Raw genomic sequence first — 70535 nt, forward strand, 5'->3', positions numbered from 1 at the left:
TAAACAAAAGAAATAAAAATATAATGACACATCAGTGGCATGGCAAATGAGATGGAAAAATATACTACCTGTGTGGGGTGTGGCAGAAAATCAACTAGGCAAACTAGACAACAAACATATGCCATACGGTTGCTGCCCCTGCTGGCAGATAGAGGCTGCTGGATTCAGACAGTGGAGGCAGCACAGGGAAACATGGCCACACCAGTGCATTTTCCTAAACAATACACAGCCACACCATACTGCAGGAAGGATGCAGTTGACACCACTCCAACCAGAGCCTGGGGCACAGTAAACACTGTGCCACCCAGAGTTTGGGGTACAGTAAACAATGCACCATGCCAAGTTCGGGGCATGGTAAACACAGCGCTACTCGGAGCTTAAAGAATGCCAAGCACTGCATCACCCATGGCCACATCAACCACCATGCATCCCTCAGGCACTTGAACAGTGCCCTCATTCGTCCACCAGGCCCCTTTACATCGACTGGGTGCAGAGACCGTGGTCATCTGGTGGGGTATGAGTGTGACACCAACTTCCCTGGAAAGCTTGGGGGACAATCTATACCTCCTGGGTGAGAGCCAAAGCATGCGTCAGCAAAAACACACACAAAAAAAACCCTTGTTTCTTCCCTTCTGTCACAGGCAACGAACATCCCAAAAAAAAAAAAAAAAAAACCCAAAAAACAGAGGCATAAAACGTGAATTTTTCACTGAACATTAAATGGAACAAAACAAAACACAGCTTTCCTCATACTGCACATTACCAGTAGCTGACATACATGATGCACAATCACTGGTTCCTCCCATACATGATAGAGGCTGTTCTGACCAACACAAAGCACCTTAGTAGGGGGTAACATATGCACAAGCTGGCTTTTGGCCATCCTCAAGGCCCAAAACATTTCTGCATCCTCCTCCTGGGGTAGTGGGTTTCCTCACAGCTTACAGCACTGAGTTCAGTGTCTAGCAGAAGCAGGAGCACTCCTCTAAGCTGCTCTCTACTGCTCCCTCAATGCATGCAAAGTACTGGTAGCACATGGAGGGCAAAAGAGGGCTTTGGCAATACTGCGCAGGCATCCATCATGACATTAGATGAAGCAGTATACCTGTAGTGCCGTGATCCACCTGCTGACCTGGCAGTTAGGGTCAGCACAAGCCAAATAATTGAAATGCATGAGTCAAATCAGCAAAGAACACCTGTCCACCGCAAGGAAATCCAAACTGAATATGAAAACATCCTCATAGGTGCAAGCCATAACTTGTGCACTTAGCTCAGACCCCCCAGTATGACCAGGAGCAACTTCTTCCTTCAGTTACGACCCCATCTAGGCTGTGAGGCCATAACAAGGAAAAAGAAAAAATGTGAATGGCTAACGGAATGTAAGTTGAAAAAATAAAACAGCAACAAAACAAACTGAATCACAAGTGGAAGGTTTTGCCAGTGTATTGTACAGAGGTTATCATTTACAAATAATCATTTACAAACACATAAACAGAGACAAAACCCAAACGCAACAAAAATATATATGTATATATACACAGCTACCCAAGCAGGAGGTGCAAAGTCGAAGTCCAAAAATGGGGATAAACAAGGTCATACACAAAATGTCATACAAATTTTCAATCACAGCCAAACAAACACAAAACTAACAAACAATCTCTCTCTCTCTCTCTCTCTCTCTCTCTCTCTCTCTCTCTCTCTCTCTCTCTCTCTCTCTCTCTCTCTCTCTCTTCTGGGAGGGGCCATTAAATATCTGACACAGTTGGCTTAAAAACCCAGTGAGGGTTACCCTGGAGTCTCAAACAGGTTGGAAATCCTGGCAGTGGACCTAGAACACATGCACCAAATTAACACAGCACAACACTTTTCATATTGACTTCACTGATAGTAATGGACTTGTAGTAGGGTGGTGTCACAGATCCTGCCCAGCCCTCTAGGATTGTCACACCCAGATTCTCCTACTCCAGGAAAAATCACCAAATAACCAAATCACCTTGACCTGATTACTGAAGTTCTACACCTGTTCCCTTCTAATTAATTATTCTCAGTCCTCATATATAGACAGTATAGACATGATGCATATCAAGTATTTCTCTCTCATGTTTGGTCTTCCTGGTTATCGGTCTGTTTCTCTCTCACACTACACCTCGCTCCTACCTGCTGAACTTGTCTTGGTCTCAGCTAGTCCTTCCTGCATAGCTTATCTAAGTCGAGAAAAAAATAAAAACATCCACATTTGGATCTGAACATCTAGCATTCATTAAAGAATATTTTGCCAACAGTTGGATCCAGCAGAGTTACAGCCCAAACTCACAGAACAAGAAGGTATCATTGCAGACTTACAAAGTGCCATCCAGAGACTCTCCAGTGGTCAAACATGTCCTCCTTCTGAAGCTGCGTATTCAGGAGGTGCTGTGTCTCATCAGGCTGGTATATCTGTTGCGTTTCCCGAGCAATATGATGCAATACTCTATGTACTTCACATATGATGCTTCTCAGTTCAGAACTGCAACTTAGCATATCCACTTTGTTTACTGATGAAGAATGTTCTTGGGGAACAGCCCAATGGGAGAGTCAGGACCCCTCTCTACTGTATAATTTGAAGGAGTGTTCTATAGTCTGTTTAAAGCTGCATTTGACCACCCAACCTCTGGAAGGGATCCTGGGACCCTGTTAGTCAAGCTTTGACAAGGAAGACACACTGTAGCTGAATATGTGAGACAGTTCCGCTTATGGCCTCTGGCAGCGGGTGGAGCGAAACAGCTTTGAGAGCTATGTTTGGCAGAGGACTCAAGTAGGAACTGCAAGTCAAACTTGAGTCAACAAATCTGTCTGAATTCATACAACTAGCTATAACAACCTGCAACACACCCAAGCCTGATAAGCAGAGTAGCTTTTGAGAGTGGTTCACTTCCTTGCTTGACTCCTAACATCAGGAACTTAGAGGAAGCAGATGCGCTGTCTTGTTTATATGACAAGGAGGACAAACCTGAAAGATCTGAAAGCATCTTGCCTAACAGTTGTTTCTTAGCTCCCATTAGGTGGGGTTTTCATCAAGAGTTAGATGAGGCCCTGTGTGATGATCCTGGCCCGGAAAAATTAAACAATATATATAATATAACTGATCTACCTCCCTCTGAAAGTAACACTATAATCATAGTGGTGGTTGACAGGTATTCACCTTTGTTTTCAGGATGTATGGTCTACCCCAATAAGATTATAGCCTCCCCACAGGTCATCATCCCCATATCATTGGGGAGGTTGGGAGGATGAATCAAGAACTGGGGAGATTCCTCTGGCAGTATTGGGCTTCGCATTCAGATTTTTCTCAATACTCACACTGGGCTGAACATGCACAAAATTCTCTCAAACACTCTTCTACCCAACTATCTCCTTTCCAATGTGTTTACGGATTTCAGTCCACTTTCCACTTCCGACATCCCTGCTCTGGATCACTGGTTCCACCACAGCGCTAAGACATGGGAAGTGGCACAACTCCAACTGAATCAGGCCATCTGCTCATAACAACCACCAGAGCCCAGGGCTCTGGTTATCACCACCAGAGCCCTGAACCTGTATTCCACACTGGTCAGAGTGTGCGCGTCCTCACGCAATATGAAATTGGGGTCATCTTGCAGGAAATTAAGCCCTCATGCTCTGAAGAATTAACCCAGTTTCTTATCAATTATTGATCTAGCTTCCATGTCTCTTTGCTGAAACAAGTGCACTATCGCCCTTTGTTCACAGGTTCTGCTCCTGTCAGTCTGTCTATGTGGTGTGAGAGATCCTGGATTCCTGTAGACGAGATGGCTGCCTGCATTATTTCATTGATTGGGAGGGGTATGAGTGAGAGGAACAACCCTGGGTACCTTCAGAGAACATACTGGACCACTTGCTCATCTCTGACTTCCATGCTGCCCATCTGGATCATCCCGGCCCCAGGAGCTGAGGCAGGCCAAGGGCTGATTTCTGAGGAAGTTCAGCATTTGCTTTGTGTAAAGCAGATTTCCACGTTTGCCTATTTTTTTCAGTACTCCAGATATTGAAATACAATAGGAGAGAGGGCTATTTTTTTTCCACCTAAGCTGTAGAATGCTTAACATATAGCAAGTGCAGAACCAGCTAAATTAGCAGTACAAAAATATTCACATAATAATTAATACAAATAAAAATAATGTAATTACTATAAATAAAAAATAGGTCACTGTGATTTGCCTTGATTTTTCTTTTTAAAACAACAGTTATATATAGTTCTGTTTCAAATGTATGGGATTGGAAATTGGAAATGATTGGAATTGGTTAAGTAGGAAAAGTTACTCATTAAACTTTCAGTCAATTAAAGATTTTTAGTGATCCACCCAAAGAGCAAGGTTCATTATACTTCTCTTGGACTCCCAACCAGGAATGGTTCTGGCATCACTGGGGATCGGACCTGCGATCACCCAATGATAGGATCAGCACTTGGAGCCCTGTAAGCCTTTTTCAAGGTTCACCAAGCAAGTATTAAAAGGTCTTAAAATTACTTTCTGTCTGTTCATGTTGAGCAGTTTAATTTGAGTGCAAGTAAGTGTGTAGGATTTCTAAGCAAGTTATGAACAGAAGGGTAAGGTTTATTGTTTCAGTGAGTATTAGATAAAGAAAGTTAGGTTAGCTCACTGCATCACAACATATATTACATGAAAATATCTCTAGCTAACTAGTTTACAACAGCTAATTGGAAGCTGCAAGTTAAGTGAACTCAAGCTTGACAAAAAATTTAATTTACAAAACCTAATTAAAAAACAACAACAAAAACAATAATAGGAGAGATTGCTAGTCTTATGATATCAGCTCAAGTATGATGAACTGTACATGATCAGAACAATACATTAACTCATTTAAAAGGAGATGTTGATGTGTTATTGATTAATACTTAACTGCTTTTTCAATCTGGTCCACTTTACATCACCCTTTGGACCTCCCATGTAAGCAGTTCCTTGGTGTCTTTCATGTGCCACTCTTAGTGTTACAAGAAATGTTTCATAGAATGCATTTTATCCAGTATTTTTAATTGTTCAATGATGTTTATATAGAAGGTATGTGATTTTGACTGTGGGGGAAAAAAAGTCCAAATGCAGTTTTAAACGCTCATTAAGGAGAAGAGTCTAGTGCCAAAAGTTTGCATCCAGACCTTAGACCATCCAGACCAACCTGTCCTTGGCTTCTGACCAGGGCTATATCTCTCTGCTTATATTTCTTGATCTTTGTGCAGCATTAGACACTATAGATCACAACATTTTACTAGATAGATTCAAAAATGTTGTTGGGATTAGGGGAATAGCCCTTTCCTGGTTTAAATCTTATCTAGCCAGTTGCTAGTAGATTAACATAAATGGAGACTTCTGAGCATACAACAAGGTTAGCTATGCTATCCCACAAGGATCTGTTCTAGGGCCTTTTCTTTAAAATTGTGCTGGTTTCCACTGCTACGCTGATGATACTCAAGCTGTCTCAACCAAACCAGAGGACATATCATCTTAGTATTATAAAGGACTTCAGGCACTGGATGTTGAGGAACTTGCTCTCACATAATCCTGACAAAACAGATATGCTTCTGTTAGGACCAGAGACAGCTAGGTCCTCACTCACTCACTAATTATTCAATGAACCTCAATGGTCTCCCAATCACATCTTCTCCAAAGATCTTGGAGTTATTATGGATCCCAGTCTCTCATTTATGTAAATATTTCTAGGATTGCCTTTCTCCACCTTAGGAACAGTTCAAGGATTAGGAACATGATGGATGCATTTATTGCTTCAAGATTGGATTACTATAATGGTTTACTATTATAGTGGCTGTACCACTAAGTGCCTAAACAAGCTCCAGCTAGTACAAAATGCAGCAGCCAGAGTTCTTACTAGAACTAGAAAACTTAATCACATCACTCCTATCATAGATACTTTTCATTGGCTCCCAGCAAAATGTCCTATTAATTCTAAAATACTTCTAATAACCTGAATGGTCTTGCCCCACAGTACCTTAGAGAACTCTTTAGATCCACCACATCTGCTTAGATCAAAAGGTACAGGCTCTTTACTAGTACCAAGACATGCCTAATAATCTTGTCTCTCTTTCTGATGAGGGACACCTACCCCTTTTGTCTTGATGTTACTGAGCCTTAACCCATCTCAGCTACCACAGCTACTCCTACCACCCCCTGATGTCCCCCTGCTCTAGCCCACCACACCTCCATCCCAGCCAACTACTCTCCGTTGCTCTTATTGGATGTTTTGCAGGATGGGTTTCAGACACATGCACACCATCAGGACAAGACTAGTACCCCTAGAAAGTTGGACTAGACATTAATTGCTTATTTTTTCATTTTTTATTCATTTTTCTGTTAATATTGTTATTATTGTGGTGACTGTTGTCAGGAGGAGGATGGGCCCCTATTTGAGTCTTGGTAATTGTGGGATTAGACTTGGACATTTGTAAAGCTGCTTTGTGACAACATCTGCTGTAAAAAGTGTTATATAAATAAATTCTAGCATCATTCTAGCATCTGAATTTGACATGTTTTGAAGTAGACTGTTGGTTGGATGGTTTTGTTAGAGCTACCAGTGAAAACAATCACAATAATCTAATTGGGATAATAAGAAAGCATGAACCAGAATCTCTACATCTTGAATGAAGAACATGGGCTAAAGACGGGCAATATTATGGAGGTGGAAAAAGATTTTCAACAATGATCTAATGTGAGGTTAAAAAAAAAGTGAAGAGTGCACCAAGCTACTGATGAAGGTTTAATAATGGCAACATCTAGATCAAGTATAAAATCAGAAAGGTTTAAAATTATGGATTTGGAACCTATTAGTAAAACTTCAGATTTGTGAGGGTTTAACTTCAAGAAATGTATATTCATCACTCTTTGAGATCTTGAATGCATGGTAAAAGAGCTGTGTATCTGTGTATCATCAGCATAACAATGAAAGGGGAAGTCATGACTGTGAATGACCTGATCAAGAGGTATCATGTAGATAGTGAACAGGAAAGGGCCAAGGACTGATCCCTGGGGTACTTGCACAACTGTATCAATGACAGATTTATATTTACCAAGGGCAATGAACTGAGATCTGTTTGATATATAGAAAATTAACCATGCTAGGACAGTATTAGTGATGAGTGATGAGTTTGTTATGGTTAACTGTGTCAAATGCTGTATCAAAGTCAAGAGAAGAAGAAGAAGAAGAAGAAGAAGAAGAAGAAGAAGAAGAAGAAGAAGAATACTCAGAGTGCCAGAGTCAATAAAGAGAATATCAAAAAATAATCAAGTCATCTCAGTGCTGTGCATGATCCTAAACCAGATTGGAAGGCTATGAAGTGGCTTAAAATAGAAGCTGCTCAGTGAGGTGTGAGCAACAAATAGCAGGAAGCATCAATTCCACAGTTAGGAAAATTGGCTGTCACTGTGGACTGTGGGTTAAGAGCAACATAGGCAGAAAACAGCACAATGCCCTCTTTGACACAGGCTCCTCGGTTTCACTACTACATCTAGGCACACTCCCTTACACCACGAATGGCACAACAGATGGCTGTGGAGTGATGACAGTGAAACTCATGTCTGTCACTGGCAACAGCATCAACATGACATGGAAGAAGCATAAACCACACATGGCAGAGGGTCTGAGTCAAATGAACAAGTTCTGGCTCATGCCTATACAGGATGTATGTATACATGGCTTGGATTTTCTCACTATGGCCAGTGCTGTGCTTGACCTTGGGAGGAATCAGGGGAGATGAGAAACTGTCAGTAGCAACAAGTGGTAGAGCAGAGGCAGAGAGTCTGGGTTCCCTGGCAGCAAAAGCCCCACTTTTGTGAGTGAAGCTGTTGGTTGAGGAGCTGAAAATGCAGTGCCAGGGTTGGTTGGTGGTTCTCCTGAGGCAGGGGGCAGCACACACAAGCAGCACCATTACCAGCATTGATGATGCCACATAGCATGGAGAATGAGGGATGTGCAGGGGGTAGAAAAAGTGGTTGAGAGGAGTGGTGCTACTGCCATCGCCCTGTACTGGCATCACAAGAAGGGACTGTGGTTGCCTGCTGCTGAGGAGCTGGCACCCCACAAGACTGGAGCCAACCAGAGATGTGGATGGGCGGTGGCAGCTGTGGGGGGGCTGCCAGAAAGAGCAAGGTTAGGGTATTGGGACTTTCATGATGCCATCCTCCTCCCCACAATTGTAAATTGTGTTACATTTACATCCACAATGTGTTAAATGCTTTAGTTTTAGTATAGTTTACAGTTTCATTTATTCTCTTTTAGTTAATTTCTCTGTGCGACGGTGGTGACACAGAGGGAGCAAGAGGCGAGGGTGAAATGAAGGAGTCTTTATTCTCCATAATAAAGTACGACAAGGTGCAACGCAGTGACAAAGGAAAACAAAAGGCTTCAGTTAGTGTAGAGCAATGTATTGCTCTAAGCTCTGCTAACGTGCAGTGCTGACTTCAGGAACCTGTGGTCTTAAAAAATAAGAGAGGAAACAAGGAATAGATGTGTGGGGTTAATAGACGGGTGATTGGAACCATGGCAAGTGCTTGGTGTGGTTCTGGGCAGCAGTGGGCGAGTCCCTCCTGCTAGATAACCAGCTTACCGTGTTTAACGTTTACCCTGTTTAACTTTTAGTTACCTCACTCCATTTCCCACATTTTATTTAGTTCCTGTAACGCGTGGAGGCAAAGCAGGATGCGGGGACGAGTCGCATAAAATAGAAACATACGTTTATTAATGCATATAATGGAAGCTTTAGCTTGCAGGCTATCAAAGTCACACAAACAACAGACTTTTATACATGCATACTAACGACACACAATGAGGAGCAGGTGTGAAACACAAGGAGGGCATGGCCATACAGACGAACACACACACACACGCACACACACACGCACACACACACAAGGAGACGGTTGGGAGGGGGCGCTGTATCATTCCTGTTTTGGCTATCTCTTTGTGTAGTTCAGTAAAGAGGTCACTAAGAGAAATGTCATCCATTTCTCTGCTGACACTACAATAAATTATCTCATTACTCCAAGGTTGTTTCTCCTTCTGTGATTTTTGTTTGCTGGCCCCGCTCAAATTTCCCATTTGTCATTTGATTTATTTTGCTATCTTATCTTTATGAAAAAACAAAATGTAATAGTAAACAAACTATTCTCCTTGCACTTACAAAGCTCTAGGCTGTAGCCAGTGCGGTTAATCTCCTATCAGAATTATGGCTATAAGTATACTTTTGTTTACCAACTTAGTTTTACATTGGTAGTATTTAATAAATCTAACTTTTCAGTAAGGTCAGATTATTTAAAGAAAGAAAACATATGTGTCATACATATTGGCATTTATACATTTAGTATTTTTTGTACGCTTCCTTTATTTTGTGTACCCTGCCTTCAACAAAAATGCTTATATTACTAATGGTCATGCATCATTTTTTATTTGGATACTGGGTTAATTTTGCTTTTGTTTACGTAGACATCCAGTAGTCTGAATTATGAATATATTATTTTTTAAAATTATATTTAAAAAATTAAGCTTCCAGTGGCTATTTACTGACAAATGATGGCAGTTTACTGATTAGGGGAAAAGTTAAATAACACATTGAGAAAATATGGTAGAAATAGGTTTCATAACAACAACAACAACAACAACAACAATAATAATCCCACAATGCCCTTTTGCAGACAATATTCCAAAATGTTTTCTTTACGGGTGATGAAATAACATGTTTAGTAGCCCCCACAGGAAGCTATGTAGATTCTCTCCTATAAATTAGTCTTCAAAGAGAAAGACTTTATTTGGGAAGTCTCTACCAGAGCACAAAAAGCTAGAACAGAGCTTTCATTCTCTCTCAGATGCTGACAGACACTTTAAACTACAATATAGTAGGCTACCATATGTCTTCCATTAGTTAAACAGTTGATATGTTTTAGAATATATAAAATAATGTTTGTATTTCTAAAATGAAAGAAATGCTTATTTAACTGCTTCTTTTCTCTTCTTTCCTTCTCATTTTTAAGGTAAAATGGACAACATCTCTACAGTGACTCTTTTATTTACAGCACTTAATGAGTCTGATAGGATGAGCAGGTTAACTATATTTGCTTTTACCCTTACTGGTTTTTTAACAACAGTTATTCTCAATTTTATGTTGATTCTAATTATTGTAATAGAGAAACCCCTACATAAACCCATGTACATTTTTTTGTGTAATTTGTGTGTTAATGGTTTGTGTGGAACTGTAGCATTTTATCCAAAGGTTTTATATGATTTAACCATGCAAATCAGTCTAGTCTCAATTCAAGAATGCATTGTTCAAAGTTACGCCATTTTCATCTATGGAATAGGAGAATTTACAAATTTGAGCATAATGTCACTTGATAGGTATCTAGCAATATGCAGACCCCTATATTATCACACTGTTATGACCCATGTGACAGTATTAAAATTAATAATGTTCATTTGGATGTTTCCATGCTGCACCACTTTAGTGATCATTTTAATGGAAGCTAGGAATCCCATATGTGGACAGTATGTAAATAAACTGTACTGTGGAAGCTTTCACCTAGAAACACTTGCTTGCAATGCACACATTTCTGAAATAATAATCAAATGGATTTTTTTTTGTTTACTGAACATTCTGGTGTCATTTGTGTTTTTGTCCTATGCAAAGATAATAATAGCCTGTAAGCGATCTAAACTGAAACAAAATAAGTTCATGAGCACATGTGTACCACATTTGATATCATTCTCAAATTTCATGGCATTATCACTGTTGGATGCTACACACACACAATTTAAATTAGATATTCCCCAAATGTTACAAAACTTTAACTCAGCTGTGTTTTTAATTTTTCCCCCTGTTGTTAATCCCATAATATATGGAATAAAATTAAGTCCAATCAGGACACAAATAATACTTTTTGTCCAAAGATTACTTTTTAATGTTACTTATAACTCTTTTAGTTTCCCTAAACAGAAAAGCCTAAAATGATCATATCATTAATGAAGTTGCACTTTCATGAAATTAAACTCCAATTTGTCAGTGTGGTCCTTTTCTATTCATATTAAAAGATTACATTGTTTTATTTTTAATTTAGCTCTAAACACTGAAGACTAGTAATGTGGAATCTTATATGGAATCTTATATTGAATGTTTACACTTGTTTATAGTTGTATTTTGCATTGTGTGTAATTCTAATAAATATTTAATAATGATTATTATTGCACAAATGCCTATCTGCATGTATAGTTAATTGTAATGTCATATTTGTAAATACAATGTACTGAATGTTGTAATAGTGCACAAATACATAGAAGACAAGTGGAAACACATCACAAAGGCAAACTTCATAAATACACTTTAATATTTACTTAGTTACCTGACACCTATCAGGACCTATCAGGATATATATGTCAGAAAACCTAGTGTATGAAGTGGCAAATAAACTTCCATAGCTGTACTTTTGTTCACTGTATTATAATACATGTCATGTGCAAGAGCCCATGTTTATAATTTAAGAAAGAGGAGTATATTCAATTTTAATGAAAATTTAAATACTGAAATTGGAATGATTTAGTCCACTTTCTTTTTTCTCAAATAGCTAATGCAATAATTAATAATTAATCAGTAATAAATAAGAATATTGTCTGTATGAGAAACAGTCTGACAAAAAAAAAGGTTTTTGTGCTATTCATTTTTTGTCGTTATTTAATTAGTTTATTAGTTTACAAAGTTGTATTTTGGACACTTTTCTTTGTGAGCTATATTAATTTTGCAGTCTGTTCTACTTTAAAGGTGATCACTACAATACAGTGTTTCCCATCATCATGCTACAATCATGCTACAATCAGATATAATATAGAATGTAATATGTTGTATAAGGTTTGGGATGCACACTGAGCAAAGACATCCACTAAATGACTACATAAAATGTAAAATTTCATGTCATCTGACTATCTGAAAGAACAGACTTGTTTTTTGTCATATGCACAAAAACAACAATAAAATAAAATCTATACCATATAGATGTAAATAATACATAGTTCTACTGTTACCACTATTGAGATGCAGATAACAAAACTTTGATAATCATGAAAATGCTTGTAGGGTAATTGAAACCATCAGGATTACCATGTGCTTTTCACCACGATAATTTGCTGCAGCACACATCACATGATAGCGTCTGCAATGAATTCCTCTTTCAGTAAGCAATTTCTAATTTCACCCAGTGTGATAAGAAACAGTACTGCCATTTATGCACCTACATAATACAATTTTGAAGTTATTGTCCAAATTGTAGTAACTTCATTCGATTTACACCTCCCTCAGTAATAAGTAGAAAATAAAAATGACCAGAACACTGGCATCTTGCAATACGAAGCCCAAACATGAAACCTCACTGTGTACTGGTCCTGGTCCTACTGGTTGTCTTAGCCCTGCACAGTAAGTGTGTTTTTCAATTTGTTATCTTTTATTATCTGTTATTTGTAAAACGTTTGTATTGGTCACTGTGAATAGAGAGTAAGCTAATGTAATATAATGAGGAATAATGAGCCTGCATTTTGTGTATATGGCATTTTCTTCATGGTAAAGGGAATGAGGCTGCATCATTCCCTTGGAGCTGTGCTGCCCTCAAGGGAGTTTGTAGACAAGGAGCATGCCTGCCTTCAGAGCTATACTTTGGACCGTTAGGTTGTGGGAAGGAATTTTTGTGAGTTAAAATCTATTTACACCGTCAGTATTTCATGTTTGATTTTGAGTGCATTCTGTAACTGCACACACTCAAAATCAAACCTTTGAAAATCAAACAATGCACAACATTGCAAATAAAAATAATGTACATGTGCTTTTTTCCAGATGCTGTGTGTCATATTTCCTTTGACTGCTGAAAATTCAAATATTATTTAAAAATTCAGTAGTTAACTACCAAAGTGAAGAATATGGTATGAATTCAATAACCTCCACGTGTTTGAGCTGTTTAATGGACCGCAACTCTGTCAATCTTGCAATTTTAAGCCCAGAATAGTGTTTCCTTAGATATGAGCTGTACTACATTACTGTGCTCTTACATACGAATCATAAACTTCATTATAGTTATTAATTATCTTAACTTGTTGCAACCTATTCATAAAAGTTGTGCCCCATCTGAAATCTAAAATCTGTTTTTGTGTTGGGATGTGTTTGTGCGCTTACAGAGAAATAAACTTTAAACAACCTCAATAACATTTTGTCTTAAATGTACAATTATTTACACAGTCCTTCCATATCCCTTGTAACCATTTTCATTTCATTTTACATTTTCCATGAGACCATGAAAACAATTGTTTTAATGTGGAAAGTGACTGAAACCTTGCATTTCAGATATGAAGTATATGAATGTACCAAAGGAACACCACATTCACATAGACAAAAAGACTGGCATTTTATAGAAAGAGGTCTACCTTATTGTGCAACACTGTTCCCTGTTGTTCAGGATTTTAGACATGGGGTGGCAAAGGGGTGGTACCCCCAAATTATATAGTGATATTGCTTAATTGGCATATGGGATAAAGCTGAATTTACAAATGATCAGATTTTGCAAAACGAATGTCCAGTTATGACATTTGTACTAGCCTCATAGTATTGTACTATTGTACGTCATACTACCTCTGTAATTCTTAATACATGTCAGATTTGGTTAAATTACTTAGAATGGAAATTGTTCTAAAAGTATTATTTAAATCAAGATGAAATTTTAGATATGATTCAGATAATTTTGGTACACACACGCGCGCACACACACACACACACACACACACACACACACACACACACACACACACATTTTGTAAATTATTCTTTTGGGAAAGGCATGTTACATCATCAAATGTAGCTTGCTAATGAACATCTAGTCAGAATACTATAACCTGACCCTAAATCCATTAACCTACTCTATTTAGCCCATGTTGAACAACACAGACTACTTCATTACTTTCAATTAAACTACGGTCCACAAAATTATTTTAACTTTAAAAAATTCTAGATTCATTTGGCGCAACGGTACCTAGTTCCTACTGGAAATTAATATAATGATAGATATTTGCGTTATTTTTGCGAAACCTCTGCTTTCATTGCACGTAGTCACCTTGCAACATTGCAGAACATATCTTAACGTTTGGCGTACCGAACTCTTCACTACATGTATACACTCGTGACAGGAAGTAAATAAAGTTCCCGCGTTTCATATGGATAGCTCGGTTGCCTGTTAAAACAGTAACCAGTGTCGCGATACAATGGATGATCTCTATTTAGACAACATTGACGAATATGTTAACGATCAAAATAAAATTGTAAGTGTTCGACCTACAGAATTAAGCGAATACATGCTTTTTATTTGATAACACGTTTGATTTATTAGCAGCAAACTCGAAAAACTAGCTAGCAAAGACACACACTTCCTACTTTAGCTAGCTAACACTAGGTATCTCATTTCTCTAATCAGCTAGTGTAGCGAGCTAGTTAGCTAGAGCTAATTTAGCAGCTAGCTGGACGGCAGGCCGGCCAACATTGATTATGTTGGTCCATGTCATTCAGATTGATAGAGAATAGATCGCCCTAGCAAGTGTGTTAACTTGTATTCTCATCACATGCTCATCACACTGTTTTCCTATAACTTTGCAATAATTCCGCCATTTAGCCACCTAACGTAGCTACCTATGATTTTTACTTGTGAAAATCGGTGTGAAGACGCTTAAACTAACTGCAGTTGTAGTTGACGATATGGCCTCTGCATTCCTCCGACTCGTTAGCTTCCAATATTCACATTAAAAGTAGCCTACCTGCGTTTATTAGTTAGCTAGATCGATGTTGTCAACTTTTGTTACAAGAGCAGCCTGAATGAACAAAGTTTTGTGGAAGACATTGCGTTAAAAATTGTCATCAACAAGAAACATTCTCATAGAATAATGGACTATTTTTGACTATTTGAGAGATATTCAAATGTAGAAATCAGTATCCACCGGCATACCTTAAAATGCAAATAAAAACGGCTGAAGGATATAGATTGTACTGTACTTAAAACTATTTAGTGCTGTGCACCCCTCCCTATTTTACGTAATTTATATATAGTTATGTTCAGTAAGGTTTCTCTGGCATGGACATTGCTTACGTGAATTGCGTAAATAGACAATTATGTAAACTGAAAGTGAGTAAACATGGTAAATAATAGAATACTGAACTTTTATAGTCAAATATAGTTTTGTCATCACTGAAGTAACAGACATATACTTTTGTCACATTGTCAACTGCATTAATTTTGTCTAAACAGGTCACCTATAAATGGCTCAGCCTTACTCTTGGGGTCCATGTCAACACAGCTAAACAGTAAGTTTCCTTTGTTGACAGCAGTGTTCTAATGTAAGGTAATTGTTCTTGATGTGTCAAAAAAGTTGCTGTTGATTTGTTGCAGAATGCTTTATCATTACTTGGAGCAAAGGCGCAAGGAGAAGTCTGGAGCTACTCTGCATGCCACCTACCTTGTATCTGGGAAGTGCTTGGAAAATGGTAGCATGGTAAGGTTAAAGACGGTGATAAATAATGTTTATTATGGCTAAGTTATGTTTGTCATTATTACCTATATTTTGACAAAATGCATGAAAATATTTGTTGCATTCATAACCTGAAGAGATCTTGTCATTCCTTTTAGTGTCATAAGGTGTCAGTAGTGCGTGAAGAAAAGCTTGAGGGTATGTTTTCTTACATTTCAAAGTTTGCTACAATATTTCTCAAACACTAGTAGGTATTAGCATGATACAAATAAATTTACTCATGGCAGTTAATCATCTTCATTGGTGAAGATTGATGTTCCATTTAGACTGTTGCTTGAGTATGTTTGAATCTTATTTTATGGGTTTCCTGCCAAGTTACATTCTTTTGCATTCTTTTCATTTTTCCAACTTTTACAGATATAAAATCCAAGCTGGATATGACTGTTAGCATACATGTGTACAGTATCCAGAAATCTGAGCTGAAGGATAGCGGTCCACTCTACAGTACAGACTATGATGCTGTTAAGGAGAATTTGAAAAACTGCAACAAGTATGTGAACTGAAAACCATACGTGTTGTTATAGGCAGAATATGAAAAACATTTGAATGAAACACAATGGAATGTCAACACCTAATCGCAGTCATGTGTCCTGAGTAAAACTAACTATTGGAATATGCATGATTCAGTTAAAACAGGTAAATATTCAGGAATGGTTTGTTTTTATTATGCTTTTATTAGGTTCATCAAGACCACAAGACTGCAGTCATCTTAAACAACCCGTGTAGACTGTTCTTCAGAAGTAGTTAAATACTTGGGCCCACAGTTTGGGGCAGCCTACATAAAATCATTTTAGTTGCCTTAAACCACTTGACTTATGATCTGCCAGTGATCCTCTTCTTCCCTTTTTTACATATAGAACAATAATGGTACATGTGCAAGAGTATTGGTCTCTTAGATTATCTCAGCTGTTTTTGCAGAAATATACCTCGTCTTGTTTCCAAAACATGTGAATTACATAATCGGAATGTTTTGCATAAATAAGCATAAAAGATCCAGGTAAAGCCATAAGTTAATCAGTACTTGCAAAGCATGGCAATCAGAAGTGTAGTTGTACACTTATAGTAACTGTATAAAACAGAATCCTTTATACCTGTAGGTATAGTGCCATCCGCTGTGCTGCTGCTGTACCAGTGTCCTCTGGACAGCTACAGAGAGCTCAGGAAAAGGTTTTGGCCGCTGCACCTGACACAGAGGGCAGTAAACCAGGCCTGAATGACCACATGGCAGCTGCTTCCAAAATTAGCGTCAAACAGCCTAAGGGCATCATGGGAATGTTTTCAAGCAAAGCCACTCCTAAAAGTGAAGAGTACAGCAAAGAGGTGAAAACAGAGCAGAAAGATGATGCATCCCCAGTAAGTGTGTATTATTGATTATTTTTAATGCAAATACGTTGCCATGGGTAACTGAAATACTGATACTGTGGACCTTATTGCTTATGGATGAATGCTTTTTAAACACAAAGTATGAGGTAGTATCTCATTTTAGAATTAACTATAATCCTTCCTGTAATCAGTCCGTTGGCCTAGTAAATTATCTACCATGAACAGCTGGATAGAAATCCATATATTCAAAAAAATTGTGCTTTGAGCCATGCTTTTTGCACATTCTTTGTTGATGTTAGTGTTCTAAGGGGTAAGAGAAGAGTCGCTAAAAGGAAAATAATTTGGGAAACTACAGATGAACACAGACATAACTGATAAATAACTCAATGGCAGACATTCAGAAAATGTGTAGAATTTATTGTGTCAATTTGTGTTAAAATGTATTGAATGTATATGAACATGTATTGTACATCTTGAACATGCATTATAATGTGTGTAATGAAATATTTATTTAGGCTGAAGGTGCTAAAACTAGGCCATCTTCCAAAGCTGATGCTTTGAGCAAGTTTTTTGGAAAACCAGCAGATAGTGAGTATTTTTTAGCATGAAATTTAAACAGTATGTCATCAAGTTCTCATACTTATATTGATTTTCGTTTTTTAATACAGAAAATGCTGCCACTGACAAACCAGACAAAAACATCAAAGAGGAAGTGGAAGGAGCTCTGACATCATTGTCAGCTGTGAGCAAAACACAGTCTCACTCTTCACCTGAGCACAAGCAATCCATAAAAGAGGAATTACTGAAAAAGTCTTCTGCAGTGAAAGGTGACTCCAAAGACACTGGGAAGTAAGATTTTCAATCTTGTTCTCTGAATTGGGCTGTTTAATAAAAATAAATTATCAAAAAAATAAATGTAAGTTGCTCTGAATAAGAGCATCTACCAAACACTGTAACTGTAAATTCAAGAGGCAGTACAGTAAATAACATGTGAATGTGTTGTAAGTTAGAGTTAATGAGTTAAAAAAAAACTTCTAAGCAATATCACTGAACTGTTTTCAAAAGAGTTTTCATGTGTTACATTTTAATTTCTGTAATTTCTTGTGATCGATAGTATGACTGACATTGCATTTATCATCACTCAATGTATCCACCACACGTAAACAGTAAAACAAAGCGACTTGAGCAGTCAGACAGCGAAGATGAGAAAGGGGAGAGTCAGAAGACGAAGAGACGCAGAATAAAGCAGCCACAGCCTGACAGCAGCGATGACGAGGGTGGGCAAACAACAATTTTCTCCAGTTTGCCTATTTTTCTCAAGTCAGTCCAAATAAGAGCCATTAGGATTACATGTGTGTTGAAATTAAAACAAAGAAATAATTTCTCCCTGCAGGGAGAGAGGGAATTGACTGAAATTTCACTATTGTTCTCTCTGTGCACACATCCTAATTGACAACATTCATTCACTCTCTTAGTAATTCCAGATTCTCCACCGGTGCCTGAACCGCAAACTCAGAGCCTTGAAAATGAAGTGAAGAAAGAGCCTGTTTCACATCAAGAAGTGAGAAGTATTCACATTTGTAAACAGAATATATATTTATAATAGAATGGTAAGGATTATTAGCATCAGTAAGAAACTGGTACCGTCACAGGAATAAAACACCCTTCTGTTGCTTTTGCCAGTTGTGTTGACAATACAATTAACAATACTTATTTATATTATCTTCAGAAATGGTACAATAACATACGCATGTGCATTTTCACCCCTGAGACTGGTCTGATGTGAATAATTTAATGAGCTCATATGTAAACAAAAGCAAATTCAAACAAGTGAAGGATGCTGCCCTAAAACAACCAACTTTATAGCTCAGGCTAAACCCAGCAGCCCTGTGCATTTGTGTTTTTGTAATTACAGTGTTTTTTGGGTTTTTTTTTCCTTCTTCTTCTTACCGTTACACAGTTTATTAGTTTTGACAGCTTATCCTCAAACCACAGTTGTTTATAGCCTTGAGAGAGAATTTAAGGAATATGTCTGTTCTGAATTGTTCATGGATATCTCATATATTGCAGATTTTAGAGGGTAAGAGGAGGAAGAGGAGACGAGTTTTGAAGTCGAAGACATTTCTTGACGATGAAGGCTGTATGGGTAGGGATCATTTTATTTTATGCACTTTCAAGATCACAGCTCACCTGAATCATGAATCAGTAGAAAGGGGTATGATCAGTTCTGATCAGTGTGGTGATGTCTAACTTCAGCAAAACATGCAGTCATGTCCATGGAATCACAATCTAAGAGTGAGACTGCTATCTGAGGTGTGGTCTTGTTTTGTTTGTTTTGTTTGGTTTTTTTTCCTTCCCTACCCAGACTTCATGTGCACTGGTGTAATCTTTATATAGTGAGATCTTACCTTATATGATGTAGTACCTTATACCAATTTCTCTGTGTTTTCACTGAAGCAGTCTCCAAATATGACATACATACAATTAATTGTTTAATTATTTTACCAGTTTTTTGTTTTGCATAGGTTTTTGGTTTATGAACTAGACACTAGTTGGAAGTACGATGTAGAGAAGGAAAACTGTAGTGGAAAAGCTGTACTTTGCAGGAAAGTCTACTGCAACTTGAACATTATCCAACACTATCAGTCTGTCTGTCTTCAAAAAAACAAACAAGCTTAGTATTTCATTCATGTTTACCCAGTGACTGAGAAAGGCTATGAGAGCGAATCCTACTCTGAGAGTGAAGATGACTTCAAGGCCAGCAGTTACCCCTCTGAGGATTCAGTCTCACTCAAGCAATCGCTTGGAAAGAGAGAGGAGGAAAAAAAGTTAAAAGAGAAAGGTCAGAAGAAGGCCCCTGCTGCTGCAAATAAAGCAACCAAACAGGCGACCATCTTTGGATTTTTCCAGAAGAAATGAACTTACCAGGATTTCCTTTCCATCACTGCCTCTTAGGATAAAATAAAGGTTGTAACCTTGTATTGGATATATGATGTACTTTTTCATGTTACAAGCTCCCCAAATGCAACTTTATTTCTCAAAATATTCCCTTTTGTACTTGTATGTCCATGCTGGACTTACCGTACATATCTGATAGATGTTCCTGTGATGTTTGTCAGGTGTATTGGTCACTGGTGAATTTTGTCCTTCACCATTAGGATTATATGGTATTAGCATCAGAACACCATGTTTTAAATAATAAACTTCTCTTTGTAGTAACACCTGTTATATTTTAGATGTTTTCTGCCCTATTCAAGCTGAGATCTTCACTTCTTCTCAAGCCTTTGTGACTCATTAATTGCCATATGTAAATCCTAAGAACATTTTAGGAAAACAGGACATGATCAATTCAGAAAGTATGCTTCCCCCCACTGCTGTTTCTTTGGTTCATGCTAGTTGTCTGTTCTTGCTAAGGGTGAGAGTTTTCCTTGAACAAGGTTCACATTTCGACATGACATCACATTCTGGCACTGTGGTTGGGTCGACCTCAGACGAATTGATTTATTAAAACAAAACTTGACTGCTTGGGATGGCATGCCTCTGGAAGTGCGTGTCAAACCTAAAATGAAACCTCTGATCTGGTGCCACAGACATGAAATTGAGCTTTTGGGGCCAAACCACAATTTTCTCCATAAACCTCTTTTTTCTCCTTAGAAGTCCCTAAACTTAATTTTTGTTTTACTTTTGAACAATACTGACAGCAAAGATTAAATGATATATAATGCAAATATTGTTTGGGATTCTTGCATGTTTCTGCAAATAAGGACTTTAAAAGGACAAATTTGTTTATGTATAGGTATTTTCTTGTCAATAACCAAAGAAATCAAAATCTATTGCTGTTCTTTCATTGTTTCCGCCAGTGTAATAATATCCCTGAAGCAGATCACATTTCACCTTTCCCCATTCTATGGTAGTTAACGGCCTTTAAAAAAGTACAGAAAGCTAAAAATGTAATCAGGAAAACATCATCAAAATATGTAAAATTTCTTCATGTAGAAATTGAACTTGCAAGAACCTTGTTCTTGGAGTATAAAGAAGATTGATTTGTTGTTTACTTTTGGGAGGTCTTAAAAATATCTGAAAAAACTCATGGACTTGGCTTGTGACTGTCAATTTTCAGACTAAAGATTAGGTGCAAAAGGTGGGAATTAACACCGGCATTTAGGTGTATGCAAGAGTTGCACTTCACATTAATGGCAGACGTTTGTTTCTGTTTGTTTTTTTTTTTGTTTTTTTTTTAAACAAACGGAATATCTTATTAGAACTGTAAAAAGTGTAGTCTGTTTTTATTTTGCCCCATATCATATAGAATAACAGTTAACACTGACCTGGCTATATGTTCATCCATATCTTACAGTAATGCTTGTTGATAGACCTGTTCCTGCTGCATCCAGAGGTAGCATGAGTGTGGTGTCTGCCTAAATCTCACATCATACTTTTGTTTAAAGTAGTAGGTGCCTCCATGTCTGAGAAAATCTCTTGCTAGATTATATGGCTATCTTCGGGGGAAAAAAAAGCCAAGCTACTTCGAAGTGCTCTTGGCTTGGCACTGCAGTACAACAGTATGATTAACTGTTTCCAGGTTTGTCTTCAAAGGTGTAGTTGCTTGGAGGATGTTTGAGCTAGTTCGTAACGTATCCTGTTCCCAAATTCTAAGGTACACGCAAACAAAAGTAAAAGCACCCTATTCCTGGTCACACTATTAACTATTAAACAATTAATAAAAAGCCTTTTTATCTCTAATTTGTATAAAGCTAAATGAAAGCAAATAAATCATTTTGATATAGGAGTCAGGTTTTTTTGGTTAAGGGAACAAAATAAATTTGTACTAATAACTGCATGTTATGATTTATTCCTATAATTCTCCTCATCTACTGCAAGGAAAACAAAAAGAAATTGTGCATTCATTGAAAACAGATTTTTACACTTTTTTGAGTGATCATATTTTGCTGGAGGAAGATTTTTTCGGTAACTGGGAAATTAGGTGGCATGCATTATTTCTTTGGGAACTGTTTCTGGAAATGCTGTCCCATGGACTACTTTGGGGTGTGTGTGCTCAGTATGGGGGATGAGGGGGCAGAATTTCCACATCTGGAATAATCTTTGCAATCAGCCAGAGAGAAGTTGTACTTTACTGTTATGGATCAAAAGTGAGGCATTTACACTCTTTACAACTATTGTCAGATGGTACGCATGCAAGTGCTGATTGCAGCTCAAACACTTCACCTCTCATTCATCAATCTGTCACATTAGTTAACTTGGCATGGAATACCCATTCATCATAATTGTTTTGATATGACATTCAAATGGAATTTGTGTGTTGATTATCCTGTTTTTAATGGCTAAAACTAAGCAATCTGCTTTCACTCACTCCTGCACCCTTTAACCACTAATGTTAAATTTTAATAATTAACTTTGATATTAGCTGGACATCTGAGACACAAAGTGATTCTCTTATCTTTAGTGAAAGGTAAGGGAAGCCCAAACATATTCTTCTATTATAGCTAGCCAATTATGCTAGCATCTTCCATCATAAGCTGCTCTTTTAATTTTGGGTGTTTTTGCTTGGCTAAGTAGAGATTATGAAAAGCCTACAGATGACTAAAGTGTCTATGATGGGCAGCTCACATGTCTGTGGCATGGTTCTGAACATTGGCTGAAATGATTGGGGTCAACCTAATTAAACGGAGAAGGCATAAAGCAGCATGCTTTATAGACTGGTAGTATTTTGATGACCCTCTAATTCTAGGGATATTGTAACACCTTAATCAGCTATGAAAGCAAACATGTCTCTGACTTAATTACCTTAACTCAGTTTAGCACCCTTTGAGTCAGAAGGCTATCTGATTGATTTGCAGTGCTTCGGTTTCTGAGACACCATGAACTGCAGAAGCTCAGGGCCAGAGATTTTACTAATTCACAGTTTACCCACCTTCATTATCCATATACGGCCCTGTATATTCCCATGCAACCTGATTTTGTTGTTTTACCTGACCTTAAATAACTCAGAGAAAACTGTTACACACAATGGCTAATCAGCCTTAAATATTTGTGAAACATGGAACATATTTCCACCCTAAAGCTATGTATGTACTCAGATGTCAAGGTGCAACCAATATGTTTTCTCTCTAAGAAAACTGAGGCTTTAACAATGGGCAGCAAGGCTGTGTGGGCATGCTTATACAGTGAACTGACCCCTCCACTTGATTTATACCCAATGACTGCCCCCAGCTGTTCAAACTGCCAGAGCCAAGACTAAGCATGCATAGCAAAATTGGCCAAATGCTATTTAGAGGGAATTTAAAACCTCCATCCCAACAACGAAGGAACCATGCTCATGCCAAAGATGGCAATGTTTAAAATCAAGTTTGTGTTCCAACAGCAAGGTTTGAACTCTCTTGTGAGGCAGAATGTTTCAGGCTCTCTCACAATAAACATACCGGTACAGGTCATTCTTTCATGTCTAATCATTAAGGTATAAAATTAAGGAAAGGTTTTTTTTCCTCAATGATTTGCAAATTAACAAACACAGTGCATTGTCACATGCACAGAATCCCTCTCCCCCCACCCAAGAATAAATAGGAGCACAAAATTCTCTGTCTCCCTTAGAGCTACTCAGAGGAACAAATTGCCAGAAACTGTCAGATCCAACAGCCAGCAGATATAATTCACAGTTTCATTGTGTGATTATTAAGGTCTGTAACTGAGGGGCTTCTGTTTCAAAATATTTTGTCAGGCCTTCAGTGAGAGATGAGCAGTACTGTCTGGCACTGTGTGAGTCTAACACAACGACTCATTGTGGTCAGGATTGGAGCAAAAGTGGGCTTTTTGGGTTCAGAGGAAAAAGACGGGAAGGGATATTAGACACAACTCTTTAAACTTCACCAGTCTGTTTGGTGGCCAGTTGACTGTGATTAGCATGGCCCCCAAACAAAAGTGGATTATCCTACATCTGGTGACCTGAACAAGACTGTTGACAAGCAACTTACAGGCTTGTTCTCTCTGAAACTCAGCTTGGCTATGGAACAACATCTACATTAACCAACAATCTTCAGCGTATCTGATGACAAAGCTATTGAAATCATGTAATTTGCTCTGCCATTAAATTCTCTGTACTGTGATATGTTAGAACAGGTGGCTAATTCTTGTGTTACAATATCTTGTTCTGTTTTGTTGAGATGAAACATTAAGATGAAAACTGAATACAGTAAATAAAAATATGTTTTGCAGCAGTTTGATTTAAATCAGTTTGAAATTACTTGTAAATCATACTAAATTTGTCTTGACAAGACCATTCTAGCTTTTCCAGTTTGTTAGTGGAAAATTCTGCCCTACATTTATATCAAATTAACAGTGCTGTATTGTTGGCCCCGTTCTGTTAGAACATCACAACCCTTGAAAAAACAAACTATAATGCTGTAGCTCAGGTCTACCAAGGCACAGCAAATAAAAGCCACAAATCTCACCAGATTCATTCATTACTTCCATGTACAGAGAGAAAGGATAACATACAACAAAAAAAGGTTTGCATTTCATTAGAAATTGATACTGATATATAATGACATTAAATTGTTCTTATGTGCATATATTTTATGTATCCACATTCAAAAACCAAACTATTGTGCATATGAAGGAAACATTAATTTTAGGCAAATTTGTGTTACTTTCCCATTTACAATAAATAGTTATTTTTCATGGTATATATTTAATAGATACATGACTAATGACACAATAAAAATGAGGCCTGCATCAACTTTATAAAAGTATCCTGGCCAATAAGCTGTCTACCTTAAGCTTTCTCTTATATACTGTACAAATACAGTGGTCGCTTGCTAAAGTCACGTTTTAATTTAATAAAAAGGAATTCTTTAAACCCTTTTTTTTTTTTTTTTGCTTCAGCTCTGCTTTAACCCTGGCACACCTACAACCAAGGCATTCGTATATGTTTACTTTCCCTCTTAATTACTCTGCATTTTCAGAGGTCCACAGAACTGGCTTCACTACAGTCAAAGGCTTCTATAAAAGCTACAAGAGACGGCAAAGTTGTACTGAACTGACTCCTAGTAATAAACAAGAGAACTATCCAGCGTTTGGTTTGTACTACAGCACATTGTGTGCATTCTGATAATAAAAGGTGTTTGAAGACTTGCGGAACTGAGAGGACACAAACTAAGAGGCACAGAGAGTGTCCAGTTGCTCAGGGTTTAAGTACTTCACTACCTCCTTAATGCCATCTTCACATGTCCTGCTCCTGTTGAAATCTTTCTCTTTGTCCTCCTCCTCCTCATTGAACCTTCTCCAAGTGTCTGTGTTTATAAAAATGGGAATACAACATTGAACTACTATTCTATAAATGCATTAAAGAAATGACATTTTTCAAATGAAACAATACAGCCAACAATGACTGCATGTCAAAGCTATGCAGTGCAAAATATCACGAAAAGATTGCCTGGCAAAGTGATCACTATGAACAAAGAAAATTCCCCAAATTTCCTCTGCTTTGTCGTCTGTAACAAACCTACCTGCAGCAACTTGTGCCTTTCACTTTCCTGTACGTTTCCAACATTTTCTAGTTTACAAACCTTTATTCCAAAAGAAGCTATTCTTCATCTTTCAAAGGAACTTTATCTGTATCTTTATCCAATATTCATGACTTATGACATAAGATTGAAATTGTTTAATATACTTAAAATGACAACAGCTTTTCAGTCAGCCATATTGAAGAACAACAGATGAAAAGCAAACTGATGAAAAGCTCACCCTCATCTAATGTGGTGAGTAGAACATAATTCTCTGGATGTTCTATGAGGTCTTTTTTTTTAACATCGCCTGTTTCCATCAAATGTAGTACCCCTAGAAATATTACAAACTGGTTATTTCCACCTGATTACAGTACAATTTCTGCTTTTACTGGCAGTCTCTATTAAAGTCCATCACAATTAGGCAAATTGAAAATTCAGAACTGTAAAACTGAAATTTATAATTAATTATTTCATAATTACATTTTTACTCAGTAATTCTTAGATGGAAATGCCATTTATCTTTGACCTTCATTGTATTTGGTTGTGTTTGTTTACCAGCCCATTATATTTTAATTATTTTATTTTACTACATTTTGTGCTTAAAGACTAACTGAATCAACTCAGGACATGCAAATCAATCTAAACCTTGGATGTACATTTATAAGTGCTTTAACATTTGGTAGGACTTGATATGCATTACCTTCTATTGTTTTCCATACTTGCACTTCAAGCTCTGTGGCTCCTTTTCTCTCAATAGCAATTGTTCGCACCATGTCCTCTGTGTTAACAGCAGATGACGGTTCAACCTTATATACCAAAAGATTGTTGTTGTCTTGTCCTAGATAACACTCTGTCCTATTGCTTTCAGTTTTAATTTCTGTTTAAGCAAAAGAAAACAAACAAACAAAAAAATTAATACACATACTTTTTCAACATTTTAATCACCCAGGAATATTCAGTAATACATCCAGTCAATTGATCCTGATTTCAGTGTGAAGGTAAATTATTCTACCTGGACAAATCTTACAGCATTTCCCCTCTATCTTCATGGGATGTTTGCATGGGTACTGGTTGGGACATGTGATGCGTCTGCACTCCTGAAGGCCATCTTTGCAGGTGCATATGATACACTCCAGAACTTTCCCCAGCACAGGGTGCCACATGTCACCATGGGAGTAGGTCTTTCCACTGTACACACAAGCTTAGACAAACAATTATAAATCAAAGACCATATAATGCTCCCTGAGAAAATATTATGGATAAAACTCCTTCTGTAAGGGACTGTTATATTATGTTATATTAAATTGCAAATCTTTGACTAGACTTTTGTAATCATCATTAACAAGAATCTCAATTACATCAACTAATCTGTCCAGTCCTCTTTGAATGAGTGGAGCTTACCTCTCTGGTGTTTGCGCTGGAGGAGGATTTTTACTGTGGTTTCAGCAGCTCCTTTAAGGTGCAGTGTGTGCAGGTTGAGGCCCCTAGGGGAGCCTCTCAGTGTGGACGGAGTGGCCCACACAGCTCGGCCCCTCACCTGTTCCCCACCACATTCATCCAAAGAATGCCTCTTGGGTGAGACATCAAATAAACAAATGTTCTGTTTGTCTGTGGAAAGATTTATCTTTGGAATGGTATTTTTCTTTGCTTATCTAATGTGGCAAACTAATGTAGCAGACTAATGGGGCAGAAGAACATGGTGACCACCAACTTGATCAATGAATTAAATTTCAATCAAGTAAGTGTCATTATTCTAAAAATATAAAGGAGAATGTTCCATATTGTATAAGTAATCAGTTACCATTAATACATTACAAAAATACCTACCACTCCTCTGTTCAGCTGCTGTCCTCCTTCCCCATATGATGTTGAATTGATGTCAGTTAGACCCTCTGATCATATCAGTGAAACAAGTCACATTGTCACACATACCTTTAATACTCTAAAAATCCACAACTGCCAAATTTATTGCAAATAAATATACAGACACATCAATACATGTTCACTCCATTTTAAGCCATAGCAAATTCGGCTTTAATTATAACAAGACCTGTAGCATCAGTCTTCTACTGCTACTACTACTACTAAAACAACAATAACTACTACTACTACTACTACTACTAATAATAATAATAATAATAATAATAATAATAATAATAATAATAAATAATAATATTAATAATAATAGTAACCTTTGCAGACCAAGCAGCAAGAATCTGGAACAGGAACAGGTGAAGAGCATGTGATGGGCTGACAGGTTTTCAGTGCACAGAAAATATTTCCATTCTTAGAGAAAATAACAAAGAAAAACAGATAACTTTATTTACCAATCAACACATGCCTGTAATCAATCACTCACAGCATTACAAAGGGACCTACTTTTAATATGACTATTTTTATCCTAAGGTAAAAGTGCTGACACCAGGTTATGAATAGATGAACATAAAGGAAAGTGAAGAACAGAAAAAGTAATGTAAAATATCTGATAACTCACAGAGCAAGTGCACATAACACATTGATTGGACTGTCGGGATTGGAAGAGCTCATGGTTGGTGAAGGTCTCCCCAGTTTGATATAAAGTTCCATTGTGCCGACAAGTTTTAATGGGCGCCCTTAAACCAGCAGGAGTTCTGTGCTCATCTGGGAATGATAACAGTATAGGTTGGATTGACCAAGAGACATGTAAGCAGGCAGACAGACACATACAGATAATAGAAGAAGGAGAAGAAGTAGCTTTATTTACACACCCCCTTTTAAAACAAGCTTTACCAAGATAGATATATTAGAAAGAGTAAAGTAAAATACAGTAAAATAAGATACAAGATAATACATAGAATAAAATAATAAAATACAAGGACATAAAAAGTGATGTAAATCATCAATTTAAATTTTACTGCATTTAGCTGACACTTTCATATAAAGCAATTCACAATTCTGAGTGAATACAATTTTAGCAGTTGAGGATTAAGGGCCTTGCTCAGGAGCCTAACAATGGCAACTTGAACTAGTAACCTTCTGATTATTATCCACTAATACCTTAACCACCGAGCTGCCACCACCATATATAATTATAGACTAAATAATAATCTCTCCTCTTAATTGTATTAGCTCAACTGGAGCACTCAGATCACTAGGAAGGAGGGCCATAGTATGAAATGGCTGCCCAGTCACATTTTACTCAGGTATGACCAGCATGTTTGTGCAGAGACATAACAAGAATAAATATACTAAGGTACAATGAGGTGAGACCATGAAGACATTTGAAGATCTTTACATTTATTCTGACAGACACATGTAGCCAGTGCAGAAGAGGTGAAAAATATGACCCCTCATTCTAGTGAATATCAAAATTTGCAGAGTCCATATACTACAGAGAGAGCACTTGATAAACCAGAAAACAGAGCAGAACAGAAGTCCATAGAAGCTGACATAAAACCATGAATGATTTTTTTGCTGTCTAGTTTTGAGAAGATGTCACAGCTTTCTCCGGTGGCACAGCACTGCTTTGTCAGTTACTTATAAGGTTATTAAAGCTAAAGTGCCTGTTGACAGTAACTCCCAAGTTTCTGACAGCTTTAGCCTTCACAGATAGGAACTGTAAATGGACCAGTGTGACATTTCTCAGTTCACCATTCCCAATAACAATAACACTTTTTGTCTTATACCAGAGGAGCCAAGCACCAGCTACTGGTGGATGAAACAGTCACTCAAGACTGTAAGACAAACAGATCAACCTGTGCACCGCTTGGGTTGACTACAAGAAAGCCTATGATTCAGCGCCCCACACATGGATCCTGGACTGCTTAAGGCTGTATAACATCAACAGGACTCTAAGAGCCTTCATCAAGAACTCAATGGAGCTGTGGAAAACAACCATAGAAGCCAACCTCAGGCCAATAGCATTAATCACCATCACCATGGATTTAATCACCATGGATTTACCAAGAACATGCCTTGTCCCCACTGCTGTTCTGCATAGGCCTGAACCCCCTCAGTGAAATCATGATGAGACTGTACACTAAGCAGGAAGGGGTCAAGGACTACTGAATGCCAGAGCCACTGTCTAGGATGAAACAACCAAGATCCATGAGTACACCAGGATAATGGCCCCAAGTGATGAAATTACTAGTGAGTACCTCAGACAGCAGAAGCCCAAGGAGGGTGGGAATGAAGGTGAGCAGGAACCACCATGAGAGTATAAACCCCTGCACGGGATGTACCACCGGGAAGTTGAACACCGAGATCTCCATCTATGCATCTTGTCTCAAGTATCTCAAGTATCACTGTTACTGTGGCATACTGTATATCAGCTTGTAGGTTTCAGTGATGGCCACAATAGAGATTGTCTGTAGTGCTGTATTCACATCTTCCAGCAGCCTTTCAGGTATTTCATTAGGTCTTTGTAGTCTGCAACAGCTTTTTAGCCTGTCCATCTTAGCCATGATTTTCAGTCTCAGGTCAGCAGCTGTGGTATTGGGGTTTGGAACATGGACTCAATGGATTTTGGTTCCCATGTTTGGGTGTGGGCATGATGGTGATATCTCCCCTCCGGGCAAATAGTAATATTCAGAAGTGAAGCAAGGTTGGTGTAGTGCTTCCACTTCACTGTGGACTGCGAGGTCCATGGGCGGGTAATAATCACTTGCTATTTTGTCTTTAATAAAAAATATTTTGCTCCCAAAAAAACACATCACATTTGCAAACTCATCGCATTCGTAATTTAAAAGTTGGGCATGAAGTGCATGGTAATCAAAATATCGAATTTGGTAAAGAGGAATTTAGTCTTGTTTCTTTCATCACTGTGAATGAGGCTTGAATAATAGGCCTTCCTAGCTATTTGAAATCGGAAAGACTTCATAGAGAACTGTAAGCTTAGTGTGCCTCAATTTTCCTTTTGCTTTCACAACTTTCTTGCAATCTCTCTTTCATTTTGCTATGGTGTAGTAACAAAGTTCTCATGAGGCTTTAAAATATATAGACATGTTTGATTTTTGTGGGGCAACAGTATTGATGCATTTATTGTCTCAAACTAAAATGATCAACTAGGGTTTTATAAGTGTCAAGAAGATAAAGAGATTTGAGAGAGTTGCCACCATTAGAAATATAGTGCTTGTTAATAATGTTCTAGTCTAATCGGCTAATATTGCAGTTAAGAGCAGACATCCCAAAAGATCCAGTAGTGTTTGAAAACTGCTACATCTAAAGAACTAAGACACCATGATATCTAAAACATGATATAATCAGGTATGGCAATGTTTATGTGTAGAGCCTTCCACATGCTGTGATCAAAGGAGTTCAGTAAAACTGTTAAATCATTAGAAATATGATCTGGGATCTATTCAAATCATGGACAGCAGAAAACCTGGATGTTCACCCTTAAGATTTGTGACAATATATTCAAGTGAAGATAATTCCCCATCAGATGTCTACATGCGGCCAAATTTCCTGTGATGCAGACCTGCAGCAAACCTTTCTTATTCACACTGGGAATGCTGAAAAACTGTAACAGGGGGAGTTGCATCCCTGAAGGGTTCTTACGTAATTAAAAAAAGTAATGGCATTACGAAGCCAGGTTTCTTTTAATAAAATGAAAAAATCTGGATTATGATTTTTTTAAACTGTCCAACTATAAAAGGCAAACAGACACACAGACAGACAGAAACCTATATGACACAAGCATTAATATAAAATACAAAAAGAGACACTATATATATACTTAAAAAAAGATAATCATATAAGAAACCCAAATTGCATACGCAAGACAATATTCATTACCTGGAAATGCAGTGTGCTAAAATATAGTCTTTCCTAAGTGGTGAAATTTACCATAAAGTAAATGGGGCTAGTTGGCTATGAATGACAAAAAGAAGAATAGTGACAGCTGAGCACAAGCTGTTGCATAAAACTAGCAATGTCACATGAATAACTTTGAAAGCATTAAACAGCTATAATAAAATCGTAATAGGTTTGTGTGCTACAGCTGAAAAAATCTGACTCTCAGTGCCCAAGTGCACAACATTACTGAAGTTGATCTGAAGGTCTGGACAAGGTTAGACTTAAAAGGTGTGACTTTACCTGCACAGCGTGGGCAGCACTGCTGAGAGTCAGTCACTGGGTTCTCACACCGCAGCACAGGGCATTTGATGGTGTTACATTTCACATGACCAGACTTAGAAGGGTTACAAATTTGACACAGCAGAAGTTATGGTCACAGACAGATAAGGACAGATACATTAATACAGACAAAAAAAAAGGTGATAACTGTTTCTCATGCAGATACACACAAATGTGTAATATTGCATGAATTTATAAATCCATTCATGTGAGCTACTACTGAACAAAGTACATACTTCAGTGCAAGTACACTGCATACAGAACATGAATCCAAATGGCTCCAGATAGGGATGCCAGCTATCCCCTGGGTTATACGTCTTCTCTTTGAACGTGCAAAATACAGCAGGCGCTGCGCAATAAATAACAGATTTAGTTCACTAGATCTAATAACTGAGGATTTGTATCTTATTTGTAGAATCTTATGGTAACTGTAAAAAGAGCGAGAACCTTCTTTGACGGTAAGCGAAATTTGTTTCACTCGAACGAAATGACTTAAGTTAAGACGGGCGATAAAAATGATTGTATAAAATCGCTAATGCCAGCCAAAATTATTTCGGAGGTAAACAATCATGGAATAAAAAATAGCAAGTTACGCTTGGCGTTCAGTTTTGCAATATTAAAAAGTTATCGTGAAATACTTGTAATTTTAAATATATCTTAGAAGCCAACACTATATACGTATTAAGATTATAATAAAACGTCCAACAATAACATCTTAAAACTCTAATGAAGTCTATGATGCCACTTACTTTTTTTGCTTTGTATCGCTTCCGTTTCACAACTTACGACCCATCGCAGAGTGACTAAAATGAAGATGTTTTTCAGGTATGTCATTCTTTTCAGATTAATAAAAAAAAAAAAAAAATCCGGGTCACAGTTGTCTTGAGTAACTTTCTTCTCACTAACTGCGACAGCAGCTATCAAACGTCTGTGAAAGCTTGTATAATGCTTAAAGAGTTTATCGAAAGCGCCTCCTACAGGGAACCATAAGCGTTTTTCCATAGTACCGTTAAATCTCGAGATAATAATTGTAGTGCTACTTCAATATAACTGCGTTGTTATCAGTGTAAATATTACACAATAATGCCTCTGGAAAGCAGAGATACCCAGGAAAGAGCTTGTGAAGTCCAGCAATAGTTACACATCTGGTGCCTGTACTGAACTTCACATGTTGGTATCGTTAACAGGGTTATTTTGGCAAATACTATCTAAGGGAAGATACTATTCCTCCTGCACACACAATGTATTCCTTTGTTAAAGGAGCAAACTTCAACAAACTTACCACCCACTTCTAAATTTCTGATGCGTACATTGTAGATCGTGTTAAAATGTTAAAATCTCTTTGGGTAGTACATTTACAGGGAAAAAGATAACAGAGTTAACTAGTAACTAGTCAAATTTAATAGATTTAATAGAAAATAAAAATGCAACATCATTATGAACAATGTGTAATGCTCATTTTCAGTCAGTACAGATGTCATGCTAATTTATTTGTCTGACTTTAACCATATTCCATTAACACTAATTCCATTAAAATTATTCTGTTCATATTTCAAATTTATTAGATATAAACCCCATATTAATTGAATATATGCTCAACAGAGTACAACCAGATTCTGAACAATTCTGCTTCCTTCATACAAAGTTGTGATAGCCAGAACTAACAATAAAAAATAAAAGCAGCCACATTTAAAATGTACATTTCATGTTTGTAAACAGCAAAATAAAAAGCTCATCTAAACTTAGCCCATAATACAGTTAGTCACCCACAATAAGAATATGCGGCCCACAATGACTGGAATTTCAGGCATGCAAAAGGGTAATTATTTATGGCCAAAGAAATGTATATACAATTAATGCAAACAGAAGTGGTTTTACAAATTTGTGTATACCTTTTAGATAGAGATGTGAAATTTCTCTTTCATTTTAATAGTAATCACTTTCAATTTGTGCTGCTTGTTCCACTGCTTTTAAGTGGATCGTCTTATACTTCATTTTCATATCTTTTAGTAACTTCAGTGCCTCTTCATATTCTTTTCTGTATACATCTTTGCTTTTGAGAATTTTGTCTGAATAGAAAAGAGTATACAATAGCTCAAAAAAATCACTGTCCTCACACCTTTATGCTGGTATATGGTCTTCTACAAAGCTTGTCTAAATGGTGCAACAAGATACAAATTAACATGCAGCATAAATGTTCTGACTTTGTACATTTTAAAATGGAGCTGAACTTACAAATAAATAGTCCTTTACCATCAGTCACCATCTAGAGATGATCTTATAATGTAAGATGTGTTACACTGTGTAAAACTGCCAGACATAAAATTTAAGAATTTTAGCCTTGTTATGACACATTGCTCAAAGAAATTAAGGGAACACACATTGGATCTCAATGAATGGAAGATTCAAATTGAAATTATTTACTAATATAAGTTGTGTAAGTAAGTTGTGTACTTTGTTTAAAACAAAATGATGTAACAATGGACAATGTAAACCAAAATCATCAACCCATCCAGGACTGAATTCAAAATCAGTCAGAAAATAAAAGTAAATAATTGAATCACAGGCTGATTCAATTAGTGTGAATTTCATCATGATAACTTATAATTTAACTTAGTAGTGTGTATGGCTCCCATATGACTGTATGCATATGGCTGTATGGATGATGTTGCAGGCAGCATAACTTTAACCATGGCATCTCCAAACTCTTTCAATTCTGTCACATGTGCTCAGTGTGAGCATGCTCTCTCATTTGTGTAAAGAACAGGGTGCTAATAGCAGATCTGCTAATTTTGGTGTTCTCTGGGAAGTACCAATCAAGCTACTCGGTATCTGGGAGATAGATGTCAGGCTCTTACGCCACCCTCATGGAGTCTGCTACTGACAGTTTGTTCAGAAACATGCACACCATTAGCCTGCTGTATGTAATTTTATATGGCTCTGTTCCTGCTACTGGTTTGATGCCCAGTCCTTCTACAGCCCAGCCCAGACTGTGCTGATACCAAGCCTTCTTGCAAAGCCACATATGGATGTGCCATCCTAGAGGAGATGAACTACTTGTGCAACCTGAATGGGCTGCAGGTATCACCTCATGCTACCAGCAGTCACGAGGACACTAGCAAAATCAAAAGACACAAGGACACTACAGTAATCTGGAGAAGTCAGGAATAATAAGGAGAGAATAACTGTCTGTGACCCCCATCTGAAAAATCATTCCTTTTTGGGAGGCTGTCTTGCTGTTGTCTCTTCAGATCACCTGTTGTCACTTGTGCACCAAATCAGGTGTGAGTGGTTCACAATCACTTATGCTTCCTAACTGGACAGATTGATATCCCTGAAGTTTAACTGCCTTTGTGTTGTACTGTAATGATTAAGTGTTCCCTTATTTTTTTTGAGCAGTATACAATTGCACAGAGAAAGACACTGTAATCTGCTGTATGGCATGCTGAAACACACAATCTTACCTAAGGGGACTTCATGTATTGTTCTCATCTCCTTCATTTCAGTGAGGATTTCTTTAACTTTCTCTTCTTTCACTTTGCATGGTACTGGTGGCAAATCCCTTATCTGGAAGAAGTATATTGAGAAAAATATCTTTGTAAGAAATCCTAAAGCAATTTTGGCAATTAGTATTCATATCAGTAAATGACACCTGGACCAAAGTCTAGTGGCATTCCCAAAGAACTGCACACTCTAAGGGATACCTGCCTTGCACCTATACTCACTAGATATAATTTATAACTGTCCAAAAATATAGCCCATTGCATAATTTGTCAGGCATTTTTCATTGGTCAGTTTCTCCTCATAGGACCACTGTTTATTTGGGTTGGATTATTCACAACATACCAGTGATACAGTGACATGGTACTAACATAGTATAAATTTATCAGGCAAAGCAGTTTTGCTGGATTTTTCACATTTGTCAAATTGTCACTGCTTCTCTGAAAGTTGTTTGCAACCCAAATATATGCAAGGAACAGCTAGTATGTGGTCAGAAACTGACCATTTATGAAAAGTAGAAATATGACTAATACAAACTATGCATGACAGCATATGATACAGTCTTTAACTATACACAATTTCTATTAAAGTGGGATTTCTCTGTTTTGGACAAGTGTGTTATTTGTAAATGGCAGAATATGTAAGTAGTAGTGGTTAGTGCCATGTAATGTGATTCTGCCAGGAGTGAGGAGTGGTTCACTTGCTCCAATATAGCTCCATCCTACATTCATACTACATGGAGATAAGTTACATGGTAGTGTTTGTTAAATACATGATTAAGAGTTGTTTATTGACATGTTAACAGTTGCTTAACATTTTAATAACATGCATTCATTAAAAAATACCATATATACAAATACTCTAATATTCATAAAGAAAACAATTCTTTGGCAGTCTTTGGCAACCTGCTTCAAAAATTTACTTAGTTAACCTACAAGTTACTTACAAAAACACATATCATCTACATTAAATCCAATAGAGAAATACAGATAAAGTTACTTAGCTACTACAAGCTATATGGTAAAATTAGCTCAAACCACAGACCTGATTGTATAGGACATTTACAGCATTTAGCTGACACTTTTATCCAAAAAAACTTACAATTATGACTGAGTACAATTTGAGTAATTGAGAGTAAAGGGCTTCGCTCAAGGGCCCAACAATGGCAACTTGGCAGCAGCAGCAGCACTTGAACTATCAACTTTCTGATTACTACTTGAGTACCTTAACCAATAACCAATAGGATACCACCATCCTACTAGCCTCTTCTACTATTTACAAATAATAATAAGTAAGCTTGTTTTCATTAGCAATCAATAACCTCCATGAATTATTTCTAAATCAACTGATAAGAAGCCACTACATAGCCCAAGAGGTTAAAAAAATATAGATTGCGCATAGTAAAAAAAAATAAATGCAAACGCTACTCAGTGAATATGTTTATGTACAATTTAAAAATAGGGATTTAAAAAGCTTAGCAATGCTACTGCCCTAAGCCTATCTATGATGGCAGACAGTGACTGGGCTTTCCTGTGTATGAGCAGTGAGTAAGGGAGTGTTAAATGGACAACCAAGAGTTAAGCAGAAGTAGAGTGTTGACAGAATATTTTGAGCAAGGACTAAAGCTAAACTCCTCTCTACTCACATACTCTCATAAATATTGAATGAGCTACTGTGGGCAACATGGATATCACAAGGCCATGTTAAATGCTGTAAAAATAAAAGTTATACCACTATTACCACTATATCGCAGCACATAAAATATATTGACAAAAAGAGCAGTCACAAGGCACACAGCTTGAATGAAACCAGATGCCTTGGAAGTGCTCTGCACCTGAGCACATGATGGCATATAATCATAAAAAACTGACATTTTCATTTTGTCATTCTTTATTTGATTATGCTTTAGCATATTGTTAGCATGAGAAATTCTTAGAGCAATTTACAAGACTCTAAGGCAGGAAAAGGTTTCAGACAGGACACAAGAATAATGCAAATATGAAATGTTTTTGAAAAGAGAACTAGAATGGGAAAAGATTTGGAAAGGGATTTGAATTGACTCTCCTATATTGCCAGTGCCTAAATAAGTACCGTTACTCTGTTTAGTGGCATGTCTATCAGTTAGTATCAGCAAAGCACCATTACATTTCACAGATGCTGGTCATGTGATTTTGCTACATGCATTACACACTAGTTCTATTTCTTTCACTATGAGTTAATCAAAATATAGCATTTGATGCTAAATCTCGTCAGGCAATTCATCTAGGCCTGTTATCCCCTAGTGTGCTACCTGCAGATTTTAGCATAACTCTAATAACAGTCTTTTGCTCAGGAGTGCAAGTCAGTAGGAAAATCTTGTTCAGCAATGGACACATGAGAACTGGGAGTTTATGAGAAGCAATGGGGATTATTTTAATAGGAGTCTAGGGCAGGACAGTCTAAAACATTCCTGTTGCACAAACCTCACTTTTGTCTTATTATCCATCTTGCTGAGAGTCCTACTTTAGAAATCATCTTTCTGTACATAACAAAAAGTAGTGGTATTCCAAAAAGCAAAATGAAGAAATGTGGTGTACTAGGCAGTACTAGTCAACTTCAAGCATATCACAGACACATCGTACTCTGCCTCAAATCATGCTTTCTTCAGAAGCTGTTGGTTATAATTTATTTTAATCATTTTAAAATAAAAGAAAATTTTGCCTGAATTTCACAAGCTTTTACTTTAGTTCTTTTCCACAGATTCAGCCTTGAACTCACTAAATCTTTGTGCTTATGGAAGGCACAAGTCTCAGCAAACAAGTGATTCCTAAAGCCATTCAGTGTGAGCTGGGTTTCCCATAAGCATTGTAAAACAAAAATCATCTTTAAATGGTAGAGCCAGCATTACACTGAACACTTTATTTAAGATTATCATAACACTAATGATTTTGGGAAATGGGCTCTAGAATGTCAGCAAATAATTTAATGATAACAGTTGCTGTTATATAGTTGTACTTTCTGAATAAGAAACATGGCAGCATGACATTCACCCTCATGAGCTTCAGATCATTTCTTCTTCTGTCTCTTCTTCTGTCTTTAATTTCTAATGTCTCTCTAAATAGTCACTGACATATTGGTCATCAGAAAATGCTGAATCATCTAGCTAAAATTGGTCAGAGAAACAGCTTACTATTGAGCTAATGCCAGACTGAATCTGTGGAGAAAATTAAGAGAAGCCTTGGAAGATTTTATTCTTTGTAAGATTCTGTGTAAGATTCTTACCCTTTTCTGTTGTTCTCTATATGGTCTCTGAAGATGATCAAGATTGGCTTTCGAATCTCTGTATACAAGTAGGTTCTTGAGTGTATGCTCCAGAACTTTCACAGTGTGCTGGATCCCTGAATGATAATGATAATGATAATGATGATAATAATAATAATAATAATAATATTTATATTATCATCATCATCATCATCATTATTATTATTATTATTACTATAAGACTAATACTAGCTTTCAATTAATCCAAACACTGGACTTACCAACATGTCTGGGCATGTCCATATCCAGATTATCTAGTAGAGCTTCATAACCTATGAGTTTCCCTGTACACTCTGTATCTTTTTTCAAAAATTGGGTAATTTCTTCTGTTTTCTCTGCCTTTTCTTGAGACTTGGGTTCAAGAAGGTTATTAACCTTGATGTTTAGGTTAGGAAAAAAACAGAGCATAAGAAAAATTGCAAACAGAAGAAGTAATGCTCCAGCCTACTTCACCTACTCCTTTGTTACACAAACTCATTTTAAACACTTTACTTAAATCTAGAGATCTAGTTGTTCTAGCCTCATGATGTCATTTTGTATAACTAAGTGCACTGGAATTACCTCTGTTACAAAGAATGGTTCTTCAGTTTGGTGTGTATCCCTGGGGATTTCTGTGATTTCTCCTTCCAAATGCTCAGCCCCTCTGGCTGTAGCAAGGTCTTCCTTCCTCTCAGTGCTGGTTTGTGAGGGGCCAGGGAGCAATACATCAGTCGACTTGCATTCTGATGGCAAAGGACTGTTGTTTTTATTGCCTCTCTCTGTGCAAGAGGTTTCTGAAATGCACAGGGCTGTTGTGATCAAAGGAACCTTTGGAATTTTTGTTTTTACCTGTATTTTCAAAAGAGAGAAGATGATCACTGTTAACACTCAAGAAAAATGAATGAATTAATACTAGGGTTTGGGGATAAGCATGGGGATAAGTACTTATGAACTTGATTGACGGTTGATTGGTTGGTTTCATTGTCAATTTTACTTCTAATTCCAGATTAGACAACAAAACAAACATCTCACTGATGCTTTCGATGTTTCAATATGTGGATACTTATACTGCATTTCTGATCATTTTCCCCAGATTGTTCAAGCAAAAACTCTATATTATACACTGGAGCTACAACTCAGTGACATTCAGAATGTGTCACATGGCATCCAGACTGAGGGCTGCTTAATTTATGAGTGAAGACTTATGACTGATAGTCCTTAAGATCACTTGTCAGAGATGAATGTTTATCAGATTCCAGCAAACATCCCAAGGCCACAACAGGGTAGTAGTCAATGGAGGATTGGCAGCAAGGCTTTATGTACTTTAGATGAAGAATGTGATTACATTTGATCTCAAAGATTTGTGGAGCTATGGCAGAGATCCTTACAATTATTATGGAAAATGACTAAATTGGGGGATAGAGAAATAAGTATTTCAGCAAATAGATAAATAAAAAATTGTACCACACTTATGTTAGTGTTGATGAGGAACACAATATGTGGTTTCACCTTTTCAGCAGTCTTTTTCCCTCTTATATTAATACCCAACATGTCTTGAAGAAACCAGGTTAACATTGGTGGGTTGCCTACATAAGAAATAACAGACGGTTAAAAATGGAAGAAATTCTGTTAACGTTTTTAATCCCAACAGTGGCAAATACACACTTTAGACTTTGAGGTTTTCAAATAAAGAGCATTAAAAACAGTGTACTAAGCCAGTAACCATACCACTCCTCTGTAAAGTCAATGGGTTTGAGTGAATAACAAGCTCTCTAAGCATTGGAAACAATGCCACAGCCAACAGTGCCTCTTCCTCAGCTATCTGCGGAAATGTGAAAAACACGTAACTGTCACTGTTTTCAAGCCATAATTTTCTCTAGAGTACAACCTTCAAAGATCAAAAACAGACCTCATTGCTGGCCAAATTTAAATACTGCAGTTGTGGAACTGGTGGATAGAAATCTTCAGAATACTCCACAAGCCCCTAGAAAAGGCAAAAATGTAGATAAAACAATGAATTGTACTGAAAGTGAAATACTAGGCTGTTAATTGGACAGGAAAATATTGACTGTGTTAGCTGTGATCCTACATTGCTTGTTCTAGTTATAAACTTTTTTTGGTCCTCTTGGAAATCAGAGAAGCCTGTGTTGGATAGAAAACATAGTGAATGAATGAAAAGTCAAGGCTTTCCAAACTAATATTGTTTTCACTTTTCCAATAAACATACAATCCATCTTCATGACATGTTCTTTAGTGCCCTCTGTCATTAGAACTGATGTAGCTGGCACTTGTATTGGTGGCATGTGAAGATATGGAACCTCAGAAATGTGGTTTCCTTGTAAGTTTAAGTGCTGAAGTCTGTAATGATAAAACAATTATTATAATTAAAAAATAACTTTTTAAAATATTAACATAAGAAACAATCAATATATAAGAATTAATATGAATATAAAAACCATATAAATTGATAATTGATAGTTTCAATAAACTTGCAATAAATGCTTATGAGACTACTGAAACCTAGTCTTTAAAGACAGATGTAATTTTGTAGTTTTGCCTCAAGATGGCAGTCTCCAAAACAAACAAACAACTAAATAAACAAACAAAACAAATCTAGTACTTTGAAATAGGTTGGAATTAAACTCTGCTGGAATGTATATAGATTTCAATAGCATTACATTTTATTTATTATAAAGATAATGAAATAGACGGATGTTTATAATTTCCTCAGGAAACTAAAAATCAGGCAATTCCTGTAAATCTCAGAGTCATTCCCCCATATCCAATAAGTGAGGACTTATTTCTGTCTAAATGTAACAAAAGGTTACAATGTCTAAAATGTCTAAAAGGCTACAATACATTTCCATTATGATGGCTGGAAATGAAACTGTCATAAACAAAATCTGATATCAACTAAATATGGTAATAACTAACCTTTTTAGCTTAACAAGGCTGCTAAAAACCCCTGGGGATGTCAATTTGTTATCATCAAGCATCAACACTTCAAGAGCTTCAAAGAGTGAGCTGGAGTGAGGAGCCCTGTTTAAGAGGAATAAGTCACTGCATGATCCTGCGATATACCTAACATATAAAAAACATCAAATTCCAAAACAGGAGTCAGTAATAAACAAAATTTACACTTCATCAGGAGGAGCATAGGGGCCAGCCATGTTAGGTGGAAGCATCTTCAGATTATTGCCGGTTAGATGAAGCACCTTCAGTCGTGGTAGCAGGCCAACACATAATATACCATCACTTGACAGGCCGTTATAGGATAGGTCCAGGACCTAATGCAGGCAAAATACAGTAATCCAAAACTTGACTTAGGAAAATAAGGACTGCATAATTTAGGACTACACTTACTTCTGTAGTTTTCTCAGTACCATCTATTACATGCATAACATCTTTATGCATACCTCTAATCTAGGGAAACCTTCTGCATGAACTTCTAAAATGCAGAGACCATTCAAAGACAAATCCAGTTCTCTCAGTGAAGGAAATCTGCAAAAAGGATCTAAAAAAAATTGCAAGATCAGTTTGGATCAAGATCATTTTAGAATATACCACTTCCCTTGTGGGATACAATTTCATATTAGGTCATCATTAGTTAAAAACACATAAGATACATAAAATACATAAAATAAGAAAATACAACTAGACTACATATTATATTACCAAGGGTCAACGAATTGTCAGAGGCATTGATATAAGCAACACTTTCAAATTCTTCCAAACCCTCTAGTTTAATCTGCACAAAGAAGACAAACACACACGCACGCACGCACGCACGCACGCGCACACACACACACACACACACACACACACACACACACACACACACAAGCACAGTTTAACACACTTCAACTTCGTTAAAATTATATTGAATCTTTGAGTAATCGCTTCAGGTGATTTTCATTATAATCAAAAAATGTAAGATTTGTAGAACACCACAACAGAACGCAAAATCAATTTCACTGAAAGACGAAATGATATGGTCAATGTCAGGTGTCTCACCAACTGAAGTTTCCTTTCACTTATGTCAACAGAGCACAGATCTGATGGCTTGTCCACACAATGCAACTCCATCTGGTGAGATATATATATATATATATATATATATATATATATATATATATATATATATATATATATATATGAAAAAAAACGGGGTACTCATTTCAAATTACACACACTGAATACACTAACTAAACAGCTCGATGAACAGTGAAAAAAAAAGTTATAATTCCTCACCAAAAGTTGTCCATTTAATGTGTTACCAGCACTCTTTGAGCCCCTTAACTCATGCTTTTCAGAGTTAGACTGAACAGATGGTCCTGTGCGAAAGCGTTGTCCTGATTTCTTATTTTTTTGTGCTCTGTACCTTTCTTCCACAATGCGTCTGTGAGTTACTAGCCAGTGTCCTGCACCTTAATAGATGCAGAAATGAGAAAAGACTTACACCAGCGAGCTAGCTAGGTTTTTGCGTAGCTAAGAGACATAGTCGATTACTAGAAAGGTGTCTTGGTAACTACCTTCTTGACTTTGAGGAAAAAATGACCTTACAGGAAAACAGTTCGAATGCAAACTTTCTCCGTTGTCCAATTTGTAGACTCCCAAACCAGCCATTGAGCTATGTCTGAGCTGTCTACTCACCTAGCGGATAGCTAGCTAGCCAGCTAAACGAAATAATTTAGTTCAGTATTATCCACAACAGCAAAAGGTACGGTTAGTAAATGAGTGCATTTGCGGAACAATTTTTATACCACTAATAAACGAAATTCCGATTTTTAGTCGTGTTGTTTTAGTGGTCTCCTAGCAACAAAGACGAACTGTATTTGGGAATTGTAGTAAGTTACATACTAGGTACATTAAAAAATGTACAGCATTTTCCAGTTGCATGGTATAGCTCAGTGCTTCGTGATGAGCCATCATTTTACGATTCAAATATTTTTTAAACCAATGAGTTAATCCAAATAAATGAAGCGCAGCTACCTTTATTGTATTTAGATGACTACATTTACCAATTTGCAGTCGGTCGTTTCCGTACATATAAGGAACAGCCTCCTAAGTCCTCAGTCAAAGCTTTATTTTGCCATATGTACAACATGGCAAGTACATCGAAATATTGAAAGGCTTGCAGGGAGGCGCAGGTAATTCACTCCTCAGCCGAACAGTACAATAGAGAAGAAATACGACTGTAATATATAATATAAGATACATAATATATGTCAATTACAATAAAACACCGTGGCACGTGAATAAACATGTTGACACTAACCAGCGTTGGACTGGAGTTAGACTATGATAGTGAAAGTAGAGGGGACTACAAATAATATATAGTATCACTGTAAACTGTGTAAGCAATGTCTTAAAAGTGAAAAGTTATAACTGTCGATAAGGCGGCAGATGAAGGTAAATGGCTGCATTGATGATGATCCAACAGAGTTCATATTTATAAGATTTTACTAATTGAACATTTTGAGAACGAACCACATCTTAATCATCTATCTGTTTAAGCCAGTTGTTGTTCAGCTTGAAACAGACGAAATTTAGCTGTTAGTGGGATTTAGCGAATAATCGAATTAAACAAAAAAAAATACTGACTTGAAAATAGGAAATCTTGGTAGCCTAACGTATCGGGCTATTGCCGCCTCCCGATTGCTAGATGGCGCAAAAGTAAAATTCGTATGTCTTGAAACTTGTTTCAGAAGTGTCGTGAAAATGTGTATGTCCTGTGGTGGTGCGTCTCAGCAAATAATTGATTCACTCGGTAGGTCAGGCAAAATAAACTTTGCGACATAGCTAGGATATGACTTTAAACCACTTATCGTTATACGTTCCGATATAGTTGGAATCTGCGTGGAGCATTATGTCGGGCGACAATAACGTTTACATATTAACGAAAAGAACCTGAAAATGGAATGGGCTAAGTAGCAAATCATTTTTGCAAGTCTGTATCAAATATTCCCGTAGAGCTGGCATAGGTTTTTGTTCTTGGTTAACTAGCGACTGTATCTGCAGTGTTCTTGAAGTGTTACTAAATATAAATAAATAACTAGGTAGCTAGTTTGAATGTTTAATAGTCGGAACTAGAAATGCTTCAAATTCACCTTTCAGAGAGTTCATTTTATGTCATGGCCTTATAGTTACACGGAGTTCTAACCTATCTGATCTTATGAAGGCATTTTGCTGTTGGTTATCTACGGTTATTAACTGTTATTTGTAGAGTTCTTTAAATATTATTCATTTTATTTTACATATTTGCGATTCACAACTGAGAATTTGTATTGTGGCTTTCTAGCTGGGAAATACTTGGTTTTAACCTTGGTTTTAGTCTGAATCTCTATACTAATGTCTATAAAATGTCTTTTCTGATAAGCGTAGCTACTTGTATCAATGCCAGTGCTGCTGCAGAGGAGTTACCCGTGCCTCACCAAAAGTATTTCCATGCATGAATGTCCTATCTGTTTATGCAAATGACAAAAAAACTTGATTTGACTTGTTATATGGATGCACCAATTGAACTTCTGGGGCCAACACGATAACTGATAATTAGCACCTTGTTGTAGCTGATGCCATATTAAAAGTTGATACTTTAAAATGTATAAAGGTAAAACTAATTGCCAAATAAAATCTATATATGAATGCAGAGGGTAAAACATGTTAAACTAAAAATAGATCATTAATTAATTATGTAGCCATATCACAGGTAAATCAGACATCACATTTTTTGTAAACATGTCAAAGGGGAACAAAAATAGTTTAATTACATTTTTTCTAACCTTTGTGAAATGTTAAATGACATTTTTGTCTTGAACCAGTGCAGGTATAAGAAATCCTAGACTAAAGTCCCAGCCAATATTCTAATAACATACCTATAATGAAATTAAAGATTATATTTATCAGGGAATAATACATTGGCTGCAGATTGTGCACCTCTAGTTAAATAGTGAATCACATGGTGAGGACTGCAGGGTTCTGTCTTGAAGAGTGATGATATTTCATATAGTCAGTAGTCTCCACCATTCTCAGATATAATAGGAGAGCGTCAGTACTATCTGAGTACAGCTAGAAATGCAAGGGGAAGGGGAATTCATAGAAATGCCAATTGCACAATATCACTGAGCATTCTTTCTATGTGTATTGCACGAATTCCTTGGGTTTCTGAGAACAGAATGAGATGTTATGACTGTTTGTTTTTTTCTGTGCCCTCTTATTGCGTATTGTTCCTGAAATAGCCTCACTAGTTGTGATGTTAATCAGCATTGTGATAATCAGTCTGTGTTTAATGTAGCATCCCCTTTGTGGAGAATGCAAAAATGTAGCTGTCTAGCAATACTTTACAATGATCCACGAAAACCGTTCAATGGCAAAAGTGCCATTAGTTGTTATCGAAATGAGCTTCCTTATTGGCACATTTATTTAAAATGTCACCAACTCCAATGAATGATTTCAGGTGTAAGAAAATCAGTAATGTCAGGAAAAGTTCACTAAAACATATCGAAAGCTGCAAAATATCAAAATATTTGTATGTATGAAATGGAACTTGGAATCTCACCTGCTTTTTTTCCTTATTGATTCATTTCTTTCTTCTAGGACAAAATTCAGCAATGGGAAACAGGATACCTACAATATATGCACCAACACTCCAAGGAGAACCTCCAAAAACAACATTATTCAGGCAAGAGCCAAATGGCACAACTTATAGAATCCCATCTTTAGTCTACATCAGTGAATGTCATACTTTCCTTGCCTTTGCTGAGAAACGGCGCACACCACGGGACTGTGATGCAAAGATCTTAGTCATGAGGCGAGGAACACAGCAGAATGGATCTATCCAGGTGATGCTTGAAGAAAGTGCTTTCAGAGCCCACACTGCATGGCTTATTTTAGCAATTTACTTTTGTTTTGATTAATTATTTCTAGCAATGCTGATAAAGCATGAATATTGATATCATTTATTGCTGAATCAGCCTTTAAAATTATTTTCAGTGGTCACCTTCTCAGGAGCTCACCACAGCGTGCTTACCGGAACATCGTACCATGAACCCATGTCCAGTCTATGAGAGGGAATCTAAAACCCTCTTTCTGTTCTTTATCTGTGTGTTTGGTAACATCACTGAGGGTCACCAGATTTCTACAGGTAAGAACAAGGCACGTTTGTGTTATGTCACAAGCAAAGACGGTGGGCAGAGTTGGAGCAACTTAACAGATTTGACAAAAAATGTGATTGGACATGAGATTTGCAAATTGGCCACATTTGCTGTTGGACCTGGACATGGCATTCAGATGAAGAGTGGAAGACTTATTATTCCTGCCTATGTATATTACATTCATTATAGATTGTTACTATTTCATTGTCCTCTGATTGTTAGACCCCATGCTTTAGCATTCTATAGTGATGACTGTGGGATCACATGGCAAATGGGGGAACAAATACATATTAAGTCATGTGAATGTGAAATGGAGGAGATCATTGATCAAGAGAACAGAAGTTATCTGTATTGCAACGCACGAAGCACACAAGGTCGTAGAGTTGAGTCTTGGAGTGAGAGTGGTGGAACAGCTTTTGACAGACCTCACTTTGCACAGATGCTAGTAGAGCCCTGTCATGGCTGCCAGGGCAGTGTGTTGAGCTTTGCTACACCTCAGCAATCCAATGAGGAAAAAAATGGTTTAACATCAAATACAAGGACTTGGCTACTCTATTCCCATCCAACCAATAGAAGGACAAGAAAGGACCTAGGAATTTATCTGAATAAGTCTCCACTATGCAGCACTGGGTGGCGCAAACCATGGATCATCCATCATGGCCCTAGTGGGTACTCTGACTTGACTCAGTGTGAGGGGAATGAACACTTTGCTTGCTTAATGGAATGTGGAAAGAGTAGTGAGACTGAAGAAATAGCCTTTGTGGAATTTCTTCTTTGTGACCTCATGAACAGTCAATGAGAATAAAAAAAGACATTACAGAAAAGTCATAATACAACAAAAAGATGAACTTGTATGGATTACTCAGGTTTGAGAGATCAGACCTAATCATACCTAATCAAAGTTGGAGAATTTTGTGACTGGCTCTGGCAGGGCTGGTCTGAGCCTGGGCAACTTAGCATTGTTTATTTATCAGTATGTTACTCACTACTGCAATATGTGAAATGAAGTAAGATGTAGTGTACAAGAGAATTGTCACAGATCCAGCAATAAAAATATCACCATAAGATGACACTAACGATTAGGAGTTCATACATAAATGCTATTAAGATAAAACCATTTTTCTCTGTATGTCTTTGTCTGGATTCCGCTTTAATGTACATAATGTTATTAATATTAAACAGATTGAAACCTGTCCATAAATATATTTTTAAATTTAATTAATTTTAATGTTTAACCCTCATGTTAAATTTTCATGAGGTTTTCCATTATTTTGTACACCCCATATGTACCTCCATAAAGACTGTTCCTAGCATGCATCACTAAGTCCTATTTATTGTGCCACTGTTGCTCACTTTGTGATACATCAGCATGTCAAGCTTTAAACACTATTAAACATTATATTGTGTGGTATGCAAAAGCTATTAAAAGACAATCATGATATGCAGCCAACCCTCTAGCATGGGTGATCATGGAGACCAACATCATGGAGATAAATGTCCCTGGCAGTAGCTGTAGCCTCAGCACTCCCCCCTACACTTCAGCTGGTCAGTTAGTTGTCCAAGCACAACCCACTCATTTAAAGTGTGGGTCCAGTTAAGAACAGCTTTGGTCTTCAGTTTTTCTCCCTTCTCAGTCCTATGCATGATCAACATTTTATGAAATGCAAGTTTTGACCTATCAGCCACTTGTTTTTTCAAATAATTACAAGTTAGACAGTGTATACAATGTCCCTGCTTTCCAAAAGCATCTGTTGACAAACCCTATAGATTAATTTATTTCCCTAAAGCCCTTTGCAAAAGGCCTGATATTCCTGGGCCTATAATCCATAATCTTGTATCAGAGTAGGAAAGCACTCTTCTTGATAGGAATAGAACAGATGGGAACAGGACTTGGGCTGCTGAATGACACATTGGATGCCACGTTCCATTCATTTTCTGTGTGTGCTTGTCACTCCCTGCTTCAATTTAAAGTAGTACACAGAGCTCATATGTACAAACTGTCCAAAATATACCCACAAATTAGCTCTAACTGTGGAAAATGTCAAGGACATCATAGAGCCTAACTAATACCTATGTTGTGGTTATGTCCCAGTTTATAGCACTTCTGAGATGTATTTCAAACCCTCTCACAAATCATGCACTGCATAATAGCTTCTAGCCTGCTAATAGCCTTATTTGGCATCAGAGACACATCTACCAAAAGCTAAATGAGTCATTTGCTTTCTTGAATGTCATGCAGATATATTGAGTTCTGCTGAGGTTACCAAAACAATCCTAGTGGCTCAAGGATATCATATCCTATCTCAAGTTGGAGAACATCAGTTACTCTATTCATCGATCCGCTGAAAAGTATTCTAAGATCTGGGGACCATTTTTGACATACTGACAGAAGTCTGACCACACTTGAGCCTTAAATGTTAAGTATTTCTGCTTTTGGCTTCCAGCAAATCTACTGACTCCTTGTAGCTGGGCAAACTCATTCATGTTCTGATTTTGGTGATGAATACTGCTTCTTAGCATAACCTCTTAATCACCATTGTCTTATATTTTAGATCAAAATGTATGAGTTTTTCTTGATATCCACCCTTTGCAGATTTTACAACTTTTGTGAACTCTATTGTTTCTTTTTGTTTTTACAATATTATTACAGGTACCTTTGTAACAGGATAATCCATATTATTCACTTCACTGGTTTGATGGATCATTGTATAGCATGCATCAGTAAGTCCTGTTTATTATGCCACTGTTGCTAACTTTATGATATATCAGCATGTCAAGCTTTAAACACTATTAAACATTATATTGTGTGGTATGCAAAAGCTATTAAAAGACAATCATGAGGTGGTGATCTGTCATGTGATTGAGATTGCACGTAGTATTTCATCCCCCTATTGAGATGATGGTGTTATAAAAACTACACTTAATAGCAATTTGAAACATTCTTGAATGTGTACAGCTAAGAACTTACAGGCTATTTGTTGTCATGCGTGATTTGTCTTATCTAAATGTGATTTTGTTGCTGTTCTCTCTCTCTCTCTCACACACACACACACAAGATATGACACAATATTTATTTTGTGAATCATGTTTCTTATATATCGCTTAAATAAGTTGTTTAAAACTTCCATACATACTCATTTTTCTGAAGTAAATCTTGGACTGATGGTTTTACTTGGACTGATGTTATTATTTTCCTATAAAATGATGGGGATATGAAAGTGACTGAACTAAGATATTCTCCATCATTCATGATCCTTAAATACTGCTGAAATGATCATCTCAACAGTGTCATAAATGCATCTCAGAATGTTGTTTTTATTCCAGCTCCCTATTGATCCCACAGAGGCCTTTATGAAAAATTAGCAAGACTCAAGAAGTCTGTTTCTACTATACCTCAGTAAATCCTACTTCATGTTGTTCCTCAGTTTAAAGTGATAGAACAGTATTTTAAGCTTTAAAGACACACAATTTTGTTTGGTATACAAATGTATTAAATGGAGACCATGAGATGATCTTCTGCAGTGAGTGTAACTTTCTAAAATTATTTTAAGGACGTGTTTTAGGGAAACATTTTATGCTTGACTGAATAAGCAAATAAGAGTAGCAGGGAGAACCAGGTTATAAACCACAGAGAGAGTGCAACATCCAAGCCACTGTAAGTTAAATGTAGAAGTGGGGCAAAGGGTTTAAATGTAAAAGACACAGCTGATATACAATGATCCATCAAACCATTAAACCCATTGGCAGGTGAAGTGAATAACATGAATAAGTGAATTACATCTTGTTACAATGGTACATGGAATAATATTGTAAAAAGAATAAACAATATATAGTTTACAAAATTTGTAACATTTACAAAGGGTGGATATCAAGAAAAACTCATACATTTTGATCTAAAATATAAGACAATGGTGATTAAGAGGTTATGCTAATGTAACAGGTACCACCTTAGGCCTTTTTAAAAAACACCACCACCAGTGCCAGGGCAAACTACAGGTTTATTGATAAAATTTAAGAACCATAGAATTAAACACAATGAGTGGAAAATCTGAGTTCTGAGTTTCCAGCACAAAGGGTTCCACTGACATTTAATGTGATCATCACACATAAATCACTTAATCTGCACAATTCATGATAACTTCATGATAAATATTTCCACACCACACCTAATAAAACCCTGCCATAAAATTCTACATCACAAAATCTCATAGAATCACTTATAGTGGGAACAAATATGTGACTCAGTCCAGTTGTGAAAGGGCAATGTATATATTAACAGTTTAAACAATATTATCAAATATTTAACAGTGTTTATTGTTCAAAATGTGCATCAACTGTCACAGGTTTATTTGTTTGAAAACTCAGGCTGTACTTTCAGTCTGCTAGTGTTCTTTCCACACTCGGTTTGACTACCCCCAAACAAGAAATAAAGGGAAGTGCTTTACTCAGTATAAATATATGTTCAGTCCTCAATAGGTTGATACTGGCTGTACAGATGTTGCCACAGAAGTAATAAATGTAAGCTCAAAAACCTTTTTCACCAGTATCCTCAACATTTTAGAAGGTAAGAAGATTCATACTTCTATATTTCCAAGTATTCAAGAAATAAATCTATATCATTTTTATAAATCTTACAGTCAAGATGCACAAGAGGGAGGAATTTGATTTTGTGGGGAATTTTACAAATATTTATCTGACCTGTGCATTGGAAGAATGCACAAGATTCATATTGATCACAGATGGAACAACTCTCCACCCTGTGCAGAAGATATATTTTATAATGATAAAATTCCAGGGTTTGTTTAAAATAAGTAGAGTTGTGTCAGGATGCAAATGAAGCCATTAAGTATTTATGGTAACTTTTGTCCTTTTAAAAATCATTGACTAAGATTCTACTAATGCCCAGAGGTACTGAGTTCACTAGAATCACTATAGTAAAACACACGTAACAATGTAACCAAAACAAAATGAACACAAATGATTCGTGGTGGACCTAAGTTGCTAACTAGGCTAATAAGAGAAAGAAACTATATCTGGACAGCGCTGAAAGAGGGTCCGTTTCCGTGCATTGCTGGCTCGACCCTGCACGAGCGATGTGGGCCGATGGCGAAGAGACGACTAGGCTTCTTGATTCGCGGGTTTGGATTTTTGGAGCTAGCTCGGTTAGAGAGTCCTAGGCTTTTTCGTGTAGGTCTTTCAGAAGCAGGAGTTTGGGGTATCAACGGTCATGTTTCCTGTTCTTGCTTTTGATGACAATTCTGGAATTATTTATCGCCAGCCACACGAGGAAACGTCATTTACAATCAACAAAGCAAGGCGAATTTGTGTGATATTAGATGTGATGAATTCCGAAGAACACGAACCAAACTCTAAGAAATTAAGCAGGACCAACAAAACAAAGAAAATCTAAATAATAAAATAAGGTAACATGGAATTCAAGTTTGTTCTAAGCACTTGGCGAGACGCTATTGACTTAGTTTTAAAAGGGTATGCCTTGGTTTCTAGGGCATGCAATGTCTTTGTTTTTACGATTGGGAGAAAGAACTCTTATAAGACATTCTAGTAAAGTTCGCCATGAAACAAAATAAAATAACCCCATATTTCTTAGACAATTTTATACCTCTATAAACCAAGAATGAAGTTTACAAAGTATCAAAGCTTAGGATGGGTGAGGCAATTGGAGAGTCAATCGTATTCCTTACCTATTTTATTGAAGTTGCAATCTACAGACTTTAATATGTTTTGTCTAATTGGTTCATATAAGATTTCTAGTAAACACAGTAGGGAGTGGTTAACAATTGTTTACACTAAACACGAGGTAAGCATCATACAAGTGAAGTGATTATGAGAAATAATGCAACTTAATAAAGAAAAAGTAATGAAGAAAATAAGGAAATCATGGACAATTATCAAATGACAGAAGCAAACATCACAGTTTGAAGATTACATTAAGATAGCCACACATTACTAGCAATTTGACATCATAGTAGGACAGAATAGACAGTTATTAATTGTGAAGCTGTGGGACAAGAAATGTGTACATGTGTAAACATGAGAAATGTTGAGATGTTGGGATGAGAATTTGTTTGTCCTGGTTTGATGGTTACTGTTCCTTGAAGTATAACCAGGCTAGTAAGTGGTTCCTGCATTCCAATCTGTAGATTTATGACACTTAAGAAGAGGGGGGGGGGGGGTGCTCAGAAAGCCAGGCCAGCATAATAAGGCATCAGCTAGGCTATTTTATGGCTTTTTTGTTCAGGATCATTGCACCAGGGGGGGTCCTGGTTCCTGTTTGTGGGTCAAGGGTGAGAGAAAGCCCACTCTGACCAGAAGTTTCATCAGAATAATTTGTAGTCTATCTTCGCTACACAGTAATTACTGATTAAGAAAAAGCATTTGAATAAGGACAGTATACAGAATAGCAGTTCATAACCTGTTGATCTCAGTCCAGCCTCCTAAAGGATTCATATAAATGAAATAGGCCTAAAATTTAAATGTATATTTCTAGGTATAAGAATCCTGCAAGAAATGTATGTTGCCTACTGCTGTATAGAGTTCCATAACAAATGTAGATGTGAGAGATACAACTTAATCTCACTAGATGTTTATGGTTTGTTTGCCTTCTCCCATCTCTAGGACAAAATCCAGCAATGGGAGAGAAATATTATTCTCAAATGATAAAGTATACAGAATCCCAGCTCTAATCTACATCAAAGATTCTAAAACTTTCCTAGTCTTTGCTGAGAAGCAGACATCACAAATGATGTGGATTCAGAGTCCTTGGTTATGAGGAAGAGAACACTTCGTAGTAGTGAGGTGATGCACAGATTCAGGTACATTTGTTTCACACTGTTTCAATGAATATTAATTTTTGTTAAGCAATACTTTAAAATGTATGTTTAATATATAAAATGCAATTAATTATTTTTCAGTGGTCAGAGGAAAAGGAACTCATTACATTAAAAAAAAAAAACTCGTCGCTCCATGAACCCATGTCCCGCCTATGACAAAAATAATTTAAAAAAAATTGTTCTTTATCTGTGTTCAATCACAAATCTGAGAAAGTCCAGATGAAGAGCTCTGAGAACCACGCTTGTTTGCATTACATTACCAGTGAAGACAACAGGGAGAGTTGGACTGACCCCACAGACCTGACAATGTAACTAGAACCTGGGCAATATTTGCTGTCGGATCAGGGCATGGCATTCAGAGAAACAATGGAACCCTTATTATTCCTGCCCATGCTTTTCCCATGTTTTAGCACATTGTTGTTGTTGAAACTCAAATCCTATTCTTTAGCATTCTACAGATGACAGTGGAGAGACATGGAAAAGGGTAGAAGAATTAAAGGAAGTGTCTAGTGCATGTCAGATTGCAGAGATCATGGATAACAATGGTGAGCGGCAGCTGTATTGCAATGCCCGAGGCACAGAAAGTTAGGGAAAAGAGGCTTGTAGTAGTAGCAATAAACTAGCTTTTGACACATGCAACTTTTCAACAACACTGGTGGAAACTGAGCTCAGATTGCCAGGGTAGTGTTGAGCTTTTCACAATCATTAGCAACCACAAGCACTGCTAAACATCTGCTACATTCCCATCCAAGAGAAGGGATCTTGGAATTCGTCTGAATGTGTCTCCCTCAAATGCTGGTGCACGGGACAACCCACTGATTATCCAAAAAAAGTCCTAGTGGATAATCTGACATGACTCAAAGTGAGGACAAAGATACATTTGCATATCTCATGGAATGGGGGGATGATCATTATGCAGAAAAGATAGTCTTTGTGGAATTTTTGTTTTCTGAGGAAAATAAACTGACAATGAAATAAGCAAATTATAGAAACCTTAATCTCTATAACAATATATAGTCACACAAATATTTTATTTACACATTCAGTAACTGTCAGAGTTCAGGTTCCTATGTATTTTGCTGTTCTATGAATACAGTACAGGCAGGTTGCCTACATATTCTTTTCCAGCATATGCATAATTGTCTACAAGAACTGATTAGGAACAGTCATTTATAGTTTAAGACAGTGGAAAGATTTCCTTCGCAAACCTTGCTCTTCCTTCTTATCTCTAATTATAAAGATGCATAACAGTTGGAAATACACTGAACAAATTGTTTTATACCCTGCTAGTAAAAATGCCTCTATGGCCTCTACATTGTTTTACTAATATGGTACAATCAATCAATCAGATTTCAATGTCCATTTATTTCTATAAAATTTTACTGGGCTACTGAAATGGCATTTAGGCAGACTTATTAAACATGTCTCAATAATAATGTGAAAGTCAAACAACATATTTGTGGTTTTAAATAATAAAAAGATCAAAAATGTTCAAAATTTTTGTCTACCCAATCCCAAACATGTATTGAGCCATCTGAAGCAGCTGATAGAAGAGTTCTTGGTCGCCATGGATGCCACACATGAGTAGTAACAACCAGCAGGGTACCATCAGTCTTTGCCTCATGTGACAGGTCATGACCCCGATGTACAAAAACAGGCTGCGGTGTCTGAGAGACAGTGCTCCAGCTAGTTGTGTCAAATATATGTACTTTTCCATCAAATCCTTAAAAGGAAAACAATACTGTGATTTCAATGACACATTTTGGTGCAACCAAGTGCCTCAACAGAAGTAATTAAGTAACACCAGAAAAAAAGCCTACCTGAGACAGCTAGACAGCTGTCCAGCACAGGGGCCCATGTCACATTCAGAAAGTCACAGGTGGCCATATTCTGCTGCAGGTTAAGCTGGGCTTGTCTGACTGGACTGCACAGGTTTCGTAGATCAGACACTAAAACCTGACCAAAAGAGGAGAGCCTTGCTACAGTGCAAGCAGCAGGGTCTGAATGGGGCTGATCTTTTCTCAGTGCAAAAACCCAGTGTGATCCACTCATACTCCCATGGAGAACATAATGCTTCATCCTTGGATCTCTTGTGTCTCCCACGTACAAGGTGCCATTGTTTGCACAAACAACAAATGTGCTGGAATTCACAAACTGCAGACCACTCACAGCATCCAATGAATCTGTTCCTACAGACATCAAAATAGTATCAATTCATAAGGGCAATAACAGAAAGAACAAAAAGAAACAGACACATTGTCATTACCTACTGCATAAAGAACTCTCCCTGAGACTAACTCAGTCTGTTGAACATCATTGATCCTAGAACCATGTAGAACAGAAGCACCATCTGTCACTCCAGAAGCTATTTTTCTGCCTTTGTCTGACGGGCATTTAGGGTTTATAACTCCAGTCCTCTTGATAATATCTGGGTTGCAAAAATTGAAAATGTTTCAAGGGGATGTTGACCTTCACATTGGTCTAAACACATATAGGATAATGTCTAGGCACCTCAGAGAGTTTTTATATCAGATTCTCAAATAATTTGTTAAAATTAATTAAAATAAAGCTACAAATTTCTTTTTAAAGACACAAATAAAAACTGGATCCGTTTATGCCATCTACAAAACTACACAGTGGGAACCTCTATCTGAATCATGGCAGGAACTTGCTGACCACCCTTAAGAGAAGTAGGTACTTTATAAAAAATGTTTTAGGTATTAAAAAAAATATGTTTCAAGGGAGGGAATTGATGTCAGCTACTCAATTAAGGTACTTCGAGACTTAAATTCATCTGATTATAAAGTTTTGTAAATCAAATTAATATCTATAAACTATACATATTGACAAAAACTGGCATAATTAGAAATCATCCTTTAAGTGTTTAGATAGGCACTTTTGTGAAAAAAAACAAACTTGATCTTCCCCTTTAACTATGAACTACAGCTTTAACATACTTGAATTAAACAATTTAGATTACATAGTAATCAAGAGGCATGAACAATTATTCAAGAAAAGATGACAACACGAAGTATTTCACAAAGCTAAAAATGATTAAAATGTTAAAATAATGGTTAATAAAGTGTAAAAGAAATGTTGAATAGTTACCACTATCGCCTTCTCCGATGTCCCAAACCTGGAGTTTGGAACTGTACTGCCCACTAGTAACCACACATCTGTCATGGCAAAAAAAACCATCAGGGTCACATAACCATTAGATTGGAAAACTTCATTTTCTAAGAGTGAAAGATTAAATTCCCTCCTTTTAGTAACCACATTTTTTAGAATCATTATTTCTTGTAATACTTATTCCATTCCTCAATGTTACAACCATTTTATACCTCAAAATAACCACATGATCTCAGTTTATTTTCATTATTACTTTGGGATGGAATGGTACTTGGGGGATGGAGAGTTTTAGACAGAGCTCTAAGCACTACTTACTTTCTTCTATGTGCCACCTGGTTCACATTTATGACTTGGAGATAACATTTTATCAGGTTTAAAAGTGCTTTCCAATTTATGATATTAAAATAGGTCTATAACAATGGGGTGAAGGAATGTGAAAAGAAAATGCAGTATGAAAAACAAAATCCATATGAAGGGAATGCAAAGGCATTCAATGAATTAGCAAGACTTCCTTTTACATAGGCTAGTTTATCCAGCACCTTTTCCCAAAGATATGTCTCAGGCATTCAACAGGTTCATCACAAAATCCTCCATGCTGCAATTTAAAGTCTCGCTCTGGACAGAGGCCCTTTTCAAAATTATAAGAGAAAAAACATTAGTTAGAAAAACAGTGTTAAGCTTATTGCTTTGGTAAGGATAATGAGGTGGGATGTGTGCATGTATACACATGCATGAATGCACACATGTGTAGGAAACTGCATGAAGGATATTTGTCCAATTTTTTGATTCACCTTGTTACCTCCAGCATATAGCTTCAAAGGCAATAGGAGCTCCAAAATTTCATTCCTTGCAGAAGAGTAATCTGCTACACATATACCTGCAAAAGACAGTGTTAGTATAGTTTCCTTTATGAAACAATTTAATTTTAATAGTTATTCACTGGTTAAACCTGGTGTAATATTTAGTAAATACAATTACTACATTGTACATGTATGAAAATCTAGAATAAAAGCAACGTGCTATACGTTTTTCGACACAGTATCGTTGGCTCAGGGTTCTTTATTCGCCAGACATTCACTCAAGAATGGCCTGGTTATTAAAAATAAAAGCACGCGCAAAAAAACTTTAAATAAAATTCAACTATTTTTGTTGTGAAATTATTCCCATACTATGGCTTTCGAAACTGATAACATTAAAAGACAGTAAGTAATATTTACCTACGAGTTAATGCTAGCCGATAAGCGCCTCTGTGCGCTAATGTAACGCACCACACAAACTAGGCTATTCCTTTCAGGTCAGTGCGCTGCAAACATGTTGGTGGTAAAGATGTATACCACTTATTTTCTGTTCGCAGAATAGAGAACATGGGACTCACTATTAAGCCACATGACCCAGAGCCCCCATTTCAGGCCTGGGGTAAAATACACACAAGCAGCAATGCATTTCATGTGCATTTCATTTACATATTTGTGAAAATAGATTAGGAGTGGGTCATACGGTTTAACAACGAGCCCCATCTCCCGTAGTTAACCAACAGAAAATATAGGACGTCTGACATTTGTTTTCCCACGTGTTAATGTAGAAATAGTATTAACGGTTTTTAGCGTGAATACTTAAAAAAAATAATCAGGCCATTATTGAGTGAATGACGTATATCGAGCATTTACTGCGGTCATTTTTCAAAGATTAAGCATACCCAATTTGGACCTTACACACAATTTACATCAGAAATTATGTTGTTTTTCCAGTCGGCGTTAAAATGAGTGTTGGACTTCGTGACTCTAGGCTAGACACATTACAAGTTATATAGCGAGTACTTTAAAGTTACTTTTTTCACCCGTCCACTCGATTACTTTTGTCGGATGCTCAAGCTGAAATACGTGCAGATCTCTGTAGCTGCAAGAAAGACATAGGAAACATTGATGACAGCTGCCACAGCACCTAACGAATAAACAAATTAAACTCACCAACAAAGAGAGAACGTTTAACGAAACTAGGACGCATATTTGTGTTTACACACCAGTACAGAATTCACTGAGCCTTAAACGTTGCAACTGCAAGAAACAGCAGATTCCACACATTGAGCATATCCCAGCTACAGTCTGAAGAAAGTAAACCATCAACTAACATTTGCGCTTTGAACATGTGCAGAAAATGTATGCCAATTTAACATCTTATCTAGCGTTAGCTAACCTGGCTAGGTTAACCAGCTAGCTACCGGTGATATGAGCAATCACCTACTTGGAATATATTATCTAGTTAGTTAGCGTTGTTATTTACATTTAATTTAACACACTGAAATATTATAACCTATATTAGCTAACATTAGCTAGCTAACTTTACTAATAGCTAATAATTCATCATAATTTATTTAACCTAGCTAGCTAACTAATGGCGCCCAATAGTCTAACCTACAGCTTGTCTGGCAACATAAATCGGTTAAAAATAAAGCTTAGATAACGTTACATAGCTAGTTAGCTAGCTAGCTAGGCTAACTTACATGTGTAATGACTCCATAAACCAGTCGTCTGCTTCGTCAGACGATATATCCATATTAGCAGTCCCGTAAGTCTAAGAGGTTTATCCTTAACGTAGCATTAGCTATCTATATATCTAGATGGCTCACTAGCTAATAACTAAATTTGTTGACTAGCACCTATCCTAGTTAGCTAGCCAGCTACTAACCTATAACAAATCTCGATAACGTTATAAAATAAGTACCGATATAAGCAACAAGCGAACCATCTACAATACCTAGCGGTTCTTGTCAAAACGATCGATAGCTAGTTAAGAAGTTTAGCTACCTAAGCTATTGTAGTTAGGTTAACTAACAGTAGCGCACTTTCAAAGGTGCAGCAGATGTCCAGTCTTCTTCCTTTCTTGTTTAGTGTCACCTCCAATAGCGAGCAGCGTGCTGCCACCTGCTGTAAAAGTAAAATGAAACCTCGACGTGCCCACGTCACATCACCCCCCCCCCCGCTCTCTTTTTCTCTTTTCACAAACAGCTACACCTAAACCACATATATATCCTCATATAACTTCTGCCACTACACATTACCTACCATCCCCTCTAACTTCACAAAAACAATCATAGTCTCTTCATGCTGAGGACACCAACTTCCCAGACAGTGCTGTCCCAAGGCCTCATACTGCTTTTATATACTTTGCTGATGTGGAGTCAATGGGAATTTATTTAATCAACTGTGAGACTTGTGAAGATCTAAAACAGCAACTGGGGATTCAACCAAGGAAGCAGTTGAATTGTTAATTTGAGGAAGGATTGTATTCTTTTACTAGAGAAAAAATGTGCTTTCCTCTTCTGGAAGGGGAAAGATTTATCCAGATGATGGAGATTAATTACATTAGAGGCAGTTGAATGAGGAAGTGAATAGGCATACCTTATTTTAAATGCTATACAATTTAAGCTCTCTTTTGATAAAAAGAAAGGCTCCTTAGTTCAGCTAGCTAGAAATGTCATTGTTAACCCCTAAAACTCCAAGGACCAGCCTTAAGATTAATAAATATTAAAACAAGATTTTGAGAGATTAATACATTTATCATGGACACATCATTTGTTCCTGAAAGCAAACATTTATTATGCATATACAATAGATACAATATTATCTGATATGTCAAGCAAAAAGTGCAATGGTATGCAATATGTCAAGCAAAAAGCAATGGTTCCAACATACCACAAGCAATTGTAGTTACATTTGGGTTGACAAATTAAGCTAGCATTACTTGACATTGACAGCAATTAAATTAAATTGTATAATTTGGGGTATATTTTGGAACACAATGCTGCAATTACCAGTCTTAGAATAATTTTAGAAATTACACATACACAATTTACATAATGTAAAAATTATAATACTAATGATACAGTGAATAGAGACTCTTTAAATGCCTTTTCATTTAAGTTACAGTTTTAAGAAATGTTGAGTCACTGTGATTTCAGTACTCCCCATTAAACAAGGTTGCCAGATTGGTATGATTTATGTCACTCTTTAAAAATGTTTTCTGAGCCTGCTTTTCTGAATGCTTCCACTCACTTCGGGCAGAGTTCGGGCAGACTTGAATAATTTTTTTGCCAAACTGAGGTGGAGTGGAGAGACTGCAGAAACTGGCTATGTCAGCAAAATTGTTAATAAAATGTTTAAGTTACATGTCCGATCTGTATACCCATGTCACCTGTGTCCTACTGTCAGACAATGCTAAAGAATATGTTTGGAACATGTATCTTCATATATTGTTTCATTTAGAGGGAGAAGCATTATCACTCAATATAGAGCTATGAAAATTAATATCTCTGAACCAAACAGCAGGTGTCACCCTTGCCTTATAAAATAAGCCACGTGCTTAAAGCACATGGAGATGATGATCTATAAAATGACAACAGTACAAGTGGATCCTTGTAGCTTTTAATTTACTTATGTATAAATTCCAATGTTATCAACTTGGTTTTTGTGTGTGTGTGTGTTTTGTTTATGATAATTGTATTCTACCAGATTAACATCTTGCACTACATTTTCCCCATGAAAAATAAATAAATAAATAAATATAGTGAAGATATGCCTTGAAAGGTGCCTGTATTCATCTCTTAGTCATCCCTTTCCATCACTTCCATTAAGTATTCATTATAGCAATCAACCAATGTTATCAAAATTTTTCACCAGTTTTTTGCAGGAAGTGAAATTTTTGCATTTTTGCATTTTTCAGTTTCATAGCTCAGTCAACTTCAGGCTAAAAGCTCTATTCCAGATAAGAGGAAAAAGAGGTTTACAGAGGGTTTGATACACAAAGACAGAGTGAGAGGATGAATGAAAATTGGGTCACTACATTATAAGGCATGATCCTAATATGGATTGTCTAATGCATCATCACGGACAATACCCCATCAGAAAATCTAGAGTTAAAGAAGAATATTAGGACAGTTTTATACAGCAGGATCGCCAAGACTTTATGTTTCTGATGTAATGAGAGCATTGTGGACCAAACTCTGAGTCTGATAGTAATTATAAATTGTACACTCAAGATCAAATCTAAAAAAATGTCTTGAGTGTTAGATCTATCTCTAAAAGCATCACTGAAGCCATTGCCATGAATGTAATTTTAAAAAAAACCTTAACACAGTTGGACAGATCTACCTAACTTTGTAAATGAGGTGGTATATAGAATCAAGTCATGAAGCCTAGTGCTGTTCTTGCATAGATTAGCAAGATAGCAAATGTTTGTTTAAAGGAGACATTATACCATGGACTGTATAACTGCAAGTTTTATTCTTCAAGTAATATTTTGTTGCAATTAATGGTTATATTGAGGCTATAAAGTTTTTGACATATATTGTTTTTTAGGAAGGCAGGGGTAAAAAAATAATGAAAGAAAATAAAATAGAGGAAAGGCAGTAGACAATTGAACTAAAGTAAGCTACCTGGCAATGCCAAAAACTCTATGTGACCTTGCCATGAAACTCTTCCCACTCATTGTATGGGTGTTCGGAACAAATATAAATAAAATTAATTTCAGCTGCTTTATCAAACTAGCATAATTCTTCAACTACATTGTAATGAACAGTCCCACACAAAAGATTCCACACTGTGACACTGTGTAAAAAGAAATGACCTTTCTAAAGACACCAAACCTAGATTTACAAGGATTGTCTTACACTTTTCCTTCAGTGGATGCATTTCAGTGAGTGTGAAGAGAAAGATGGGGATATTGTTTAGGGAATGCAAGTTCATGTACACAGAGTAAATCTTGAACAAAAGACAAGTCTGCAAGTCAGTGTGTAAATCTGTTGTTTCAAGCAATATGTGAAGCAAGACAAATTTCTTATCTTGATGGTTTTGTTTTGAAACAGGCAGTTTCATTTGTTGTTAGAGACAACTGTCACTAGTGATTGATTTTTTTGTCTTATTGTTTAATAACAGTACATAGACAACAACTTTCTGGTCTAGAACTGTATTGTGTCTAGGACTTATGTGTATTATGTAATCACTGTCTCTTCTTTCTCTCATTCCTCTCTTTTGTTGTCTTCTTTTACTCCCAACCTTTTTCAAACTGACTATTGATCTATGAAAGTACTTACCCTCTTTTTATAGAATATAAATTTTCCATTCTGGCATCCAGATGGTGGAATGAACATCCCTGGCTATCTGAACACCTGAGGCAATGGCTGTCTTCAAATGGAGACTGAAGACTCATCTCTTCATTGAGCACTTAAATATGCACCAACTAACTAAAAAGAAAATCCTTACTGTTTTTCTTTCCTATGGTACTGATTCTTCTCTAACAGGGCTTTAGCTTGATAGTATTCTTGATACTGAACATCCTGGAATGACAATATGTTTTGTTAGACATTATAAAGCACTTCTGAAAGTTGCTATGGACAAGGGTATCTTGTCAAATGCTGTAAATGTAGCATGTTAAAGATACTTCGTAAATCCACACACGTATTGGAGCATATTTCTTTCAACAGTAAATTGACTTTTTTTGTTCTCCAATGAGATTGTTTTCACTCTATTTTATTTCAGTAACTCCACTGTTATCTGTTAGTGCTAAGTATAAACAGATACTCAAAATATTCTCAGAATTAAACTTTGGTGTGATATTTTTGACACAGGCGTGAGAGGCGATGTTTTTTTTAGATATGAGGAAATCACCTAAAAGTCATACAAAAATTCAGGAATAAAGTCCAAGATTTTGTCAAACCATAAGGCGGCAGCAGCATGGCTTGTGAGTTGAGCAAGCTACAATGCAAAGTGCTGGACTATGGCACCTGTGGGCTTTAAATGGGAAAAAAACCAGAAGCAAAAGAAAAGTGAAAACAGGCAAAGGGAATAACTAAAGTGTGTGGCAGTGGGGGAGTAGCTGAGGGTGATGATTGGCAGATATTGGGTAGTGCGTGTGCATCTGTGTGTTCATGGCTGGGTAGTGGCTGTTGTGTGACATTAGGATTATTGGATCTCAGATTTGCCTTGTGTATCCAGTGGTATTGAAAAACAAAAGTTTTTCATTTCACAGCCACAGAAACAATAGACAATAAATAAAGTATTTTTAGTAATGAAAAATCATTCTGATAATTTTCCCCCTGTTACAATTATTCCTAAATATGGTAACAGAAGAAGCGATCACGTCACAAGTTCAGATCACTCAAATTCGCTCAAATTTAATAGTGAGTCAAACCAAAAGGTCAAGCTAATTAGACAGCACAATGTAACTGTGTGATGGATTGACAGAAACTGTCAGTGAGAATGTTCTATAGAGACAAAGGAAATGTCAAGCATCAAACACCAGGTGTCCTGCATGCTAAATGCTACAACAGCCTATTTAAAAAGAAAAGGGAGAAATTCTTTTCAACTGAAAGAGGACACAACAAAAAAGAGGTTTATATAATGGTGCTAGTTAATAGCCTTTAAAGCTTTTTGTGCCTTTCATCACAATTGGGCTTTGGCACTGTTTTTCTTTTTCTTTTGCTGTCCTTCAGTAATTCTTTCCATTTCATTTATTGTGTCTCTGCAGTGTTCATAAGCACCCTTCTAGTGGGGATATTGGAAAGTGTTATGATTCTTTTCTCCATCAGATTCATAGAAGGCATCCAGATCTTGCATGATTGAAAAAAAGCACAGGAGGTATGCAGCAATATATGTGCAGTGTAGTGTGACAGTGCCCCCCTCCCCAGTAGCCTCCATTAGACAGTGGTGGCATTGCACATGGTTTTTTGTTCATGTTTTTGTGTTCTCTTTCACATGTTGCTTCTGTTTCGGTTTCTTGCCACACCCCCTCAGGTGGTTGTGCTTCATTCACATCACCTGGGATTGTTATGTTTTATGTTCTATCCTTTCTAAGCTTTGTGTGTTTCTTTGACAGATTGTTGGTCATTAATAATACTGTTTCATTAAACTCTTCATCTGAAGACTCGGGTTTGCTTCCTCCTTTTTTCCTGCATGTTTTACACCCATCATATGTAGTATTCAGCATTCTGGGATGTCTTGCAGAGCTGGTCATTTTGCTAACTGCATAAATGGACGTTCCAAGAATAGTTCAGATAAAACTGAACTGGCTGTATCTTAAACCAGTCACTAAAGAGAAGTATCTTGGGAGGGGAAATTGATACTGTTTCTTTTTGATCTTTCTCTCTCTTTCTCTCTGATTAAGAATGGGAGTATATTAATTAAGTGAAAGTTGCAGTCCCTCATCCACTGAGATTAATTTGCAGACTAATTTCCTTACTAACTAAACTTTAAAGTATCCTGCCAGAGAGCCAAGACCTTATTTGCCTGATTTACATAATCTGACTACTGCATTCCATCACACAGATGAATATTAGCAGAAAATGTTACGTACTGTAATTTCCTACCAAGATAGCATCATCATCACCATTGATATAATTTCTGTTTCATTCATCTAAATTTTCAACATAAGCATAGGGATTGGAAAATACATTATTTAACCCTTATTATAGAAGACAATGAAACAAGTGTTTGGAATATGAGTCTAAGCATCTTTATAATAATTTCCCCCAAGTTATAAAAAAATGAAAGCATATCTCTTAAAATATTATCTGTTGATCTGTTGATCCATCATCCCTTTACCTCTTTTAACTAAATTTCATTTTGACTTCGCAAAAAGCTCTCACGGGGATATTTTCATAATCTGTGTGGTATGTCATCTGAAATCATAGGATGAAAGCAAAACATCTTTCAATTGTAATCTAGTGTTCTGTGTCAGCCATTCCTGGTGAATCTTAGAAATGTACAACGAACTACAATTTTGGTTAATTTAAAATGAGCATTCAGTCCATTTAAGGCTTTAAGCAAGTTAAACATGAAGAAATTACATTACTGATTCTCAGAGGGCAAGGAGATGCTTTGATGTTTCTTAGTGGAGCTGTCTCTTTTTCCTCACTATTGGACTTGTGTTCAGGGCATTAGTTAGATGAATGCTTATGCTTGGATAGAGAGGCAGAAAGAAATACAGAAGTAGGGAGAGAGACACAGAAAGAAATAGACAGAGAGAGAGATATAGAGAGAAAGGTCTAGAGTCTCCAGCAAAGGATGAAATGCTTGAGGGAGGCTCTTGAGGGAAGTTGCAATGTTACAAATAAGGTATTTCGTACCAGTTCTTTATTTCTGAGTGGAATTGTATTTCGAAAATGGTGAAAACAAGTGATTTATTGAAAATATAAAATAGAAAAAATATGTAATTAACATTATGTATTTTATTTAATTTTTACAAGACCTTGATAAGATAGTATTTATATTTTAGTTAACGCATAGTTGGCCCTATAAGACATTGTGGGAAACAAATACTGTAATTTTCATTTTTCAATAGGCCTTGATTAAAGCTGTTGGCTAGAATCCAATATCAGACCCAGAGAGTAACAGATAATAGATAAGGTCATTAAATAAGCATATATGCATAAAGCAGTACTGTGTCAGACCAGTCATACATTTAGGTCTTATAATGAAAACAAACGCCAAAATAACTAAATTCTGCTTTCTTTGCTCTTTTGTGTCTGCTTGGCACCCATGAAATGAAACAAAACCAACCTTTTTTTTTTTTCTCCTGGCCTCCATCAAGAGCTCTGTTTGTGAAATGTAATGTAAGCTTTTCCTTGGCTTCTCAACTGACTGCCTGGTGTTTGCCTGGATTTACTGTGAGACATCGTTTGCATTTGTAATCAGAACTGTACCACTCTGTCCCGATTGCTAATTGTACCTTTGGGCCTTGCATGCTAGCTACATGGTTATTACTATCTTCACTCCTTCCCTTTTCTGTTTCTAATCCCCATTCCTTTCTTCCCTCTTCCCCAGCATGCTTTCATGAACATAATTCTCCCCTATTTAGGGAACTTCTGTGTGAGCTGCATATCACATTGGGCTTTTCCCTTTCAATAATCAAAATGATTTCGCTACATTTGGATATGTGCTGTTGTTTTGCAAAATAGCACACACAGGAATAATTAATTTTGAGACAGATAAACCAAGGCTATGGTTGAACCACTAAGAATAGCAGGTGACTGCATTTGTATCAGGAATGCTGGTAAATATGGCAGCAGTATGTGATCCAACAATTGCCATGTTAATTTAGGTGTGATGTACCTTTATGATAAAATGTCACCTTTTCATGTGGTTTAGATTTGTGCAGCATTCATGCTGTACTAGAGCCTCTGGAATCCTATTTGTAGTCTAAATAAAGCTTTTCTGTTTTTTAAGCTTATGTTTAAGATGCAGTAAACTATTAATGGTTTGTGTGCTGCATTTGCTTAAAATGCCACTCCCTCACTGAAAACTATATAGCTTGGTAATTGCCACCACAACTGAATAAAACAAAATTTTCCCTTCAAACATATGAATTTATGTAACTACTTACATGGGCTATTGTATAGTAATTATTATGTGACAGATGAATTTAGGTCAAATTTGGATAGCTCTCCTAATACAAATGCTTCATTCAGATGGGTGTTAAGACTGCTTGTGTTTACACAGACTTTGACTAATATGCTGACATTTGAAAATAACAGAGAATAAGAATTAGTGACACTGCAGGCATTTTTGGTGCAACACTGTGGATGTTTTTGCCCTTTACCATATGTTTCAACTGCATATTAGGTGGGGTCGTAACACTTTGTATAATAAGTTAAAAGTATTGAATGCCTGATCATGTTTGGCAAGATGAGCATATTTCTTCAGCAATACTATTTTTACTCCTTCATTTCCAGTATTTATGACAAATTTGCTATTTTACCTTGAGGTGGTAGGAGGAAGTGGTTCCTGGAGGGTATGCTGAGACCACAGCTCCAAGCTCCAGGAGTACAGCTAGAGTGCTGGTGAGCATGGGGCCTGATCATATGTCCTCATTATTTACCCCAGCTCTTGTAATCCAGTCAGCATAGAACAAAATTTGGAAAAGCGAGCTCGGGACTATACAGAGCCTGTGTCAGCATCTTGCAAAGGGAGTTCTGCATTTGCATCATACTTGTTAGGAGTACACACCACTCAACTGCCTTTTTCATAGCCACGAGTGCTATTCCTGAACAGATACTGACATCATTTGACTTCTCATCAAATCCAAAAGGGGCCTTTTCCATGTCAAAGATCTGGTCATTTTCTAGAGATCTCCCTTAAGAAAGGTAGCAGACTCTATTAATTGTATGAGTGACACAGAAAATGATACACAGAGGAATTATACAGGGGTCAGTGATAGGGCATGAACACATTTCTTCCCAATTTTTGACAGTCATAAATCATTCTTGGCCCTCCTTAACCAAAAAGTTGCATAATAATATGGTTAAAGAGAGAAGGAATGATGAGCAAGATGAGCAGTGTCTTGTCATTACTTTTAGCATTTGTACATCAATTATACTTTGACTCTTTCTGAGAGTAAAACAATATATATATATATATATATATATATATATATATATATATATATATAGAGAGAGAGAGAGAGAGAGAGAGAGAGAGAGTTCTGACATTTTCTTTGCAGAGTCTTTCACCTTTCCAGATCTTCATCTACATGAGCAATGTTTAGTTGTTTAGTTGTTTCACCAACACAACAATACCAGGCTGTTATACATACATACTGTTATACATACTGATTTTCCATCCCCTCTTCATCTCTAGTTATGTTTCTTTATATATACTGACCAATATTGGATCATTAGAAGCAAAAGAAGATGTGCAGTGTGAAATGGAATCTAGCATTTAATGTGTCAGAAAGAAAGACATACAGATGTTATTTTTCTTTAGTAGACTCACTAGTTTTTATTTGAATACTGACATAAATGTGAGAAAGAGAGAGAAAGAGAAATATAGACACTACAGAAATATTCAATGAATCTTTCACAAGTTTATTTTGGTGTTTTCTCTATTGCTGGTTCTTCACTAGTAAGATGGTTAATCATTTTGAATAATCAATTTTATCTCACATAAATTGACACTTAGAATCCCTGCTAGTTCCATCATGATGAATATTAAGAGAGTACACCATGAAAGTGGGAAAAAAGCAGACAAAGACTTCAGCAAATTAGAAGTAGCCATGTTTAATTAAAAACATATGCCACTATGAAATCAGTTTAACTGTGGTGGCAAACAACCACTGAAATAAGGACAAATTTGAGTCAGAGTTTATGTGCCTTGTCAAACAAAGTTGCTTCAGAGTGCCAAACCCATGCATCTTGGCCTGATATGAGGTTATAGGCCTGAGGATATTACATTTTCCCAGCCCATTTTCCATGATCAAACATCAAAATCAACAAACTCAGACAGACGGTTTATGCAGGATCTTCCATTTGATATTCACATGATTTTCCATGTGTCTATATTCAATTTAACTTACCCATTGATAAAATATACAAAATGTTTGTGTGAGTTTTGATGGATCTTCATGAATGAGTGACTTGTGATGGTGGTGCAATGGTTAGCACTGCTACCTACAGCTATGGTGACCTATGGTGACCTGTAAACTTGTTTGAGATCGCTTTGTAATGTCCAGGGTTGGCTTCTGCCATGTACTGCTGGGATAGACCCTGTGACTCTAAATTGGATTCAGTGGTTTAGAAGATGGATGAATGAATGAATATATCACAACTGCACAAATATATTTTCTTTAATAAATGAATTGTGCACAGAAAAAAAAAATACACACAGTGCATACACTGAAACATTTGATATTTAAGCAAATCATACATTATTTTCCTAATTAATGAGCATGCATCTGTATAACAATAATGTAAGCCATTCACCTACTCTTAGCTAATGGAAAGATTTGAGTTGGCAATGCAGCGTCCAACTGTAACAGAGAGAATCAATTTGCTCTAGCCTGCAGGAAACTTTGAAATTCCAAAGAACAAAGTTTCACCAAATTACTTTACTCACTGACTTTTTGTGTAGCACACTACATTTAATTGATTGATTTCATAATGTGCAGGATAAGCACCATTTAGCTTTTTGGTTAAACAGATTGACTACCAAAATTCCACAAAGTGCTTTAGACATGACATTTTTATTTTTCATTTATTTTATTTGTTTATTTTTGATGCGTTTAAATAAATGACATCAAGTCTTTGGTCAGAGAGATGAAAATGGGTATTCTGATTAAATATGAAATGGTCTGATTTAATAATTCATGGTCTGTCAACAACAGAACGGAATGTGGGTCTTTGCAATTCATTGTTCCTTGCACTAGCTGATGGATTCATTCTTGTCTTCATAAAGGTTTAGCTAGTATAAGGCTTAGTGTTATGTATTAAAGTCTGTTGAGAGTTACTGACATCCTTTTAATACATCTTAGCTATTTACAGTAAATTTAACTTTGATTACCTTTATTTTCCTGTCTTAATTTAGTTTGGGATTTTTTTAATGTAAAACACAACCAATAGAATGATTTATTTTAATTATGGTTATACTTATCCTCATTTATCATTTGTACAATGATGTTCCCCATTAAGTGCTCTAAGTCAGAACTGTAAAATCTAAATGAATCTAGTAACCAGTTGCTATTATAAATAACATGCTCATTATTCTGAGCTTTCAAAAGTAACTGTACTAACAGTCTTTTTCCAGTCTCTCTATTTTTCACAGTAGTGTACTCCTGATCATTTAAGATGATCTTAATGCTACGATGCTTTAGAGGAAAGCAGGTCCAAAGTATCTTTTTTTTATATAAAGTAGATATAATTATGTCTTTTTCTTATGACAATATGCCAAACATTCGGTGCATAAAATATATATCAAGCTAGAAATATACAGAGAAATCATCCTCAGTGTCCTAAGGGGTAGCTAAAACAATGTGTCCAAGGGTGAGGCATGTGCTGTTACTCTAGGCTATATCTTCACCATCACTGACCTGCCAGCCAACGAGGATGGGAAAGTCTTCTCAAAAGTGCACACCTCCTTCAGTCTGTGTAAACATTTCCCCAGAGTCATTTTGTCTTCACATTATGTGTAAAGTAGCAAGAGCAGGTTAGTGCTGAAACACCAGATCCTGAACTATGCAGGTTTGAGTGGCTCCTTCCTGAGAGTCAGCCATTTCTGACTCTA

General features: G+C 36.7%; 6 protein-coding genes and 1 long non-coding RNA gene across 23 annotated transcripts; 4 read left to right on the forward strand and 3 right to left on the reverse strand.

Moving 5' to 3' along the window:
* Positions 1-9855: 9855 nt before the first annotated feature.
* LOC113574984 (olfactory receptor 4B13-like) lies at positions 9856-11770 on the forward strand. Its single transcript, XM_027006243.2, has 2 exons — positions 9856-9914; positions 10050-11770. Exon 2 carries the CDS (start codon positions 10055-10057, stop codon positions 11021-11023), a length of 969 nt encoding a protein of 322 aa, XP_026862044.1. The 5' UTR covers positions 9856-9914; positions 10050-10054; the 3' UTR covers positions 11024-11770.
* A 2481-nt stretch (positions 11771-14251) lies between these two features.
* Positions 14252-20669, forward strand: pold3 (polymerase (DNA-directed), delta 3, accessory subunit). The gene is made up of 12 exons (XM_027004516.3): positions 14252-14361; positions 15339-15394; positions 15480-15582; positions 15717-15756; positions 15976-16108; positions 16716-16971; positions 17457-17529; positions 17610-17790; positions 18109-18218; positions 18417-18502; positions 19012-19087; positions 19643-20669. Exons 1-12 carry the CDS (start codon positions 14305-14307, stop codon positions 19858-19860), a joined length of 1389 nt encoding a protein of 462 aa, XP_026860317.2. The 5' UTR covers positions 14252-14304; the 3' UTR covers positions 19861-20669.
* A 3726-nt stretch (positions 20670-24395) lies between these two features.
* Positions 24396-32691, reverse strand: chrdl2 (chordin-like 2). 3 transcript variants are annotated; one of them, XM_027004535.3, is made up of 11 exons: positions 32327-32689; positions 31814-31926; positions 31539-31632; positions 27958-28103; positions 27656-27749; positions 27291-27355; positions 26865-27000; positions 26476-26664; positions 26164-26340; positions 25702-25794; positions 24396-25247 (listed from the first exon to the last, which is right to left on the reverse strand). In XM_027004535.3, exons 1-11 carry the CDS (start codon positions 32577-32579, stop codon positions 25111-25113), a joined length of 1497 nt encoding a protein of 498 aa, XP_026860336.1. In that variant the 5' UTR covers positions 32580-32689; the 3' UTR covers positions 24396-25110. The 3 variants fall into 3 exon arrangements, with proteins under 3 accessions (XP_026860336.1, XP_026860329.1, XP_081575593.1); XM_027004528.3 differs by having other exon boundaries at positions 26865-27033; XM_081719467.1 differs by lacking the exon at positions 25702-25794 and having other exon boundaries at positions 26865-27033; positions 32327-32691.
* Positions 32692-32961: 270 nt separating this feature from the next.
* Positions 32962-43154, reverse strand: xrra1 (X-ray radiation resistance associated 1). Of its 4 annotated transcripts, XM_081720196.1 has the most exons (18): positions 42890-43154; positions 42609-42784; positions 42372-42443; positions 42033-42105; positions 41774-41871; positions 41496-41644; positions 41292-41396; positions 40585-40715; positions 40447-40499; positions 40267-40341; positions 40086-40179; positions 39867-39943; positions 38940-39206; positions 38600-38753; positions 38340-38455; positions 35042-35144; positions 33813-33887; positions 33511-33646 (listed from the first exon to the last, which is right to left on the reverse strand). In XM_081720196.1, exons 1-17 carry the CDS (start codon positions 42981-42983, stop codon positions 33856-33858), a joined length of 1869 nt encoding a protein of 622 aa, XP_081576322.1. In that variant the 5' UTR covers positions 42984-43154; the 3' UTR covers positions 33511-33646; positions 33813-33855. The 4 variants fall into 4 exon arrangements, with proteins under 4 accessions (XP_026861048.2, XP_081576323.1, XP_081576322.1 ...); XM_027005247.3 differs by lacking the exon at positions 33813-33887 and having other exon boundaries at positions 32962-33646; XM_081720197.1 differs by lacking the exons at positions 33813-33887; positions 38340-38455; positions 38600-38753 and having other exon boundaries at positions 32962-33646.
* Positions 43155-43434: 280 nt separating this feature from the next.
* neu3.1 (sialidase 3 (membrane sialidase), tandem duplicate 1) lies at positions 43435-49675 on the forward strand. 6 transcript variants are annotated; one of them, XR_014125077.1, is made up of 5 exons: positions 44078-44127; positions 45954-46198; positions 46350-46500; positions 49161-49231; positions 49567-49664. XR_014125077.1 is itself a non-coding variant. In XM_027005807.3 (4 exons), the coding sequence occupies exons 1-4, from the start codon at positions 44079-44081 to the stop codon at positions 48854-48856; spliced, it is 552 nt and encodes a 183-aa protein (XP_026861608.2). In that variant the 5' UTR covers position 44078; the 3' UTR covers positions 48857-49675. The 6 variants fall into 6 exon arrangements, 5 of the variants coding, with proteins under 5 accessions (XP_026861600.2, XP_026861608.2, XP_026861617.2 ...); XM_027005807.3 differs by having other exon boundaries at positions 48750-49675; XM_027005816.3 differs by having other exon boundaries at positions 49161-49675.
* An 854-nt stretch (positions 49676-50529) lies between these two features.
* On the forward strand, positions 50530-53552 carry LOC145659057 (uncharacterized). Its single transcript, XR_014125040.1, has 3 exons — positions 50530-51933; positions 53147-53343; positions 53443-53552. It is a non-coding gene; the product is annotated as an uncharacterized LOC145659057 (long non-coding RNA).
* An 821-nt stretch (positions 53553-54373) lies between these two features.
* Positions 54374-59397, reverse strand: wdr73 (WD repeat domain 73). 7 transcript variants are annotated; one of them, XM_081719907.1, is made up of 10 exons: positions 58991-59381; positions 58511-58544; positions 58319-58386; positions 57282-57367; positions 57030-57118; positions 56806-56900; positions 56470-56537; positions 55628-55789; positions 55182-55550; positions 54374-55084 (listed from the first exon to the last, which is right to left on the reverse strand). In XM_081719907.1, exons 5-10 carry the CDS (start codon positions 57054-57056, stop codon positions 54843-54845), a joined length of 963 nt encoding a protein of 320 aa, XP_081576033.1. In that variant the 5' UTR covers positions 57057-57118; positions 57282-57367; positions 58319-58386; positions 58511-58544; positions 58991-59381; the 3' UTR covers positions 54374-54842. The 7 variants fall into 7 exon arrangements, with proteins under 7 accessions (XP_081576033.1, XP_081576032.1, XP_081576034.1 ...); XM_081719906.1 differs by having other exon boundaries at positions 58511-58592; XM_081719908.1 differs by having other exon boundaries at positions 58511-58592; positions 59245-59378.
* Positions 59398-70535: the final 11138 nt, after the last annotated feature.

Source organism: Electrophorus electricus, chromosome 8 (genome assembly GCF_041902795.1).
Source record: "Electrophorus electricus isolate QZ-2024a chromosome 8, ASM4190279v1, whole genome shotgun sequence".
Classification (NCBI taxonomy): Eukaryota; Metazoa; Chordata; class Actinopteri; order Gymnotiformes; family Gymnotidae; genus Electrophorus; species Electrophorus electricus.

Bases quoted from the DNA above. Each gene is read 5' to 3' on its own strand.
- LOC113574984 (XM_027006243.2), top strand. From the start codon at position 10,055: ATGGACAACATCTCTACAGTGACTCTTTTATTTACAGCACTTAATGAG.
- pold3 (XM_027004516.3), top strand. From the start codon at position 14,305: ATGGATGATCTCTATTTAGACAACATTGACGAATATGTTAACGATCAA. The intron at 16,972-17,456 runs GTAAGTGTGTAT...ATATTTATTTAG, and splicing joins AGAAAGATGATGCATCCCCA to GCTGAAGGTGCTAAAACTAG. The intron at 18,503-19,011 runs GTGAGAAGTATT...CATATATTGCAG, and splicing joins AGCCTGTTTCACATCAAGAA to ATTTTAGAGGGTAAGAGGAG.
- chrdl2 (XM_027004528.3), bottom strand. From the start codon at position 32,579: ATGGAAAAACGCTTATGGTTCCCTGTAGGAGGCGCTTTCGATAAACTC. The intron at 28,104-31,538 runs GTAAAGTCACAC...TATCATTCCCAG, and splicing joins GTGCTGCCCACGCTGTGCAG to ATGAGCACAGAACTCCTGCT. The intron at 27,356-27,655 runs GTTACTATTATT...TGATATGATCAG, and splicing joins TTGCTGCTTGGTCTGCAAAG to AGGGTCTAACTGACATCAAT.
- xrra1 (XM_027005247.3), bottom strand. From the start codon at position 42,983: ATGGCTGGTTTGGGAGTCTACAAATTGGACAACGGAGAAAGTTTGCAT. The intron at 38,754-38,939 runs GTAATTCCAGTG...CTAAACATCAAG, and splicing joins AACCATTCTTTGTAACAGAG to GTTAATAACCTTCTTGAACC. The intron at 38,456-38,599 runs GTAAGTCCAGTG...ATTATCATTCAG, and splicing joins GGACATGCCCAGACATGTTG to GGATCCAGCACACTGTGAAA.
- neu3.1 (XM_027005785.2), top strand. From the start codon at position 44,079: ATGTGTATGTCCTGTGGTGGTGCGTCTCAGCAAATAATTGATTCACTC. The intron at 44,128-45,953 runs GTAGGTCAGGCA...TCTTTCTTCTAG, and splicing joins GCAAATAATTGATTCACTCG to GACAAAATTCAGCAATGGGA. The intron at 46,199-46,349 runs GTGATGCTTGAA...AATTATTTTCAG, and splicing joins AGCAGAATGGATCTATCCAG to TGGTCACCTTCTCAGGAGCT.
- wdr73 (XM_027005547.3), bottom strand. From the start codon at position 59,043: ATGGATATATCGTCTGACGAAGCAGACGACTGGTTTATGGAGTCATTA. The intron at 55,790-56,469 runs GTAACTATTCAA...TTTGCAACCCAG, and splicing joins CATCGGAGAAGGCGATAGTG to ATATTATCAAGAGGACTGGA. The intron at 55,551-55,627 runs GTAATGACAATG...TGATGTCTGTAG, and splicing joins GAGAGTTCTTTATGCAGTAG to GAACAGATTCATTGGATGCT.